General features: G+C 42.3%; 1 protein-coding gene across 3 annotated transcripts; it reads right to left on the reverse strand.

Moving 5' to 3' along the window:
- Positions 1-34296: 34296 nt before the first annotated feature.
- On the reverse strand, positions 34297-36670 carry LOC140774418 (cytokinin riboside 5'-monophosphate phosphoribohydrolase LOG1-like). Of its 3 annotated transcripts, XM_073117414.1 has the most exons (9): positions 36544-36670; positions 36297-36437; positions 35994-36091; positions 35880-35910; positions 35677-35776; positions 35529-35599; positions 35267-35410; positions 34750-34823; positions 34297-34576 (listed from the first exon to the last, which is right to left on the reverse strand). In XM_073117414.1, the coding sequence occupies exons 2-8, from the start codon at positions 36432-36434 to the stop codon at positions 34761-34763; spliced, it is 645 nt and encodes a 214-aa protein (XP_072973515.1). In that variant the 5' UTR covers positions 36435-36437; positions 36544-36670; the 3' UTR covers positions 34297-34576; positions 34750-34760. The 3 variants fall into 3 exon arrangements, with proteins under 3 accessions (XP_072973515.1, XP_072973514.1, XP_072973516.1); XM_073117413.1 differs by having other exon boundaries at positions 34297-34823; XM_073117415.1 differs by having other exon boundaries at positions 34297-34823; positions 36539-36641.
- Positions 36671-72089: the final 35419 nt, after the last annotated feature.

Genomic DNA, 72089 nt, shown 5'->3' on the forward strand with positions numbered 1-72089 from the left:
AAAGGTAGCTGGAGCATTGGTGAGACCAAAAGGCTTCACCCGGAACTCGTAATGCCCATTCGGATTCCGAAATACAGTTTTGTCCACATCCGCCGGGTGAATTCTAATTTGATGATACCTGGCTTCCAAGTCAAGCTTACTAAATATAGTCGCCCCTGTAAGCTCATCCAGCAACTCCTCAAAATCCAGAATAGGATAATGGTCCTTGACGGTAATAGCATTTAATGCCCGATAGTCGCCACAAAAACGCCATGTCCCATCCTATATTCTCACCAATAGCACGGGGGATGAGTATGAGCTATGACTTAGTTGAATGAGGCCTTGCTTCAACATCTTGGTTACCATCTTTGAGATGACTTCTTTTTGCACATATGGATACCGATATGGCCTCACGTTCGCCGGTGCAGCCCTGGGTACAATCTCTATGCAATAGTCCACCGCTCTCCTCGGTAGCAACTCCTGTGGCTCCTCAAATAGTTTAGAAAAGTTATATAATAAATTAGATAATTCAATTGTGGTACCTGAACTCATTTGAGGCTCATCTCCTACTAGTCCTAACTAACAAAGATAGGCCAAATCATACGCACAAGGCAGCCCCTCCATAGGCTGCATCGCAGGAATCGGTGAAGACCAAACGCCATCAAGCCGCACATCTTTGTTTCCTTGTTTAAATTTCATCCACATACTCCGAAAATCAAATGTGACTAGTCCCAAGCTTTGTAACCATTGAGTTCCAAGGACAATGTCCGCTCGTCGCAGCGCCAACGGATGTAAGTCCACAATGATGTCGTGTCCTTGCACCCGTATACTGACCCGGTGACACAAGCTCTCCGCCTTGAGATTTGTGCCGTCTCCAATAGCAACGTCAAATCCCGTGGTCCATTCGGCATCAAACCCCAATCTCCTCACTAACCTCTCGTCTAGAAAGTTGTGTGTACTCCCCGAATCGATGAGGATGTGCACACAATGCTTTCTAACGAGTCCGTCTGCCCATAACGTCATCGGCGCGGAACTACCCAAATATGCATGCATTGATATTTCAACTTGGATATCTTCCTCCACGCTCTTCTCAACGGCCTCCTCTGGACACTCTCCATCATCAACAACCTCATCATCCTCCTCAAGACCATCGATAAGCATCACACTCCCGATCGGTTTAGAACACCGATGACCGAGGGTGAAATGCTCATCACATCGAAAGCGAAAGCCTTTCGCTCTTCGCTCCTCCCCCTGGGCAGGTGTGAGAGTTCGAACTGGGGTTCTAGTGCCTCCTCTAACATCAGAAGAAGATCTCAAAGGTGGTCGTGGTCTAGTAGTCGCAGCCATTGTTTTTGAAACTGCAAAATTTCCAACCAGCGTTCTAAGTGCAAAACGCCCATCTCGATTACCCCAATTCTCACAACTTTCTCAAATGCCTCCTTAAGAGTAGTAGGACATAGAGCACGAACATCCGATTGTATCTCCTCTCGCAGCCCTAAAATAAATATGCTCATTAATGTCGATTTGGGCCAAGATGGCTCACAATGACTACTAACTCTTTCAAACTCAGCTTGGTACTCTGATATGGTCGTCCTCTGAACCATAATGCTTAATGTGGCAGCAAAATCTTCATATGCCGCTGTCCCAAATCTACGTGTAATCCACCTATAAAAATCAGCCCATCTAATAAATCCACCACCACGAATAATTGATCTATACCAATGTAATACTGTTCCTTAGAGGTGAAAACTTGCCATTTAGACTTTTGCATCTTTCGCTATACCTTGACAATCAAAATATTATTCAACTTGGAACACCCAATCTGTTGGATCACCGTCTTAGAATTTTGGAATGTCTAAGCATGCGGTTCTCCCCCAAATAGCATTGTCGGGTTCGCGAAAAATCCTTGGTTCAAATCTAAACCTTTGGGCATGTTGATCTCCTTCTCTAAATCCTCGAGCACGTCCATCACCATCTCCAAAGGGATCAACCTCATCCTCAAAGTGCCAATCCTCCTCATTGACGAAGCGCACCGGTGCCCCACACCTCTCAAGTTCCACCACCGTCTATCTCGGGTTTTATAACAGAGGTGGGGGATGATATGTAGGTATAGCTAAGAGGGGATCATTGACACTCATATGACGCACTTGGACCTGTAGGGTATCGGTTCGATGAGGTCCCACCGTCGGTCCTTCTTGAAACTCCGGTCGTCATCGAAGAGATGATGAACCCAATCGGTCACAACATATTTCTTGAATTCAATGTGATTCTTTTGCATGTTGTCAACTCTATGCAATAATGTTTGGAACATGCCCCTAAGTTCATCCATATTCGAACCCATGGACGTTGGTTGACTCGTTACTATCGTGGTCGCTCCAAAGGAAACGGCCTCACGGTTAGGGTCATCATGGATTGAGTCTTCCCTTGTCGGTGTGCTCTCCATAGGTCTCCTTGTAGATGTGATCTTCCTTGTTTCAACTATTAATGGAGATCTGAGGTTCGCTTGCTGTGATACCAATTGATGAGCTTTAATACCAAATTGATAGGTTCTTGTACCAAGATAGGCTATAGAAAAAATTTTAAGATATGAATTTATTACAAGAAGCAGTCCGCACAATTGTGGGAAAATATTTGTCAAATATTCTTTGGTAGTTAGAAAATTACGAAACTAATTGGGTTAGATTCGTAACTTCATGCTCTACAACTTTGTTGGTATTTAGGCCCTTTGCATATTCGAATTGCAACTAGGATGAAAACATGAAATAACGTGGGTGCTGGTAGTGGTGACGGGTGGAGTGGATGTTAGGGTTATGGATGGGTATGGAGATAAAGGTGGATGGTGGCTATGATTAAGGGATATAGAAGAAGGGAACGAAATAGTCGAGATCCTAAAGAAGAGGGGTGGCTCGACAGTCGAGGGAGATTAGAAGTTAGGAGAAACCTTGCCAACGGAAGAGGTGGAAGGATGGTGAAGAGAGAGGAGGGAGAGAGTCTAGAGAGAAGATAGAAGGCAAGAAATCAATAATCCCATAGCATTCTTCCTCAATTAGGGTTTCCTCCACATATTTATAGAGGCTCATCTTAGGGACTCATCAACTAAATTAAACAACTCTAAAAATTCCTAACAAACCAACTAAACCAATATTTCCTATCTTCTCCGATTACCTCTCGGATTAACCTTTTGTTTTGTCATAGATAGATTCTGAATCTGGAGAAGTTATGAATATCAAAGTTGTAGTTCTAGAGGTTTGAGACCTTATCCAACTAGTTTGATATTATTTGGATATGTGTAGAAAATTATACGAATATTTTCCCAAAACTGCGGAGAGTTGGACTTAGCTAATTAACTAAAATCCTAACTAAGTGTATCATAGTACTAGAACACGACCACCTCTGAGACCTTCTTCCAATGTTAGAGGAGGCACAAGACCCATCATTCGAACTCTCACACCTGCCCAGGTGAAGGAGCGAAGAGCAAAGGGCTTTTACTTCGATGTGATGAACGTTTTACCCCTAGTCATTGGTGTTCCAAACTGACCGGGACTATGATGCTCATCGATTGTCTCGAGGAGAACGATATGATACGATCTTGCCTTGGGCTATGGAGCTTTGATACCAAGCTTGATACGATCTAGGAATGGTGGCTCTGATACCAAGCTTGATACGATCTCCCCTTTAGGCTAAGGTTCGATCTCTTCCAAGCACAAAACTTTGAAATAAGATTATGAAATATTTCGCTATCAGATCGATGTGAAATTTTGATATGTTGTAGCCCTAGAAAAGAGCTTTCCAACAAATCTAGTGTCAGGTGAATCGGATGGGGAGATCTTGAGATATCGTCCGATTAGTGGACGATGATCAGGATGGTCTATTTTGGATCCGTGGATGGAGGCACGTGATCCTATGTAATGGTGGTTGGTGGAGGACCGGCGTTAATGCGGTGGCATCATTGAAAAGTGGTGGTGGAACGGTTATGGTTGATGGAAGGGTTAGGGCAAGTGATGGATAGATTGGAAAAAGGGGGAGGAGAGGGCCACCCCTAAGGGTCTAGGGTGATTGCCTGGTCGAGGGAGGTTAGAAGCGGCGTCGCCGTGGAGTGAGAGAACGGGAGCGAAGAAGACGAAGGAGGCAAGGCAAAACTCAATTCTCAATAATCAATAATAAATCTAGTTGCCATCCACATCCTTTTAGAGGCTAACCAACTCAAAATTAACACTAATAAGACAATTTTCGCTAACGCGTTTGAACGCTTCCAACCACGTTCGAAGGCACCCTACCACGTTCGAACGCACTGAGTTCGCTCCTCTTTGGATTTGCGAACGCGATGCAGGCATTCGGACGCGCGATCGAACACGCCTGTTTTCCACTTCTCTAGATTTGCCAACGCGATGTAGGCGTTCATGCGTTCGAACGGGGCGTTCGAACGCACAATGCACACTCTTCACCCACGTTCACAATCGCGTTCACAACCGCGTTCGAACTCACTCCACCCGCGTTCGAACGCGAATTACAGAAAACTTATTTTCATCAAAATAAAACACTAAAATAAGACACAAAGACACTCCTAAAGTGAATCCATGCTCGAGACGACGTTGGTGAAGTCCGAATCGTATCAATCCACCGCGCTTCTGCAACCTTATCCTCAAGGTTTGAAATTTGGGAAGCGATCTTTGAACTCTGACTCAAGCTCCTCCATGGTATGATCTTCTGCATTGGTTACCCACATATCTGAAAATAGAGGAAATGTTGGTGCTGAAAAAGAGGCAAGCTCACTTGTGTCCGGTTGGCGTGAAAGAGCATCGGCTGCTCGATTCTCAATCCCTTTTTTGTAGACTAATTCGTAGTCATACCCAAGGAGTTTCGTGACCCACCGTTGTTGGGCTGGGGTGTGCACACGTTGCTCCATGAAGTAGGGTAAGCTACGCTGGTCCGTGCGGATAGTAAACCGTTGGTCAATCAAGTAGGGTCGCCATTTGGCGACAGCATGTAGAATCGCAAGCATTTCGCGCTTGTAGGTGGATAGCTGTCGCGACTGATTTGACAATGCTTTGCTCATATACGGTAGCAACTCTTGGTACTCCGGTGATGTTTCCTGCCGCTTTGGTTGGTTGAGATTGATTGCGGCTTCCTTGGCTCGTCCAACTCTGTTTCAAGTGTATCTTCATGGCCCTATGTTTGTCTTCCATAAGCACCGCATATTTGAAGGCCTCCTTTAAGGTTCTAGGCCTTAAAGCTCTCACATCGGCTTGTATGTCACCCCGCAGCCCGGAGATGAAGGTCCTGCGAAGTTGCTGATCCGTCCAAGGTGGATGACATCGGATACTAATCCTCTCAAATTCTTCTTGGTATGCCCCAACCGTAGTCTTTTGCACCGTCTTTGAGAGGAGAGCATCAAAGTCTTCATACCCCAATGCTCCAAATCGTCGTGTGATATCAGCACAAAATTCAGCCCAAGTTTTGATAGCCTCAATGGCATTGGCTGCTCGAAACCAATAAAGCATCGCATCCTCAAGGTGGAAGCTCACAAGCATCACCTTGTATTCTTCCACCGTACCTTGGTATGCAAAGAATCGCTTCGCCCTATACAACCAATTGATTGGATCGCCACCTTTGAACATAGGGAATTCAAGACGCACGACTTATCCACGGATGTCGTTGTCTCGTTCCGGATCATGTCCAAGTCCTTGTCTAACTGGGGGAGGATGCACCATGAAGGGTTGATGATCCCTCCTTCGGTTTTGATTAACTCGCCATAGTTTCGGATCGTATTGACCCGTCCACAGATCTTTATCTCCAAGGTGGTCTCCATAGTGGTTCGCTCGTCGGATGGGTTCACCTGCAACTGGACCTGGTGTAACCATCCTTGCTTGCCTCTGCCCATCGGGTGGTGGTAGCAGCAGCTCTTGTGGTTGCAAAGGCTGAACTGGTGGTGGTGGGTTCAAGCGGGTGGACTACCATCGTGGGGTCGATAGTGCGTTCCCGTTCGCCATTGCTTCCCTTGTCACCCGTAGTTCCCGAATCATCTCCATCATCATCTAATTGTTGATGGCCATTTGCTCGGAAAGAGACCCCAACACGGCTTGAACGCTAGGTTCTTCCGTATTCCGATTAGATCGGACAGTTCCATGGGTGGAAGTCCCCGCAACCGTTTCCCCCTCCTCTATTGGGAGAATCTCTTCTTCATCATTTCGACGTGCAGCCATGGCTTTGGTGGTCGTCAATGGAAGCGCTTGTCTGAGGAACGGTGGCTCTGATACCAAATTGATACGATCTCGCCTTGGGCTATGGAGCTCTGATACCAAGCTTGATACAATCTAGGAATAGTGGTTCTGATACGAAGCTTGATACGATCTCCCCTTTAGGCTAAGGTTCGATCTCTTCCAATTTCCTGATTTGGACTAGATCTGGCATGGAAATTTGAAATAAGATCCCGAAATATTCCACTGTCGGATCAATGTGAAATTTTGATATTTTGTAGCCCCCAAAAGACCTTTCCAACGAATATAGTTTTAGGCGAATCGTATGGGGGGATCTTGAGATATTGTCCGATTAGTGGACGATGGTCAGAGTGGTCTGTTTTGGATCCGTGGATGGAGGCACGTGATCCTAGGTAATGGTAGTTGGTGGAGGACCGACGTTAATGGGGTGGCACCGGTGAAAAGTGGTGGTCGAAGGGTTAGGGCAAGTGATGGATAGATTGGAAGAAGGGGGAGGAGAGTGCCGCCCCTAAGGGTCTAGGGTGATTGGCCGGTCGAGGGAGGTTAGAAGCGGCGTCGCCGTGGATTAAGAGAACGGGAGCGAAGAAGAGAAGGTGGCAAGGCAAAACTCAATTCTCAATAATCAATAATCAATCTGGTTGCCATCCACATCCTTTTAGAGGCTAACCAACTCAAAATTAACCCTAACAATACAATTTTTGCCGACCGCGTTCGAATGCACCCGACCGCGTTCGAATGCACCGAGTTCAAACGCACCGAGTTCGCTCCTTTCTGGATTTGTGAACATGCCTGTTTCCCAATTCTCTGGATTTGTGAACGCGATGCAGACGTTCAAAGTGCGTTCGAACGCACCCGACCGCGTTCCAACGCACCGAGTTCGCTCCTCTCTGGATTTGTGAACGCGCCTGTTTCCCACTTCTCTGGATTTGCGAACACGATGCAGACGTTCATAGTGCGTTCGAACGCACAATGCACACTCTTCACCCACGTTCACAACCGTGTTCGAACTCACTCCACCCGCGTTCGAACGCGAATTATAGAAAACTTATTTTCATGGAAATTAAACACTAAAACAAGACACAAAGAAACTCCTAAAATGAATCCATGCTCGAGACGATGTCAGTGAAGTCCGAATCGTATCACGATGAGGTTGTTGGTGATAGAGAGTGTTCAGAGGAGGTCCATGAGGAGGCCGTGGAGGAGGGCGTGGAGGAAGATATCCAAGCTGAAATATCGATGCATGCATATTCGGGTACTTCTGCGCTAAGGACATCGCGGGTAGATGGAATCGTTAGAAAGCATTATGTGCATATCCTCATCGATTCGGGGAATACACAGAACTATTAGATGAGAGGTTAGTCAAAAAATTGGGCTTGGATGCTGAACCGACTTCGGGGTTTGACGTTGCCATTGGAGACGACACGAAGCTTTGGGCGAAGAGTTTGTATTATCGAGTCGGTATACAAGTGCAAGGACATGACATCATTGTGGAATTGTATCTGTTGGCGCTACAAGGAGCAGACATTGTCCTTGGCACTCAGTGGTTATAGAGTTTAGGACCCGTCACATTTGATTTTCAGAGCATGTGAATGAAATTTAAACAAGGAAACAAAGATGTGTGGCTTGATGACGTTCGTTCTCCGCCGATTCCTACGATGCAGCCGATTGTGGGGCTGCCTTGTGTGAGTGATTTGGCTTATCTTTTTTAGTTAGGAAGAGTAGGAGATGAGGAACCAAAGGAGTTGGCACTAAGGCGAATGGCGGACCATCGCATAGAGATTGTGTCAGGGCTGCACCGACAAACGTGAGGCCATATCGGTATCCACATGTGCAAAAGAAAGTTATCTCCAGTAGCTGTTGGAGCAAGGCCTCATACAATCAAATCATAGCTCTTACTCATCGCCCGTGCTATTGGTGTGAAAAAAGGACGAGACATGGCATTTTTGTGCCAACTACTAGGCACTAAACGCTAACACCGTCAAGGACCGATATCCCATTCCGATCATAAAGGAGCTATTGGATGGGCTTGCAGGGGCGACCATATTCAACAAGCTTGACTTGAGGGTCGGGTACCATCAAGTTAGAGTTCACCCAGTGGATGTGCATAAAACTGCATGTCGGACTCCGGACGGGCATTACGAGTTTCAAGTAAAGCCCTTTGGTCTGACCAATGCTCTAGGTACTTTTCAAAGCCTCATGAATGATATTTTTCAGCCTCTACTATAAAGTTATGTCTTGATATTCTTTGACAACATTTTGGTGTATAGCAGGACTGAATTGGAGCATTGGTGGCATTTAGAGGATGTGCTGAATTTGTTGAAGAAAAACCAATTGAAAATGTAACAACCCAAAAAAAAAAAAAAAAATTCATGGGCACGACGCGACCGGCCACATTGTGGCTGGCCTCGTGCCCATGCCAGCTGCTCATGCAGCTTGGTGGGGCGCCACGCGCCTGCGGCCAGCTGGCTACGGTGGGCCCCGGCGCCGCCACTATTTCTCCTCTACCGCCTTCCCTCTCTCTCTTTAAATCTCTCTCTCTCTCTCTCGATGCTCTCTCTCTATCTCTCTCTCTTTCTCGCCGAGGCCGGTCGTCGCCGTCGCCACCTCCACGAGCGCCGGTGAGCTCCTCTCTCTCTCTCTTTCTCTCTCTCTCTCTTTCTTGCCTGAGGGTGGGCTCGTCGGAGCCGAGCCACCAGCGAGAGATGGAGATTCTAGTCGAGTGGCTTGGCAAGCCATCCGATGAGGCTACATGGGAGTTGGAGACGAATATCTTATAGCGTTTTCCCAACTTTACACCTTGAGGGCAAGGTGGGGGAAGAGTGGTTGGCTAATACACCTTATTAGAGTCTTTTCTTATTACATTAGTTGTTTATTTTCATTAAAATAAAATTCCTATAGATCGCGTTCGAATACGGAAGGGGTCACGTTCGAACGCCTACATTAGGTTTGCAAAAATAGAGAACGCGAAATGCGCGTTCGAACACAGTCGGCCGCGTTCGAACGCTGTGTTCGAACGCCTACATCGTGTTCACATCGACAGAGAACGTATTTTGTACGTTCGAACATGATCAACGGGATTCCACTAAGATTAGGGTTAATTATTGTTATTGGGGCTTGTTGGCTAGCCTCTATAAAGGTGTAAATGGCAGCCAAAATCATTATGCTATTTGAATATTGGTTTTTTGCCTCTTTATCTTCTCTCTACCCTAATCTCCCTCCTCCCTCTTCACTAACCTACCATCTCTACTGTTGGCAAGGTCTTTCTTAACTTCTAATCTCCCTCATCTGTCGAGTCCTCCCTCTTCTTTGGGATCTCGACAATTTCTTCCCTTTCATCTTTATCCCTTAAAAAACATCATCCATCCACCCTCATCTCCATCATCATCCATAACCCTAACTTCCACTCCACCCATCACCAACAACCATCAGTTGGCAAGGTCTCTCCTAACTTCTAATCTCCCTCGTCTGTTGAGTCCTCCCTCTTCTTTGGGATCTCAATAATTTCTTCCCCTTCGTCTTTATCCCTTAACAACATCATCCATCCACCCTCATCTCCATCATCATCCATAACCCTAACTTCCACTCCACCCATCACCACCACCATCATCCGCAATATATCATGTTTTCGTCCCAGTCACAGTTCGAATGCAAGGTGTAAATACGAAAAACGTAGATTAGTAAATTACGGATTGATTCCACTTGGTTTCCTAATTTTCTAACTACAGGAGAATATTTGGTAAATATTTTTCCTCAATTGCGTGAACTACTTCCTACAATAAATTCAGATCTTAAAGAAATCGTTCTGTAACCTATCAATTTCATCTCTTCACAAGTGTGGAGGTCAATCCCACGAAGGTGGCTAGAATGGTGCACTAGCCACGACCGAAGACGCCCAAGGAGTTCCGAGGCTTCCTCGGCCTCACTGGCTACTACTATCGATTCATCTAGGGCTATGGGAAGATTGTAGCCCCGCTGACTGCCCGCCCTACTTTGTAAAGGCAAGTTCGAGTAGGACGACAAGGCGGAACGCGCATTTGAAGAACTCAAGCAAGCCATGATTGAGGCGCCCGTGTTAGCCCTACTAGATTTCACCAAGACCTTTGTTATCGAGTGTGATGCATCTGGGTCAGGGATCGACGCAATTTTGATGCAAGAAGGGCAACCAATAGCCTACATGAGCATGGCCCTCTCACAACAATCACGCCAATTGTTGTCGTATGAGCGAGAGATGTTAGCTGTGGTCCACTCAGTTAGCAAGTGGTGCCCATACCTGATCGAAAGGCGGTTCATAGTTTACACCTGATAGGCTCTAATACAACTTGATAGGCTTTGATACCAATTTGATAGGCTCTGATACCACTTTGATAAGCTCTGATACTAAATTGATAGGATCTGGAACCAAAAGATCGGCTACGGAACAATTTCTTAAGATTTGAATTTATTGTAGGAAGCATTCCGCGCAACCATGGGAAAATATTCGTAATATATTCTCTAGTAGTTAAAAAGTTATGAAACCAATTGGGTTGGATCCATATCTTCCTAATCTACAACTTTTGTATTTATGCCCTTCACAGATTTGAACTATAGAAGGAACGAAAATATGGAATAATGTGGCTGATGGTGGTGGTGACGGGTGGAGTGGATGTTAGGGTTATGGATGGGTACGGAGATGAGGGAGGATTGTGGAAGTGATTAAGGAAAGTAGACGAAGGGAACGAAGTTGTCGAGATCCCAAAGAAGAGAGGTGGCTCGACAATCGAGGGAGATTAGAAGTTAGGAGAAACCTTACCAACGGTAGAGGTGGAAGGATGGTGAAGAGGGAGGAAGGAGGAGTCTAGAGAGAAGATAAGAGGCAAGAAATCAAGAATCCAATAGCATAATGAAGTTGGATGGTGTTCGAACGCGCCCGATCGCGTTCGAACGTGCCCGATCACGTTCGAACGTGCCCGATCGCGTTCGAACGCACTAAAAAAAGCCCTTCTCTGGATTTGCAAACGCAACACAGGCATTGACAAGGCGTTTACAAGGCATGAACACAAGGGCATTCAAACGCGACTCCACCTGTGATCGAACGCGACCTATAGGAATTTTATTTTAATGAAAATAAATACTTAATACAATAAGAAAATATCTTAACTAAGTGTATCAGCCCACCACGCTTCCCCCACCTTGCCCTCAAGGTGAAAAGTCATGGAAATGCTCCAAGATATCAGTCTCCAACTCCCATGTCACCTCATTAGGTGGCTAGCCAAGCCACTCAATTAGAATCTCCATCAACAATCTGGTACCATGTCATCGTCGGCGTCTAGCAAGTACTCGTACTAGCTCTACGATCTCTATCTCCTCCAACTCTGGATGGCGCTTTGGATCATCCATCACCTCCTACAACAATCTCAAAATATTTGGGTCTAATGTACATGCATACGTCAGCTCATCAAGGAAGGGAAAGGTAGGAGATGAATAGGCTACAAACTCGGCGGTATCGGGTTGGCGCGATAGTGCATCCGCAGCTCTATTTTCCATTCCCTTCTTATATTGAATTTCATAATCATACCCCAGCAATTTTGTCACCTATCGCTGTAGTGCCAGAGTGTGTATACGCTGTCCTATAAAGTATGGAAGGCTCCTTTGATCAATTTGGATAATGAATCGTCTATCAATCAAATAAGGCATTGACTTTGTCACCACATACAGAATTGCCAACATCTCTCTCTCATAAGTCAATAATTGTTAAGATTTTTGAGATAAAGCCTTACTAAGATAGGCAATGGGATATCCTTCTTGCATTACTACAACTCCTATGCCAACAACCGATGCATCACATTCAACAATGAATTCTTTAGTGTTTGTTTATTGTGTAAAGACCCAGATGCTGAAGTGATAGCACTATCACCAAAGACCCTGATGGCCACCAACAGGTTTGTTTGTGAAATCTGCAACAAGGGATTTCAGAGAGATCAAAACCTGCAGCTCCACAAGTCTGATAGTGCTAGAATGGGTGCCATCGTCATTGCTATTTTCAATTTTTCAAAGGCTGAAGTGGCTTCATCCATCCATCTAAAAGAGTCCTTCAACAAAAAAGTGAGAAGAGCAGCGATTTTTCTATATTCGGCAATGAATCGACGATAATAACCAGTCAGCCCCAAAAATCCTCTCAATCCGATGGTGGTAGTACGAATAGGCCAAGCGGTCATATATGCAACCTTTTGGGGATCCGCCGCTACGCCATCCACTGAAATGATGTGGCCGAATGATACGATCATGCCTCGGTCTATGGAGCTCTGATACCAAATTGATACGATCTCCCCTTAGGCTAAGGTTCGATCTCTTCCAATTTCTTAATCTGGACTAGATCTCACATGAAACTTTGAAATAAGATCCCGAAATATATCGCCATCGGATCGTGGTGAAACTTTTATATGTTATAGACCTAGAAAAGAGCTTTCCAACAAATCTAGTTTTAGGCGAATCGGATATGGAGATCTCGAGATATCGTCCGATTAGTAGACGAAGGTCAGATGGTCTGTTTTGGATCCGTAGATGGAGGCACGTGATCCTAGGTAATGGTGGTTGAAGGTGGACCGGCGTTAATGGGGTGGCATCAGTAAAAAGTGGTGGTGGAAGGGTTATGGTTGATGGAAGGGTTAAGGCAAGTGTTGGATAGATTGGAAGAAGGGGGAGGAGAGGGCCACCTCTAAGGGACTAGGGTGATTGGCCGGTCGAGGGAGGTTACAAGCGGTGTCGCCGGGGATTGAGAGAACGGGAGCGAAGAAGACGAAGGAGGCAAGGCAAAACTCAATCTCAATATTCAATAATCAATAATGACTTTGGTTGCCTTCCACATCCTTTTATAGGCTAACCAACAACTCAAATTAACCCTAAAAACATAATTTTCGCCGACCGCGTTTGAACTCGCCCGACCGCGTTCGAACGCGACTTACAGAAAACTTATTTTAATGGAAATCAAACACTAAAACGTGAAATAAAAACACTCCTAAAGTGAATCCATGCTCGAGACGACGTCGGTGAAGTCCGAATCGTATCACCGAAATACTCCACCTTTGGAATTCCCTATAGGCACTTGGACTTCTTGATCTTCAATTGGTTTTGCTCAAATAAATTCAGCACGTTCTCCAAATGCCGCTAATGCTCCATTTCAATTCTGCTATACACCAAAATATCGTCAAAAAGAACCATGACATACCCCTTCTCAAGAGAGGCCAAGATATATCATTCATGAAGCCTTGGAAGGTAACTGGAGCATTGGTGAGACCAAAAGGCATCACTCGAAAATCGTAATAATGCTCGTCTAGAGTCCGAAATGCAGTTTTATGCACATCCGTCGGGTGAACTCTAATTTGATGATACCCGGCCCTCAAGTCAAGCTTACTAACTATAGTCGCCCTTACAAGCTCATCCAGCAACTCCTCGATAATCAAAATGGGATACTGGTCCTTGACGGTAATAGCATTTAGTATTCGATAGTCGACACAAAAATGCCATGTTCCGTCCTTTTTTCGCACCAATAGCATGAGGATGAGTATGAACTATAACTTGGTTGTATGAGGTCTTGTTCCAACATCTCGGCTACCATTTTTGAGATAACTTCTTTTTGCACATGTGGATATCGATATAGCCTCACGTTCGTCGGTGCAGCCCCGAGTACAATCTCTATTCGATGGTCCGCTGCTCTCACCGGTGGCAACTCCTACGGTCCTCAAACATTCCAGAAAAGTTATTTAATAAATTAGACAATTCAATGGTAGTACCTAAACTCGTTTGAGGCTCATCTCCTGCTAGTCCTAACTAAAGAATATAGGTCAAATCATATGCACCAAGCAGCCCCACCAAAGGCTGCATCGTAGGAATTGGCGAAGTCTGAACACCATCAAGCCGCATATCTTTGTTTCCTTGTTTATATTTCATCCACATGCTCTGGAAATTAAATGTGACGGGTCCCAAACTTTGTAACCACCAAGCACCAAGGACAATGTCCACTCCTCGCAGTGCTAACGGATACAAGTCCACAATGATGTCTGTCCTTGCACTAGTATATCGACTCAGTGACACAAGCTGTCCACCCTAAGCTTCGTGCCGTCTCCAATAGCAACATCAAACCCCGTAGTCAGTTCGGCATCCAAACCCAATCTCTTCACTAGCCTCTCATCTAGAAAGTTGTCTATACTCCCCAAATCGATGAGGATGTGCACACAATGCTTTCTAACGAGTCCATCTACTCGTAACCTCCTCGGCGCGAAAGTACCCGAATATGCATGCATCGATATTTCAGCTTGGATATCTTCCTCAATGCCCTCCACAACGACCTCCTCATGGGTGTCCTCTGGACACTCTCCATCATCATCAATCTGATCATCCTCCTTAGGACCATCGATAAGCATCACACTCCCAATCGGTTTAGAACACCGATGACCAGGGGTGAAACGCTCATCACTTCGAAAGCAAAGGCCCTTCGCTCTTCGCTTCTCCACCTAGGCAGGTGTGCGAGTTCGAACGGGGGGTCTAGTGCCTCCTCTAACGTCGGAAGAAGGTCTCAAAGGTGGTTGTGGTCTAGTGCTCGCAGCCGCTGTTTTTGAAACCGCAAAATTTCCAGCCGGCATTCTAGGTGCAAACCGCCCATCTCAGCTGCCCCAATTGGTTTTCGCTACCATCTTTAGAGCCTTATACTTTTGTTCTATCCTCACGGCCTTCTCAAAGGCCTCCTTAAGAGTAGTAGGACATAGAGCACGAACATTTGCTTGTATCTCCTCTCGCAGCCCTGAAATAAATGTACTCATCAATGTACGTTCGGGCTACGGTGGCTCACATTGACTACTAACTTTTTCAAACTCAGCTTGGTATTCCAATACGGTAGTCTTTTGAACCATCTTGCTTAATATGGTAGAAAAATCTTCATATGCCGCTGTCCTAAATCTGCATGTAATCCTCCTACAAAAATCAGCCCATCCGGTAAATCCACCAACACGAATAATCGATCTATACCAATGCAATGTCGTTCCTTGGAGGTGAAAGCTTGCCATTTGGACTTTTGCATCTTCCGCTGTACCTTGACAATCAAAATATTGTTCAACTTGAAACACCCAATCCATTGGATCACCGTCTTGAAATTTTGGAAAGTCCAAGCGTGCAGTTCTCCCCCGAATAATGTTGCCAAGTTAGTAAGAGATCCTTGGTTTAGGTCTAAACCTTTGTGCATATTGATCACCTTCTCTAAATCCTCGAGCACGTCCATCACCAACTCCATAGGGATCAATCTCATCCTTACAGTGCCAATCCTCCTCATTGACGAAGCGCACCGGTGCCGCACACCTCTCGGGTTTCACCACCTCTAGTCTTGGGTTTTGTAACAGAGGTGGGGGATGATGTGAAGGCATAGGTAGAAGGGGATCATTCACACTCATATGACACAGCTGGACCTATGGGGTATCGGTTCAATGGGGTCCCATCGCTGGTTCTTCTTGAAACTCTGTTCATCGTCGAGGAGATGATGAATCCAATCGATTCACGACATATTCCTTGAATTCATTGTGATTATTTTGTATGTTGTCAACTCTATGTGACAATGTTTAGAACATGCCCCTTAGTTCATCCATATTTTAACCCATAGACGTTAGTTGACTCGGTCCTACCATGGTCGCTCCAAAGGAATCGGCCTCACGGTTAGGATCTTCGTGCATTGCGTCCCCCCTTGTCGATGTGCTCTCCATAGCTCTCCTGCCATAGTCGCTTCAAAGGAATCGGCTTCACGGTTAGGATCTTCGTGCATTCAGTACTCCCTTGTCGGTGTGCTCTCCATAGGTCTCCTTATTAATGTCATCTTCCTTATTTCAACCATTATTGGAGGTCTGAGGTTCGCCTGCTCTGGTACCAAATTGATAGGCTCTAATACCACTTGATAGGCTTTGATACCAATTTGATAGGCTCTGATACCACTTTGATAAACTCTGATACCAAATTGGTAGGATCTGGAACCAAAAGATCAGCTACGACACAATTTCTTAAAATTTGAATTTATTGCAAGAAGCAATCCGTGCAACCGTGGGAAAATATTCGTCAGATTTTTCTCCAGTAGTCAGAAAGTTACGAAACTAATTGGGTTGGATCTGTATCTTCCTAATCTACAACTTTTGTATATAGCCCTTCACATATTTGAACTATAGAAGGGACGAAAATATGGAATAACATGGATGATGGTGGCGGTGACGGGTGGAGTGGATGTTAGGGTTATGGATGGGTATGGAGATGAGGGTGGATTGTGGAAGTGATTATGGGAAGTAGACGAAGGGAACAAAGTGGTCGAGATCCCAAAGAAGAGGGGTGGCTCGACAATCGACGAAGATTAGAAGTTAGGAAATGTAACAACCCAATCAAAAAAAAAAAAAAAAAAAATTCTGGGCACGACGCGACCGGCCACACTGTGGCCGGCCTCGTGCCCATGCAAGCTGCGCATGCAGCTTGCGTGGTGGGGGCGCCACGTGCCCGCTGCCGCTGCCGTAGCCAATGGGCTGCGACCAGCTGGCCGCGGCGGGCCCCGGCGCCGCCGCAAACCGCCCCTCCCTCACCGCCTTCCCTCTCTCTTTAAATCTCTCTCTCTCTCTCTCCCGGTTGGTCTCTCTCTAAACCTCTCTCTCTCTCTCTCTCTCTCTCTCTCTCTCTCTCTCTCTCTCGCCGAGGCCGGACTATCGCCACCGCCGCCACCTCCACGAGCGCCGGTGAGCTCTTTCTCCTCCTCTCTCTTCTTCTCTCTTCTTCTCTCTCTCCCTCTCTCTATCTCTCTCTCTCTTTTTCTTTTTTCTTACCTTGGGCTCGGGCCCGTCGCAGCCGAGCCGCCGGTGAGAGGCCGGCAGCTGGCTGGCCACCGGCTGCCGGTGCCCTCCCCGCCGGCCCGAGTCCACACCTCCCTCACCTCCTTTCTTCTCTTTCTCTTCTGTTCTTCTTCTTCTTCTTCTTCTTCTTCTTCCTCTTCTTCTTCTTCTTCTTCTTCTTTCTTTCCTTCTTTCTTTCTTTCTTTTTCTCCTTCTTCCTCAGCTCCTTCTCTTTCTTTCTGCACAGTGTTGGGCTCGGCCCAGCACTGTAGCAGACAATGCTGGGCCGAGCCCAGCACTGATGGCAGATGTGATTAATTTATCAATTAATTAGTTTATTTAGGTTATTTATTTAGATATTTTTCTTCTTAATTAATGCAAATAGATTATTTAGACATGAACTATGTTAATAATATTATATATCCTTCAATATAATTTTATTAATGACAATTTTTATCATTAGTGATTAATTAGGTATAAATATATGTAATACTTATATTTATTTATTTATTTACATATCTATTAGATTAATAGATAGATTTGTAAATTATAATTATTAGATTTATATTCTAATATTCTTATGATCTACATTTTAAGTAATTCTATTAATTTATTATACATTATTATTTTGTAACAAATAAGATAATGACTACATAGTCCCTAATTAATCAAGATATAATTTAATTATAATTAGGTTTTTATCTATATTTATATTTTATTTATAATTAAAATCTAGTCAATCATAAAAATAAGTAGAAATTCTAAAATCTAATAAATCATCATATTTTACTCGAACGGATTATAATGGGATAAACAACTAACTTTATGTTACTTACACATTTTCAGATCCCGAACCCCTTATTTGAGACCCCGTTGTTCTTGCTAGCGAGAAGTGTCACACGGTTGATGGGCGGATGTAAGGGATACGTGGTTTGTATCTTCTGATCAGTGTGAGTAGTCTTATCCCCTAGATCTCTTTCTCAAATTAGGATTTATTATATATTATGTACATGCATGTTTTGGCCTCCAGCATGATTATATGACTTTATATAGAGATGATTTCAGTCGAGCATATATTTTATCATGCATTTGATTAGACTGATCTGGGATATGAGTACATTGGTGATATATAGAGATGATTGGAGATGATTATGCTATTATGGTTTTATGTCGGGATGATCTCTATCATGAGTATGCATGTGATAGATTAGCATGAGTATGCATGTGTTAGATACATGGTTGGAGTTTGCATTACATCATTTCTCTCTCGGCTTCTTTACCACCTAAATTCCTGAGTTGTATGATCTGTTGTCGTACTGGATATATGCATATGATTTATCATGTATAGGAAATCATAAAAGTACATGTGTATGTGATGTGATGTGATGTGATGTGATGGCTGGAACGGTATCTAGTCCGGACTGGTACTGGACATACTCTTAGCGTATGGCAGAGTATGGTGATGGCTGATAGTTGTACTCTTAGCGTATGACAGGGTACAACTATCATTGATATACCCTTAGCGTATGGCAGGGTATGATTACTTTCTTCAGAGATACCCTTAGCGTATGGCAGGGTATGATTTATCTACAGAGATACTCTTAGCGTATGACAGGGTATGCTCTGAGCTTGTGACATGATGTGTATCGAGTTTGGGGCCGGGTACCGTAGTCCAGCATGGTGGATGATATTCAGAGTTGAGACGGATGATTGTGATAGTGAGAGATATGTGAATTATATCTGGCTCTAACATATATGATTATCTAGTAGTTGGCATGCATCATGTATCATCATTATTGTGACTAATATCATTGGATCATAATTGTTATACATGATATGGTGTTAGATTCGGTGATGTTATATGGTAATTTCATCATGTTATATAATTTCGGTTGAGGATATAATATGGTCATTCATGAGAACTGATTTCATTCATATATATGTCATTGAGGATACATATATATATATGTTCATACATTACATCATACTGTTTTCTGATTCATATTATCCAGTACATGATTTACTCTCTGTTTGGCATCACTGATTCGGGGTAAGGTCTATTCACTGAGCCTTTTGCTCATGACTCTCTTTATTTCTTTTCTAACCCCTCAGATTTGTGATACGTGATAGCGACTTGAGAAGATATTTTAGAGCGATGATGAGGTGAGCTATAGATGCGAGATGGTATAGATGATAGTTTATATAGAAATCGAGTTGTACCAATATTTGATATTTGTACTCTTTTGTATTAGATAATGATTTGTATAATACAGGTCGAATCATAGAGTAACCTTGTATTAGTTATTTTAGTTGTATCTTGATGGTTTGTTGTGGCCTGTGTGGGTCCTGCCAGATTATGTGACGGTCTAGTGTATATTATTGTGGACTTTGATATTCATATACTAACAGGTTTATTTGGTTAAGAGTATGATTTATTTGGTGATGGATTATATGATCATGGATATGTTAGCAAGTGTTATTTGATGATGTCATGATTGTATGTGCACAGGAGTGTATTCGTGCGTGGCGGGCCCCGCCCGACCTGTCGCGTGCGCCGCACGTGCCGTGCCGGGCGGGGGCGTTACAGGAAAAACCTTGCCAACGGTAGAGGTGGAAGGATGGTGAAGAGGGAGGAGGGAGGAGTCTAGAGAGAAGATAGAAGGCAAGAAATCAAGAATCCAATAGCATAATGAAGTTGGTTACCATCCACATATTTATAGAGGCTAGCCAACAAGTCTTAAAATAATATGAAACCCTAATTCTAGAGGATTCCCATCGATCGCGTTCGAACACGATCGCTCAAAAAGCCCCTTCTTTAGATTTGCGAACGCAACACAGGCATTCACAAGGCGTGAACACAAGGGCGTTCAAATGCGACTCCACTTGCGTTCAAACTTGACCTACAAAAATTTTATAGTGAAAATAAATACCTAATGCAATAAGAAAAGATCCTAACTAAGTGTATCAATACCGATGAAAGAAGTCTACCCTACTTACTTGGGCAAAGGATCCACACTCTAGCACAACAAAGGTAGCTTTCAAAGTTGCTCGGATATGACTATGACTCGGTTTACAGAAAGGGTTTGGAAAACGGCGCAGTTGATGCACTATCGCGCCAACCTGATGTCGCCGAGCTAGCCACCCTATCGATTCCAACCCTCCTGATACGATTCAGACTTCACCGACGTCGTCTCGAGCATGGATTCACTTTAGGAGTGTTTTTATTTCATGTTTTAGTGTTTAATTTCCATTAAAATAAGTTTTCTGTAAGTCGCGTTCGAACGCGGGTGGACTGAGTTCGAACACGGTTTGTGAACGGGGTTGTGAATGTGGGTGAAGAGAGTGCACTGTGCGTTCGAACGCACTATGAACGCCTGCATCGCGTTTGCAAATACCGAGAGGGCCGTTCGATCGTGCGTTCGAATGCCTACATCGCGTTCGCAAATCCAGAGGAGTGAACTCGGTGCGTTCGAACGCAGTGTGTTCGAACTCGGTCAGGCAAGTTCGAACGCGGTCGGCGAAAATTGTATTTTTAGGGTTAATTTTAAGTTGTTGGTTAGTCTTTAAAAGGATGTGGATGGCAACCAAAGTGAGGATTGATTATTGAATATTGAGATTGAGTTTTGCCTTGCCTCCTTCGTCTTCTTCGCTCCCGTTCTTTCAATCCCCGGTGACGCCGCTTCTAACCTCGCACGACTGGCCAATCACCCTAGTCCCTTAGGGGTGGCCCTCTCCTCCCCTTTCTTCCAATCTATCCAACACTTGCCCTAACCCTTCCATCAACCATACCCTTCCACCACCACTTTTTACCAGTGCCATCCCATTAACGCCGGTCCACCTTCAACCACCATTACCTAGTATCACGTGCCTCCATCCACGGATCCAAAATAGACCATCCTGACATTCGTCCACTAAACGGACGATATCTCGAGATCCCCAATCTGATTCGCCTGAAACTTGATTTGTTGGAAATTGCTTTTTTGGGGCTACAACATATCAAAATTTCATGTCGATCTGACGGCGACATATTTCGGGATCTTATTTCAAAGTTTCGTGCCAGATCTAATCCAGATCAGGAAATTGGAAGAGATCGAACCTTAGCCTAAGGGGAGATCGTATCAATTTGGTATTAGAGCTCCATAGCCCGAGGCGTGATCGTATCACCTCCCCTTGTTGGATTGGATCGGGGATGCTACCTTGAAGGACCCAAGCCTACTGGAACTTGCGGCTCAGGTGACTCAAGACCCATCAAGTCAGATCGAGTACAGCACGAGAGATGGACTAGTGCTTAAGGGGGATCGGATCCTTATCCCAACTAATGCAAACATGCGAACTGCCTTGATTAGCCACTTCCACAACTCATCCCTTGTGGGCCAAGAGGGCATCTTTCGGACCCACAAGCAAATATGCCTCAATTGTTGGTGGACCAGCATAAAGAAAGACGTGCGCAACTGCATCCGCACATGTGAAGCCTGTCAACGAGCCAAAGCAAATTCGACTCGTCCAGCCGGCCTTCTCCGACGCCTTCCCATGCTCGAGCAGATCTGGAAAGATATTTCAATGGACTTCATTAAAGGCCTACCGACTATCCAAGGGCGATCGATTATCATGGTGGTGGTCGACCGCCTCTCTATGTATGCGCACTTCTCAGCGCTCGCCCACCCCTACACTGCACGAAAGGTCGCTTCGTTCGCGACATGGCTAAACTTCATGGGATACCACGATCTATTGTGTTCGACCGAGATCCGTTGTTCACTAGTTAGTTCTGGCAAGAATTTTTTCGTCTACAAGGCACGACATTCCGAATGAGCTCGGCATACCATCCACAAACAGATGGGCAGACAGAGGTCTTGAACCGGTGTTTGGAGCAATACCTACAGTGCTACACCAGAGAGCAACCAAGGCAGTGGCTCAACTTCTTACCATGGGCGGAGTGGGCCTATAATACTGCCCACCACTCAACCATAGATACCATGCCTTTTGAGGCAATTTATGGTAGGCCTCCTCCTACCTTGGTCTCCTACACACTGACTCGACGAACATAACGCATAGACATCGAGGAAACCCTTGTGGATAGAGATGCTCAAATCCGACAGCTAAAGGCCAATTTGGCGATTGCACAAAACCGGATGAAGCAGATCTATAATCGGTGACACTAGGAGCAGACGTTTGCCATAGGAGATTGGGTCTACATCAAACTCCAGCCCTACCGCGAAACCTCGGTTCGACCCATCATGAACCAGAAGCTAGCACATAGGTACTTTGTGTCGTACCAGGTGATTGAACGGGTAGACGAGATAGCCTACTGACTTGATCTTCCAAATGACTCACAGGTGCACCTAGTGTTCCATGTTTCAGCTTTGTGAGCCCGAGTTACAATGGAGACAACTATTGCGGCCAACATACCCAATCTAGCCACACATGACCAAGAGCGCATGCCAATTCAAGTTCTAGCCAAGAGAAGGATTTGGGTTGATGGAAGAATGATCACACAAGTACAAGAGGAGTGGTCCAATGGACCAACGGGAGATCCGACTTTGGAGTCTGAGTTCGAGTTGATGCAGCGCTTCCTAGACTTCTCACCTTGAGGAAAAGGTGGTTGGAAGCGTGGTGGAGTGATGTGATCCGAGTCTGATCAGATCAATTCACACGGGGACATTAGGCTCGAATGATCGAGTCTATTTATGTTTTAATTATTTCATGATGTAAGCCTTTTAGGTAAATCTAGTTTAGTCATGTGAGCTATTAAGATAAGTCCAAATAAGTCATGATAGCCCTTAAGGCAAGTCTAATTAAGTCATATAAGCATTTAAAGTAAATCATAATTCGAGTTGTGTCAGCCTTTAGGGCTAGTCCTAGTAGAACTCGTAACCAACCTCTATATATAGAGAAGTTAGGCTCCTTTGTTAAGCATCCAAGCATTGAGAAAGTATTCTCCCTAATAAATTAATATCCCTTCATCACTGCCATCACTACCCATCATCTTCCTCACCATCATCACCTCCATCATCCTCCTTCCACCCTCTCCATCCACCATCATTCTCCCTAATCAAAGCTTACACTCCCTTGTTGCAAATCATCTCTAGTGGTTCGTAACAGGTCGGAGATGGGCGTCGATGGCTAGAGCAAGGTAGACCAACAATTACTATATCCCCATATTTACCCATGATTATGTGGCATTGACTTATAATGTGATTGACTATTGACCAACAATTATGCTAAACTCTGATACCACTTTGATGGGTTCTTGTACTAAAGATAGGCTACGCAACGATTCCTTCAAGATCTCAATGTATTACAGAAATCAACCTGCACAACCGTTGAAAATATTCTTCAAATATTCTCCAGTAGCCAGAAAATTATGAAACTAATTGGGTTAGATCCGTAGCTTCCTGTTCTACAACTTTTATATTTATGCCCTTCACATATTCAAACTATAGCAGGGACAAAAATAAGGAATAACGTGGGTGATGGTGGTGGTGACGGGTGGAGTGGATGTTAGGGTTATGGATAGGTATGAAGATGAAGGTGGATGGTGGATATGGAAAATGATGTAGACGAAGAGAACGAAGTGGTCGAGATCCCAAAGAAGAGGGGTGACTCGACAGTCGAGGGAGATTAGAAGTTGGAAGAAACCTTGCCAATAGTAGAGGTGGAAGGATGGTGAAGAGGGAGGAGGGAGAGAGTCTAGGAAGAAGATAGGAGGCAAGAAATCAATAATCCAATAGCATAATGAAGTTGGATACCATCCATATATTTATAGAGGCTAGCCAATAAGTCCTGAAACAATATAAAACCCTAATTCTAGAGAAATCCCGTCGATCGTGTTCGAACGCGATCATAGCTCTATCTCTATATGTGCGAACGCGATGCAAGCGAACGAACTCGCCCGACCACGTTCGAATGCAAATTATGCGTTCTTTGTATTTACGAACCTGATGCAAGCATTCGCAAGAGCGTTCGAACGCGACTTACAGAAATTTTATTTTAATGAAAATAAACAACTAATGCAATAAGAAAAGATTCTAACTAAGTGTATCAGCCCACCACGCTTCCCCCCACCTTGCCCTCAAGGTGAAAAGTTAGGGAAACGCTCCAAAATGTCAGTCTCCAACTCCCATGTCGCCTCATCAGATGGCTTGCCAACCCACTCAACTAGAATCTCCATCTCTAATTTGGCACCATGTCGTCGCCAGCGCCTAGCAAGTACACGAACTGGCTCTATGATCTCTGTCTCCTCCAATGGCTCTAGTATAGGTAAGGGCTGTAATAATCCGGCCAGTTTTAATCTGGTTACTTTAGCCCTTTGACAGACTTCGCAAGCACGAATAAAACGACTCAATCTTGGCCACGTGCAACTCTGAGATATCCTCCTATAAGTCCTCAAGACACCCTCATTACCAGTCTCTGGAGTTTGGTGGAAGTGATCCAACAATTTCTACTGCAATCCTTCATTTGTGGGCACCCGTATCCATCTGCGGTCCAGCAGCAAACCGTCTCGATTCTCCAACTCTAGATGGCGCTCCGGATCATCCATCACCTCCGGCAATAATCTCAAAATATCTGGGTCAGATGTACATGCATACCTCAGCTCGTCAAGGAAGGGAAAGGTAGGAGAAGAATAGGCTGCAAGTTCGGCGATATCGGGTTGGCGCAATAGTGCATCCACCACTCTATTTTTCATTCCTTTCTTGTATTGGATTTCATAATCATACCCGGATAATTTTGTGACCCATCTCTACTGTGCCAGAGTGTGTATGCGCTGTCCCAAAAAGTATGGAAGGCTCCTTTGATCAGTTCAGATAATGAATTGTCTGCCGATCAAATAGGGCCTCCACCATGTCACTATATGCAGAATTGCCAACACCTCTCTCTCATAAGTCGATAATTACAGAGATTTGTGTGATAAAGTCTTGCTAAGATAGGCTATAGGACATCCTCCATGTATTAGTACAGCTCCTATGCCAACACTCGACGCATCACGTTCCACAATGAACTCTTTGGTAAAGTCCGATAGCGCTAAAACGGGTGTCGTCATCATTGCTGTTTTCAGGTTTTCAAGGGCTAAACTGGCTTCATCCGTCCATCTAAAAATGTCCTTCAACAAAGAAGTGAGAGGAGCAGCGATCTTGCCATATTCGGTGATGAAGCGTCGATAATATCCAGTCAGCCCCAAAAATCCTCTCAATTCGGTGGTAGTAGTAGGAATAGGCCAAGCGGTCATGCATGCAACCTTTTAAGGATCCGTTGCTACACCATCCGCTGAAATGATGTGGCCTCAATACTCCACTTGTGGTACTCCCCATAAGCACTTGGACTTCTTGATCTTCAATTGGTTTTGCTTCAACAAATTCAGCACCTCCTCCAAATGCCGCCAATGCTCCAATTCAGTCCTGCTATACACTAAAATGTCGTCAAAAAATACGAAGACATACCTTCGCAATAGAAGCCGAAATATATCATTCATGAGGCCTTGAAAGGTAGCTGGAGCATTGGTGAGACCAAAAGGCATCATCACCCGAAACTCGTAATGCCCGTCTGGAGTCCGAAATGCAGTTTTGTGCACATCCGCTCGGTGAACTTTAATTTGATGATACCTGGCCCTCAAGTCAAGCTTGCTGAATATAATCACATTTGCAAGCTCGTCCAGCAACACCTCAATAACCGAAATTGGATACCGGTCATTGACGGTAATAGCGTTTAGTGCCCGATAGTCAACACAAAAATATCATGTCCCGTCCTTTTTTTGCACCAATAGCATGAGGGATGAGTATGAGCTATGACTTAGTTGAATTAGATCTTGCTCCAACATCTTGGCTACCATCTTTGAGATAACTTCTTTTTATGCATGTGGATACCGAAATGGCCTCATGTTCGCTAGTGTAGCCCCGGGTACAATCTCTATACGATGGTCCGCCGTTCTCCTTAGTGGCAACTCTTGTGGCTCCTCAAACAGTCCAAAAAAATTATCTAATAAACTAGACAATTCAATGGTAGTATCTAAACTCATTTGAGGCTCATCTCTTGCTAGTCCTAACTGAATAAAATAGACCAAATCATACGCACAAGGCAGCCCCACTATAACAACCCAATCTTAAAACAAAACAAAAAAAACTTCATTTCATGGCACGACAGCCTCATGCCATGCAGTGGCAGATGGGGAGGGCGCTACGCGCCCCAAGCGCCGGCCCGGCCAACCTAGTCGAGCCAACTGGCACGGTGGGCCCCACTGCCGCTGCCACGGCCTCCCTCCCCACAACCTCTCTCCCTTTTAATTCTCTCTCTCTCTTTCTCTCTTTCGGTCTCTCTCTCTCACTTTTCTCTTTCTCTCTCTCTCTCTCTCTCTTTCTCTCTCTATCTATCTACTACCACTGCCACTCCGCCGGTCTACCGCTACCGTCGCCACCTCCACTAATGCCGGTGAGCCTCTCTCTCTCTCTCTCTCTCTCTCTCTCTCTCTCTCTCTCTCTCTCTCTCTCTCTCTCTCGGGTTCGTCGGAATTGAGCCGCCAGCGAGAGGCCGGCCGCTGGCTGGCCAGCAACGGCTGAGCCCCTCCCCGTCGACCCGATCCCCTCCCTTCCTTTCTTCCTCTCCTCTTCTTCTTCTTCTTTCTTTCTCCTTTCTCTTTTTTCTTTTCTTTCTTCCTTTTTCTACCACTTCTTCTCTCTTAGCTCCTTCTGCTTCTGCACAGTGATGGGCTTAGCCTAGCACTGTAGCAAGCAGTGTTGGACCGAGTCCAGCACTGGTGACATTATTTTATTATCTACTTTATTTTATGTTTGTTTATTTATTTAATTAGGTATTACTTCGTTAATTAATGTAGATAAATTATTTAGACATTAATTATGTTCCTAATAATATATATATTCTTCAACATGATGATTAATAATTTTAATTAGAATAATTAATGATTAATGAGGTTATAACTATTATGCATAAATATAAGTAATACTTATATTTATTTATTTATTTATATTAGATTTATGAATTTTAAGTAATTTTAACAATTTATTGTATACTATTGTGTGTAGAATCAGATACTTAGTCTTGTTAATTTATTTATTTATTTATTATTTGGCGTAATTAAGTAAATACTATATATAATTTCTGATTAATCAAAATAGACTAAGAATTATAAATTTATTATAAAATAAATCTTATCTATACTTACATCTTATTTATAATTATTTAGCTTTTATTTTATAATTATATATTTAGAATATTATAAATAAAAAGAAACAAACCTTTCTCCTTATGTTATAACTAGCATTTTATTATTATGTAATCAAAAATAAAAGAGAAATGATTCTAAACCTAATAAATAGTTATGTTTTACTTGAATTAATTCTAATCAGATAAATGACTAACTTCATGGTACTTAAATATTTTTAGACCCCGAATCCCCTTATGTGAGACCCCGTGGACCCTAACAGTGAGTTGATGTTTGACTGACGAACATGAGAGATGCGTGGTTCGTATCTTCTGATCAGAGAGTGAGTAGTCTTATCCTATAGACGCCTTTCTTAAATTAGGATATATTATATATTATGTACTTGCATGTTTTGGCCTCTAGCATGATTATATGACTTTATCTAGAGATAATTTCAGTCAAGCATGTTTTATCATGTATTCGATTAGGCTGATATGGGATATGAATATATTGGTGATATATAGAGATGATTGGAGATAATTATACTGTTATGATTTTACACCGAGATGATCTCTAGCATGAGTATGCATGTGATAGATGTATGATTCGAGATTGTATTACATTATTTTCCTCTTGACTTTCTTACCATCTAAATTCCTGATATGCATGACTTGTTATGGTACTGGATATATACATGTGATCTATCATATAGAAGGAAATGTATAAATCTCATTGATAGGAAAGTTGATAGAAAAAGCATGAGGGTACCCGAGTAGGCGCTAGGGTTAGGGGTGCTTGGAGTGATGATTATGGTCGCTGGTATGCGATATCTCGTGGCCCATGTCCAAGGTCAGTTGAGTCTGTGCGCACAGACAATCGAACACCTACTATTTGCTAGGGCATACGTGTGGCGAGTTATCCTCATATAATTTCTATTAACTAGTGGGGTAGTCAATTTAGATGGATTTTAATATACCCTTAGCGTATGGCAAGGCATGGTTACCTTTTAGATACTCTTTGCGGATGGCAGAGTATGCTCTGAGTTTTCGGACATAATGTTGAGATCGGGTACCGGATATTGACTGTGCAAAGTGGTCTAGTATGATGATGACATATAGAGATGATATTAATGACTAAGATGTTGAGAAATGCATATGATTTTATTATCATCTGATTACCTAATTATCGAGTGGTCAATATACATCACATATGATTGCATCTGATATCATAGTATGGTCATGGTCGGTATGCATCATGTGTCATATTTGAGAGAGAGTTATGATGATAGTATGATATGGAGATTTGTTTACTCATTGTCGAGAATTATATACTTTTATTAGTTATGATATGTTATCTACTTTTTATTTATATATTATTAAGGATACATTCATATACTTATTCATGACATGATGTTCTTTCTAATTCATATTATCCATTACATGATTTTCTCTCTATTTGGCATCACTAATTTAGGGTAAGGTCTATTCACTAAGCTTTTTGCTCATTACTCTCTTTATTTCTTTCTAACCCTCTCAGATATGTGGTATATGATAGCGACTTGAGATATCTTGAGAAGATATTCCAAAGTGATGATGAGGTGAACTATAGATGTGAGACGGTATAGATGATAGTTTATATAGAAATTGAGTTGTACCAGTATTTGATATTTGTACTCTTTTGTATTAGACGATGATTTGTATAATACATGTCAAATCATAGTATACTATTATATTAGTTGTTTTAGTTATATCTTGATAGTTTATTGTGGCCTATGTGAGTCCTACTAGATTATGTAGTGGTCTAGTATATATTATTATGGACTTAGATATTCATATATTAACAGGTTTATTTGGTTAATAGTATGATTTATTTGGTGATGGATTATATGATCATGGATAGGTTAGTAGGTTTTATTTGATTATATCATGATTATATGTGCATAGGAGAGTATCTGTATATGACGGCCCCGTCCGACCTGTCGCGTGCATCGCACGTGCCGTGTGGACGCATAGGCGTGCACGTGCCTATGCCGGGCGGGGGTGTTACACCCACCATAGGCTGCATCGCAAGAATCGGCGAAGACCAAACGCCATCAAGCCACACATCTTAATTTCCTTACTTAAATTTTATCCATATGCTCCGGAAATCAAATGTGACGGGTCCCAAACTCTGTAACCACTGAGCACAAAGGACAATGTCCGCTCCTCGCAGCGTCAACAGATACAAATCCATAATGATGTCATGTCCTTATACCCGTACACCGACCCGGCGACACAAGCTCTCTGCCTTAAGCTTCGTGCCGTCTCCAATAGCAACGTCAAATCCTTTGGTTAGTTCGGCATCCAAACCCAATCTCCTCACTAACTGCTCATCTGTGTGTACTCCCCGAATCGATGAGGATGTGTACACAATGCTTCTCTAACGAGTCCGTCTAGTCGTAATGTCCTCGGCGGGGAAGTACCCAAATATGCATGCATCGATATTTTAGCTTGGATATCTTCCTCCACACCCTCCTCAATGGTCTCCTCATAGACCTCCTCTGGACACTCTTCATCATCAATAACCTCATCATCCTCCTCAAGACCGTCGATAAGCATCACACTCCCGATCGGTTTAGAACACCGATGACCGAGGGTGAAATGCTCATCACATCGAAAGCAAAGGCCCTTCGCTCTTCGCTCCTCCACCTAGGAAGGTGTGAGAATTCGAATGGGGGTCTTGTGCCTCCTCTAACATCGAAAGAATGTCTCAAAGGTGGTCGTGGTCTAGTGCTCACAACCGCTGCTTTTGAAACCGTAGAATTTTCAACTGGCGTTCTAGATGCAAACCGCTTATCTTGGTTGCCCCAATTGGTTTTCACTGCCATCTTTAGAGCCCTATGCATTTGTTCCATTCTCATGGCCTTCTCAAAGGCCTCCTCAAGAGTAATAGGATATGGAGCATGAACATTCGCTTGTATCTCGTCTTGCATCCCCGAAATAAATGTACTCATTAATGTCTATTCAGGCCAAGGTGGCTCACAATGACTACTAACTCACTAAAACTCAGCTTGGTACTCCGATACGGTCGTCCTCTGAACCATCTTGCTTAATGTAACAGGAAAATCTTCATATACCGCTGTTCGAAATTTGCATGTAATCCTCCTACAAAAATCAGCCTATCCAGTAAATCCACCACCACGAATAACCGATCTATACCAATGTAATGCCATTCCTTGGAGGTAAAAACTTGCCATCTAGACTTTTGCATCTTCTGGTGTATCTTAACAATCAAAATATTATTCAACTTGAAATATCCAATCCGTTGGATCACCGCCTTGGAATTTTGGAAAGTCCAAGCGTGCGATTCTCCCCCGAATCCCCGAATAGCGTTGTTTGGTTCGTGAAAGATCCTTGGTTCAGGTCTAAACCTTTGGGCATATTGATCACCTTTTTTAAATCCTCAAGCACGTCCATCACCATGTCCAAAGGGATCACCCTCATCCTCATAATGCCAATCCTCCTCATCGATGAAGCGCACCGATGCTGCATGCCTCTTGGGTTCCACCACTGCCAGTGTTGGGTTTTGTAACGGAGGTGGAGAATGATGTGTAGGCATAAGTAAGATGATATGATTCGAACTTCATCGATGTCGTCTCGAACATGATACACTTTAAGGGTGCATTTCTTTCTTATTTTAGTCTTTAATTCTTAAAAAAATAAGTTTTCTATATGTCGCATTCGAACGCACTTGTGAACATCTATATCAGGTTCGCTCATCCAGAGAGTGTGAAATGTGCGTTCGAACGCACCTACGAACGTCTGCATCACATTCGCACATACAGAGAGTGCAAATGATATGCATTTGAATGCGATCAGGCATGTTTGAACGCGGTCAGCGAAAATCTACTGTTTTAGGGTTAATAATTGCTATTTTTGAATTGTTTAATTAGCCTCTAAAGGTGTGGATGGCAACCATAGAATGAAGAATTGAATGAATTGAGTTTTTTCCTTGTCTCCTTCATTTTCTTCTCTCCCATTCTCTCGTTCCCCAGTGTTGCCGCTTCTAGCCTCCCTCGATCGGCCAATCACCCTAGTCCCTTAGGGGTGTTTCACTCCTTCCCTTTCTTCCAATCTATCTATCACTTTGCCCTAACCCTTCCATCACCCATAACCTTTACATCTCCATGTACTCACCGGTGCCACCCCATTAACGCTGGTCCACCAACATTCACCAACACCAAGTATCTCATGCCTCTATCTATGGATCCTAAGATAGACTCTCTGATGTTCGTCCACTAATCAGACAATATCTCGAGATACCACTGCCCAATTCACCTGAAACTTAATTTGTTGGAAAGCTCTTTTCTAGGGCTACAATATATCAAAATCTCACATCAATCTGACAGCGGTATCTTTCGGGATCTATTTTTAAATTTCTGTATCAGATACTGTCCAGATTTGAAAATCGAAATAGATCGAGCCTTGGCCTAAGGGAAGATCGTATCATAAGAGAGGATCATTGACACTCATATGACGCACCTAGACCTGTGGGGTATTGGTTTGATGAGGTCCCACTGCTGGTCCTTCTTGAAACGTCGATTGTCGTCGAAGAGATGACGAACCCAATCAGTTTACGACGTATTCCTTGAATTCATTGTGATCCTTTTGCATTGTATCAACTCTATGCAACAATGTTTGGAACATGCCCTTAAGTTCATCCATATTCACACCTATAAATGTTGGTTGACTCGGTTCTGTCGTGGTCGCTCCAAAGGAATCGACCTCACGATTAGGGTCATCGTGGATTGAGTCTTCCCTTATCAGTGTGCTCTTCATAGGTTTCTTTGTTGATATCGTCTTCCTTGTTTCAACCATTAATGAAGGTCTAAAGTTCGCCTGCTCTGATACCAATTGATAAACTCTGATACCACTTTGATGGGTTCTTGTACCAAAGATAGGCTACGCAACGATTCCTTCAGGATCTGAATGTACTATAAGAATCAGCCCATGCAACTGTGGAAAAATATTCATCAGATATTCTCTGATAGTCATAAAATTGCGAAACTAATTGGGTTAGATCCGTAACTTCCTGTTCTACAACTTTTGTATTTATGTCCTTCGTAGATTCGAACTATAGCAGGGACGAAAATACTGAATAACGTGGGTGATAGTGGTGGTGACGAGTGGAGTGGATGTTAGAGTTATGGATGGGTATGGAGATGAAGGTGGATGGTGAATGTGGGAAAAGATGTAGACGAAGGGAACAAAGTGTTAGAGATCCCAAAGAAGGGGGTGACTCGATAACCGAGGGAAATTAGAAGTTAGAAAAAACCTTACCAATGGTAGAGATGGAAGGATGGTGAAGATGGAGGAGGGATTTTGGTCCATTAATTTTAGTAATAATAAAGTCTTAAATTATTAATTTGTACATTTGTATCATTTTTGGGCTTATGCATGTAAGCCCACAACCACTACTACTTAGGCCTACCTATTATTATTATTATTTTTATAAAATAATATAAAGTTATTATTATTTTTAAATAATAATATAATAGTACTTGTTTTTTGTTTCTATTTTTTTTATTTTTAGCCCACTTGTAAGGCTATATTATTTTTTTAATATTTTTAATAATTTATTTTTAAATATTTTTTATAGTTTTAAGTAAATTATTACAAAAAAATATTTTTAAAATTATTTTAGAGGAGTTGTTTGTATTCCATACTTTTCTTGCAGGGTTAAAAGATTGCAAGTTTATAATAATTCTACAATTTATTGTAGTATTAGTAAATTCAACAGAGAGCGAACAAAAGTGATCTAATTATTATTTTGATATGACATAAAAAAAGTAAAGTATATTTAAATTTTTAGAAAAAGTAAATTATATTTAAATTTTTAGAAAAATCAAGTATGTGTAATGTAAATAGTACTAAAATATTACTATTAATTTATAAAATTATTTATAAGTTAACCATTTTAAACTCATTAAACATACCAATAAATAATATTAAATAATATTTTTTATTTCACTTGTGTTTACGAATATTTTTTATAAGCTATAGCGTAGGAGGAGCAATTTTCTAATAAAAAATTATTTATTTTTTTAGAAAAGAGACGAGAGAAAGAAGGGAGATAGAAGAGAGAACGATTGACAAGATCTAAAATTGATAGATTTAAATCATGTAAATAATAAAATTAAAATTAATTTAAAAAAGCATTCGAATTTATATATTACAATTTATTTATTTATCGGAGACTGAAGTTAATTAGGAAAAAAAGGTGTTTGATATGCCATCTGATGCTTAAAACTGTGTTTAAATGTATAACTGTTGGGATGGTATATCCCCAATTTTAAAAAACAAAGGATAGAAAAGAATGAATAGGGCCGGGAATAAAAAAAATTCCACGTTTTTCTATAAATTATTTATCTGAGATAAAAGCACTTTCGCTAAACATATTCCTCTATCAGTAAATTGTTTTGAACTACTTGAGATTAAAACTACTTGTATCTCCCTTATTTATACTTAACTTATTTGAATTCCCCAGACAAAAGTTTGTGCCCTTGCAACAAGTGGCCGAGCCATAATGTTTTACGAGGGGGGGAAATTATCATAATCTATTCTTTTATTCCAAGCAAACAATTATTATTATTATTATTATTATTATTATTCTTCTTCTTCTTCTTCATATTATTGTTGTTATTATTATATCATGAACAATAAAATAACACCTATTTGCTTAAAATGTTTATAGTTTCTCGATATATGATATGCATTCTAATTTTTTATCTACAAGAATAAATGTAATTTTTATTTGACAATAATAGGAGATATTAAAAATATTTTTGATAATATTTATCTGAACTCAAATATATCATCATGCATAGTTATCACAATATTGAAATAATAGGATAAAACATTATAACTCACCATAATAATTAAATAATAACATTAAAGTATATAAAAGGATTGAATATCTGATCAAGTATTTCGTCTCTTTATCATCTCCACTAAATCTTATCTTTTTAAATATGTTCTAATTTCTGTTTGATATCTTTTTTTTTAAAGAAAAGTATTTAAAGGAAAACAAACTCCAATAGAAAGAAACCGTCTTAAAAATTTCACGTAAAAATCCCATTGTCGGCCGGTGTTTAGCAATCCAAACAATGAAGCAATGGCATGCAATTCTGCAGACTTTTGTCACTTTCTCAATTGGCTCAATTTAGACACAGCTGTAACGTCCGACAAGGTCAAAGAGACAATAACAAAACATTCTGATCATCCACACATCAAATCTAAGAAGGCAACCCATCTCCCAAAAAGGGACAGATTATACTTCCATTCATCTTGCCTTCCCTTGCTGCTGCTACCTATCTTGCTTGCTTCTCCCAAATATATGCATACGGGGATTTGGCTCTTCATGCGTGTCTGTATGCGTGTGTGAGAAAGAGAAAGATAGAAACATATTATAATAGATGAAATTATGGAAGAGAACAATTAATGATACCTTAATAATATACATATACATATATAATATAATATAATATAATATAATATAAAAAAAAGGCAAGCTTCATATCAAGACATGAGTCTATGCCTACTTGTGGCAGACTCATAATTGGTCTGCTTCCCAGCTTTGTCTGGGTGCAACCTTGTCATGAAGTGGAGCATAGTCCTGCAACCAACAATTAGAACAATGTATTATTTCTTCCTTACAAGATTAGTTTTTGTCTTCCAAACCAAATAATCCAGAAAACCAGCCAGAAAGCAGCGAGAAAGAAATGATTCTTATGCTTACCACCACCGACAATTAAATCCTATCATAGAAACCGTTTCATTTCTTTTCCTTTTTCTTTCCTTTCTAACATATTTGCAAATGAGCTTTCTTAATTTTTACTTATAAATATAAACCAAGTATTCATTCTGAATGAACAGAAGAAATTTTAAAAAATGGAACGAAATAGACGGAGTCGATTTGCAACTATGTAAAAAAGGAAGTAAGAGTGGGGGAAAAAAAAGCAAAAGAAAGAAATAGTCAATGTATTAGAGGAAGACATCAAAATAAGCTATAACAGCGGCTTGTTTTCTCTTCGTTGTTACTTAAACCGATAGTGTTACCTCCATTTTATTCAATAGTTCCTCTGCATTCTCTGCTGCAACAACAATGTGCCTTGCTGCATCCTCTATGAACCCTTCCTCCACCCCTTTGTCAAACAATGCAAGCAAGCTATTGTAGTACCCATCCACATTCAGTAGACCCACCTGCTCAGGAGTTTTATAAAAGGATATATGACTTTAGAAATTAAACAATGTGAAGCAAGCATCAATCCACCATATCAACAAGTTAAAATTTAGAGCTGAGTGAGACAATCTTGCTCACAGGTTTTTCATGGATTCCAAGCTGTGACCATGCTATGATCTCCAAAAGTTCCTCCATGGTTCCATATCCACCTAAAGGAGTAGAATGGTTAAGGGAGAAAAGACCCAGTTGGCCTTCTATTTAGGTGGGGCGGGGTAAAAGAAGTCACCTGGAAGGGCAATAAAGGCATCAGCATGTTTAGCCATTTCTGACTTCCTCTCATGCATATCTGCAACTGTTTTCACCTCCCCTGTGGTTTCTCCTGATATCTGCTCACAAAAGGTTTGGGCCTAGCTTTGTTATCAATGAGAGAAACTACTGGAACTAAATAGAGTCGAGGAGATAAGAAAACAAAAGGAAAACAAAGTTCACCTCTTCTGGAAGGAGAGCTCTAGGAATGACTCTGTAATAGTATTCAAAATGATCAGCATAACTTTTTTCATCGATAGAAGGAAAGAGATTTTTGAAGCTGTATTAAGGTCTCACCCAAGTACATGGCGGCCACCATTATATACAGTCTTAGATATCAACCCCATTAGACCTGCACTTCCACCTCCATAAACCAGGTCGATTTTCCTCTTAACCTGAAAGTAGAGAAGAGAAGAAGAGAATAGAAGGGTCTAATCAAGGAGTTCCGAAATAATATGAGAACTGAGAGTGTGCATAGTGAAATCATTGCCAAATGTAAATTATAAGAAACTATGCAAGTACCTTCTTCTTAACATCTACTCTTATAATTTAGCTTTACCAAATGATAAGTTTCAATATAAACAAATTTTAGCTTCTCACCAGTTGCTTCCCCAGCTCAAGTGCTGCATCTGTGAATGAAGGTTTGTTTCCTGGTCTACTCCCACAGAAGACACATATTCTCCTAAACCTCCTCTCTTTCAAACTACCACTTGCTTCCATCTCTTGGCTTGCTTCCATCTCCTATAGAACAGAAGAAAGATGCAACGTTTCTCAAGAAGAAAGAGAAGAAATAAAGGGATCAGATGCAAGCTAAGGAGCAACAGAAGAATGAAGTTGATCACCTCACCTGTTGCGTCTCCTTTCTCTCACTTTATCCCAACACCCTTTTGCGTGCTAATAGGACTAGTACTTGTTGGAGATTAACCCAACAAGAGTTCATTTTCCCTCTCCCTCATCTGTCTCTCTCTTATCCCCCCCACCCCCCTCTCTCTCTCTTTACACACACACAGTGGATTCTCTTTCCTGAATCTGAGAGAATAAAAACATACCAATATCTTTCCTTTTGTGTCTATCCAATCAGATCAATCTGTTGGCCATTTTTTTAATACAAAAAAGTACCTTGTCTACTTATATTCCTTCGCCAATCCCTCTAACTTGTTTAGCGACTTTATGGGCAGACACATTCTTATATTTGGCATCACCATTTATTTTTTTTTGGCATCACAGTTTTCTCATGCTTGTTTTCCGACTCTTTTCTATAATTTTCCTTGTCAACCTTCTTCTTCATTAGGTTAAAGAAGAGTGGATTTGAACATGACTACCAGCAAAGATTCTCCATCTGTCCAATTAGGTATATGATACTGGAGTACATGATATATGCAAAAGTACTAGACAAATATGATGCATAGTTTACACAAGACAACACATCATGAATTGATCATTCCTCAACCTTGTTTGTCTCACCACCATATATATATAAACAGTAATTAATTTACTAATCATACTATGATAAGTATCATAACTTGCTAGTACTTGTGTTAATGCATCAGCTAGGTTATGTAAAAGCGGATCTTTTTTTTTAAAAGAAAATTCATAAACTGATTATATCATTCATCGCATTAGCTAGGTTGTGTAAGAGTGATTTTTTTTTGAAAGAAAATCTGTAAACTGATTATATCATTCATTTTAATTATACCGATTGAAATGAATATTGGGAAGCAGTATCATAATCTCTAATTAGAAAAGATGTCGTAGTGAGCGAGGCTCTCAGATAATGTAGGTTATGGGAAGAGGCAAAGTACGGTATTCCCTCCTCTCTGAAGAGGCTGTTTAATGACTAGAAGTCGTGACGATAGGTCGCACAGTGCCAGGCCTTAACTAGTCGCATTCATAGGTTCTATTCATCTTTACAAATTTGTTATTGATGCTTGTTCTATACCAACAGGAGCAACAGCATCATGGTACGAGAGTAAATAGTACCTGGGAGTGAAAAGAACAGGAAAGCTCAAAAGGGTTGCAGTCTTCAGAAAGGGCCCATGCCTGCCTCTGCATTCAAAACGCTTCCATCTCTTTTTCTTTGTTTAGTTGTTAATGTTTCATGCTGCGATTTTTGCTTGTCTTTTAGATTAAAATTCATCACCCCACTTAGTCATTCGTATGTAAAGATTATCGAGTATAACTCTTCTACTCTTTTTGTACACTCTTATTAATTTAAGAAGATCACAAGAAGTGAAAGAATCTAATGGATGATTAATGAAGTGTATTCACATCTACTCTTCCTTGACTAATAGATCGCCTATAATTTTTATTTTTCTCCTTTATTAAACAAATGCTTGCAGGTCTGGGAATGCTACTTCATGGAATATTATGAAAGAATCTAATCTTTTCTTTTTAATATATATAATCATTTCTTTAACTTCCTAACATTGTTCTCTGTCTTGTGGAACAATAAATTATCTGTTTGAACATTGTTATGGATAAAGTTAGCATTAAGTTCAGTGCAGAAATAGGTAATTTCACAGATTGTCTTCGGAGTAGCAGAGTTGTTCATTATTCTTCCCTTCAGTGCATGTATGTGAAGATAAAAGTAATTGGTCAGGGCCACTACAGGTAAATGTCCCAACATAATGTGAGGCATGCCATTTTGGGGCCTCTCCTTTGCCAAGTGAAGAGAATGTTGTTTGCAAACACACATAGAAATGCTTATTTATAGCTAGAGTCCCCACTCCTTTTGATCCTCTGCCTTGAAGCTTAGTTGGGGTACTTTCCACAACTGGCCTTGGTCTTATATAAACCACCCATTGGCAAAAGAAAGAAGCTATATATCATTCCCTTCTCTGAAAACTATACTGAATATATTCAGTATCCTAAAAGATTTCATCCTATTCTTAATTTCATACACCGAGTACTATAAACATTCTAATAAACCTTGATTAGAAAAGTAAAGAAGCAAGATCTCTACCAAAGATTTGCCACGGATAAAGATTAGCAGCGCATTTACTTATACATATCAATCACAAGCACTCAGACTAAGTTGTGGAGTATAATTAAATATCAGATCGTTGAACTATTGCCCTTATATATATAGAGAGAGAGAGAGAGAGAGAGAGAGAGATTCTCTCTTCTTTTCTTTTTCTTTTCTTCTTTGACATTTTGACCACCTCCCCACTATTTAATAGTTTCCACCCTCCGACTATATAGATGAAAAATATCAAATAACTATTTAACACCACTTATATCTCCGTATATTTTCTACTAGATCATTTAAAATTAATCACGTGATATTTTTAACATAAAAAAATCAAATAGATAACTAATGGAAGAAAAATTTACGAGGCTTTAGGTACTTAAGGGGTCATATATTTCATGAAAAATAAAAATAAATGAGAGAGCCAATGTGAAAATGTTTAGAAAGTCTAGGTAATATTTTTTAAGTTAAGAAATAATTGGGATAAAGTGTGTACCCATCACGAGCAGTAGTCTACTGTGAAGAGCATCTATTGATTGTCCCATGTCATCCTATCTTGTTAACACAGTAGGATAGATATACTTGGACTGCTGAATGCATTAAAATAAGCGCATGGAAAAGGCGTTAGGTGATTGAGTAGTGTGGCAGTTAAATGGAGTGATTTGGTTATGTTTGTAGATTAGAATTGATTGGGCTATAAAGTCAATCGTAGCTAATTGATTCACTGCAATCCTTGTGAATCATTTTTTAAAAGCCAAGAAAAGTTGAACCACCGAGCATAGATTCCCAAAATCCCCGAGTTGGTAGGGCCTTGAACAAACTATAGTCTATAGGTGATGTTTCACTCAATAGATAGACTCACAGGTAGTCAGTCACATGGGAATTGAGGGCCTACCATGACATTGGAATTGCTAGTGGCCTTTTATGATTATGTGAGGTGGCATCAGTAGAATAAACCATTCGACTGTTCACTTATTATAGAAACAAATTAAAGCGGGTTTTCCTACCTACAGAAATGCTCACCGGCTATCCACCATATAAGTGTCACGATCTGTTTAGACGGAGAGTCTGAGAGAATAGGAAAAAGTAAGCAACGGAGATGAAAAACTAGTCTTTTAGCGGTCTATCTTCTTTTTTTTTCTCTCTCTTTAAAAGTATAGAGAAAAGGAATAGAAAATTTAAAATTTCTCTCATTTTCTCTCTTATATTCAAATAAATGATCATATTAGCCTCTTAGTTTAATTTTTCTGATTCGCTAGGGAGAGATAGGATTCTTAATTTGACTAGATTTAGAGATATAAAAAATTCAAAACCTAAGTCAAAGTCAAAAATAAAAAACGGAATCCAAATTTGTTTAAGAAATTCGAGTCCTACTATGTCTAAAAATTGAATAAGAATCAAACTTCAAAATCGAAATCAATTAGGAAACCAAATCCTACTCTAAAAAACAAAGCTGAACTCAAGTCGACGTGCAAAAATCTAATTAAGTGTAGAAGAAGAAAAGTCGAATATGAGTAAAAAAAATAAACATGGTTAAAACAAAACATCTTCTTTAACATGGAAAACCTCCCTTGCATAGAGAGGAAAAAACCATAAACCCACTCAAAGTTGATTGATCTTATTTCACTAATTAATGATAACAAGACTTACTTACAACCTCTCTGTTACAGTCGACCTTGATGAAGATGAATTTCTATCCGATTTGATAATCTAGATAAAAAATTATCACAGAACTTGAGAAAGTAATTTAGATCAATCTAATCGTTGGAATGATACGAGATTTTGAGATGTTCCTCTAGAAGTTAGAAATCCAACACAACTAGAATCTTATTGATCGGGTTAATAGATCAAGAGTTATGTAGGAAATAATGATCATAGGTCAGAAAGTAGTGCAATGGACGTGATTTAGGTGGTTAATGTTATGCGAGATGATTATGGGTATAGTGGATGAATTAGTGCTTAGAATTAGATGAGGTGGGAGAAAGGAGTTTTTAGATATGGTTGGTCGCTAGAGGGAGGAGGAAGAAGCGACAGAATTAACTTCGATTGTAGACAAGAACTCGAGTTGGATATCGAGAGGGAGGAATGAGGAGGGAGAAGATGGCTCAAGCCTAGATGAAAACTAATTTCAATAATCAATAATCAATAATTTAAAGAGATTTTCACATATTTAGAGGCTAGCCAGACATCCAAAAATCTTAAACAAATCCTACTATAACTCAACTTACCTATCGTGCGTTCAAATGGCCAATATGTGTTCTTTGTATGTGTGAACATAAGATCAGGTATTCGAACAGCCAAAATGCATTTTCTGTATATGCAAACACGAATTAGGTATTCGAACGCTATCCATTTGTGTTCGAACACATATGCCAAAACCCATTTTAGTTTTCTAAAACATAAATAGAAATTGATACAAATTGAATCAATTTAATCATATTCACTATGCACCTAAATTAAGAACCGCAATAATCCACCACACTTCACTCACCTTGTCCTCAAGGTGCAAAGTGAGAAAAATAGTCCATCAATTCATCCTCTAGTTCCCATGTTGCCTCGTCAGTTAATACACTTAGTTAGGATCTTTTCTTACTGCATTAGGTGTTTATTTTCATTAAAATAAAATTTCTGTAAGTCGCATTCGAACGCAGGTAGAGTCGCGTTCGAACGCCCTTGTGAACGCCTACATTAGGTTCGCAAATACAGAGAACGCATATAGTGCGTTCGAACGCGGTCGGGCGAGTTTGAATGCCTGTGTCGCATTCGCAAATCCTGAGAAGGGGCTTTTTTAAATACGTTCGAATGTGATCGAGCGCGTTCGAATGCGATCGACAAGAATCCTCTAGAATTAGGGTTTTATATTGTTTTAGGACTTGTTGACTAGCCTCTATAAATATGTGGATGGCAGCCAACTTCATTATGCTATTGGATTCTTGACTTCTTACCTCCTATCTTTTCTCTAAACTCCTCCCTCCTCCCTCTTCACCATCCTTTTACCTTTACCGTTGGCAAGGTTTCTCCTTGCTTCTAATCTTCCTCGTTTGTCGAGTCACCTCTCTTCTTTGGGATCTCGACCAATTTGTTCCCCTTGTCTACTTCTCTTAATCACTTCCATAATCCACCCTCATCTCCATACCCATCCATAACCTTAACATCTACTCCACTCGACACCACCACCATCACCCACATTATTCCGTGTTTTTGTCTCTTCTACAGTTTTAATCTGTAAAGGACGTAAATACAAAAGTTGTAGATCAAGAAGTTATAAATCCAACCCAATTAGTGTTGTAACTTTCTGACTACGAGAGAATATCTGACAAATATTTTTCTACAGTTGCGCGGACTACTTCCTACGATAAATTCAAATCTTAAGGAATTATTCTGTAGCTGATCTTTTGGTTCCAGATACCATCAATTTGGTATCAGAGCAGGCGAACCTCAGACCTCCATTAATGGTTGAAACAAAAAAGATGACATCAACAATGAGACCTATGAATAGCACACTAACAAGGGAGGACTCAATACACGATGATCCTAACCGTAAGGCCGATCCTGAGGAGGATGATGAGATAGTTTATGATGGAGAGTGTCCAGAGGAGACCCATAAGGAGACTATTGAGGAGGACGTAGAGGAAGATATCCAAGCTGAATTATCGATACATGCATACTCGGGTATTTCCACGCCGAGGACGTTATGAGTAGACAGACTAGTTAGAAAGCATTGTGTGCACATCCTCATCGATACGGAGAGTACACACAACTTTCTAGACGAGAGGCTAGTGAGGAGATTGGGATTGGATGCCGAACCGACTACGAGGTTTGACATTGCTATTGGAGACGTCACGAAGCTTAGGGCGGAGAGTTTGTGTCGTCAAGTTGGTATACGAGTGCAAGGACACGACATCATTGTGGACTTATATCCGTTGGCACTACGGGGAGCGGGCATTGTCTTTGGTGCTTAGTGGTTATAGAGTTTGGGACTCGTCACATTTGATTTCCGGAGCATGTGGATGAAATTTAAACAAGGAAACAAAGATGTGCGGCTTGATAGCGTTCGGTCTTTGCCGATTCCTGCGATACAGCCTATGGTAGGGCCGTCTTATGCGTATGATTTGGCCTATCTTCTTCAATTATGACCAATAGGAGATAAGCCTCAAACGAGTTCAGGTACTACCATTGAATTGTTTAATTTATTAGATAACTTTTCTGGACTATTTGAGAAGCCACAAGAGTTGCCACCAAGGTGAACGGCGGACCATCGCATAAAGATTGTACCAGGGGTTGCATCGGCAAACATGAGGCCATATCGGTATCCACATATGTAAAAGCAAGTTATATCCAAGATGGTAGCCGAGATATTGGAGCAAAGCCTCATACAATCAAATCATAGCTCATACTCATCCCCCATGTTATTGGTGTGAACGAAGGACGGGACATGGCATTTTTTTGTCTACTATCGGGCACTAAACGCTATTACCGTTAAGGACCATTATCCCATTTCAGTTATTGAGGAGTTGCTGGACGAGCTTGTAGGGGCGACTATATTTAGTAAGCTTAACTTGAGGGCCAAGTATCATCAAATTAGAGTTCACTCAGCGGATGTGCACAAAACTGCATTTCGGACTCCAGTAGGCATTACGAGTTCCGAGTGATGCCTTTTGGTCTCACCAATGCTCCAACTATCTTTCAAGTCCTCATGAATAATATATTTCGGCTTCTCTTGCGAAGGTATGTCTTGGTATTTTTTGACGATATTTTGGTGTATAGCAGAACTGAATTAGAGCATTGACGGCATTTGGAGGACGTGCTGAATTTGTTGGAGCAAAACCAATTGAAGATAAAGAAGTCCAAGTGCCTATGGGGAGTACCAAAGGTGGAGTATTTATGCCATATCATTTCAGCGGATGGTGTAGCGGCGGATCCTCAAAAGGTTGCATGTATGACTACTTGGCCTATTCCAACTACTATCACCAGATTGAGAGGATTTTTGGGGCTGACCGGATAATATCGATGCTTCATCTCCGGATATGGCAAGATCGCTGCTCCTCTCACTTCTTTGTTGAAGGACTCTTTTAGATGGACGGATGAAGCCACTTCAGCCTTTGAAAAATTGAAAATAGCAATGATAACAACACCCGTTCTAGCGCTACTAGACTTCACTAAAGAATTTATTGTAGAATGTGATGCGTCGGGTGTTGGCATAAGAGCTGTACTAATGCAAGAAGGACATCCCATTGCCTATCTTAGTAAGGCTTTATCGCAAAAATCTCAGCAAGTATCGACTTATGAGATAGAGATGTTGGCAATTCTACATGCGGTGACAAAGTGGAGGTCTTATTTGATCGGTAGATGATTCATTATCCAAACCGATCAAAGGAGTCTTCCATACTTTATGAGACAGCGCATACACACTCCGTCACATCATCGATGGGTCAAAAAATTGTTGGGGTATGATTATGAAATTTAATACAAGAAGGGAATGGAAAATAGAGTGGCAGATGCATTATCGCGCCAACCCGATACCGCCGAGCTTGCAGCCTATTCATCTCCTACCTTTCCCTTCCTTGACGAGATGAGGTATGCATGTACATCTAACCCAATGATATACTTAGTTAGGATCTTTTCTTATTACATTAGGTGTTTATTTTTATTAAAATAATATTCTTGTAGGTTGTGTACGAACGCAAGTGGAGTCGTGTTCGAACGCTTATGAACCCTTATGAACGATCGCGTTTGTGAATGCCTGCGTTCGAACGGCTTGTGAACGCCTATGTCACGTTTGCAAATCCAGAGAAAGGGCTTTTTGAGTGCGTTCGAACGCCTGTGTCGAGTTCGCAAATCCAGAGAAGGGGCTTTTTGAGTGCATTCGAATGCGATCGGGCGCGTTTGAACGTGATCGACGGGAATCCTCTAGAATTAGGGTTTCATATTGTTTTAGGACTTGTTGGCTAGCCCCTATAAATATGTGGATGGCAACCAACTTCATATTGCTATTGGATTCTTGATTTCTTACCTCCTATCTTCTCTCTAGACTCCTCCCTCCTCCCTCCTTCCTCTTCACCATCCTTCCACCTCTATCGTTGGCAAGGTTTCTCCTCGTTTCTAATCTCCCTCAATTATCGAGCCATCCCTCTTCTTTGGGATCTCGACTACTTTGTTCTCTTCGTCTACTTCCCTTAATCACTTCCATAATCCACCCACATCTTCATACCCATCCATAACCCTAACATTCACTCCACCTGTCACCACCACCATCACCCACGTTATTCTATATTTTTGTCCCTGCTATAGTTCGAATCTGCAGAGAGCGTAGATACGAAAATTGTGGATTAGAAAGATACGGATCCAACCCAATTAGTTTCATAATTGTCTAACTACTGGAGAATATCTGACGAATATTTTCCCACGATTGCGCGGACTGCTTTCTACAATAAATTTAGATCTTAAGGACTTGTTCTGTAGTCGATCTTTTGGTTCTAGATCCCATCAATTTGGTATCTGAGCTTTAATAAATTGGTATCAGAGCCTATCAAATTGGTATCAGAGCAGGCGAACCTCATACCTCCATTAATGGTTGAAATAAGGAAGATGATATCAACAAGAAGACCTATGGAGAGCACACCGATAAGGGAGGACTCAATGCACGATGATCCTAACCGTGAGGCCGATTCCCTTGGAGCGGCCACAGCAGGATTAAGTCAACCAATGTCTATGGGTTCGAATATGGATGAACTAAGGGGCATGTTCCAAATATTGTTGCATAGAGTTGACAACATACAAAAAGATCACAATGAATTTAAGGAATATGTCGTGAATTGATTGGGTTCATCATCTCCTCAACGACGAACGGAGTTTCAAGAAGGACCAGTGGTGGGACCCCATCGAACCGATACCCCACAGGTTCAGGTGCGTCATATGAGTGTCAATGATCCCCTCCTACCTATGCCTTCACATCATCCCCCACCTTCGTTACAAAACCCAAGACCAGCGGTGGTGGAACCCGAGAGGCATGAGGCACCGGTGCGCTTCATCGATGAGGAGGATTGGCACTATGAGGATGAGCTTGATCCCTATGGAGATGGTGATGGACGTGCTCGAGGATTTAGAGAAGGTAGTCAACATGCACAAAGGTTTAGACCTGAACCAAGGATCTTTCGCGAACCTGACAATTCTATTTGGGGGAGAACCACATGTTTGGACTTTCCAAAATTTCAAGGCGGTGATCCAACGGATTGGGTATTTCAAGTTGAACAATATTTTGATTGTCAAGGTACATCGGAAGACGCAAAAGTCCAGAAGGTAAGCTTTCACCTCCAAGGAACGGCATTGCATTAGTATAGATCGATTATTTGTGATGGTGGATTTACGGGATAGGCTAATTTTTATAGAAGGATTACACGCAGATTTGGGGTGCTGCCATATTAAGCAAGATGGTTCAAAGGGCTACCGTATTAGAGTACCAAGCTGAGTTTGAAAGAGTTAGTAGTCGTTGTGTGACACCGTGGCCTGAATGTACATTGATGAGTATATTTATTTTAGGGCTGCGAGAGGAGATACAAGCGGATGTTCGTGCTCTATGTCCTACTACTCTTGAGGAGGCCTTTGAGAAGGCCATGAGGATGGAACAAAAATATAGGGCTCTAAAGATGGCAGCGAAAACCAATTGGGGCAACCGAGATGGGCGATTTGCACCTAAAACGCCGGCTACAAATTCTACGGTTTCAAAAATAGTGGCTGCAACTACTAGACCATGACCACCTTTGAGACCTTCTTCCGATGTTAGAGGAGGCACTAGACCCCCTATTTGAACTCTCACACCTGCCTAGGTGGAGGAGCGAAGAGAGAAGGGCCTTTGCTTTCGATGTAATGAGCGTTTCACCCCCGGTCATCGGTGTTCTAAACCGATCGGGAGTGTGATACTTATCGATGGTCCTGAGGAGGATGATGAGATTGATGATGATGGAGAGTGTCCAGAGGGGACCGTTGAGGAGGGCGCTGAGGAAGATATCCAAACTGAAATATCGATGCATGCATATTCGGGTACTTCTGCACCGAGGACGTTACGAGTAGATAGACTTGTTAGAAAGCATTGTATGCATATCCTCATTGATTCAGGGAGTACACACAACTTTCTAGATGAGAGGTTAGTGAGGAGATTGGGTTTGGATGCCGAACCGACTACGGGGTTTGACGTTGCTATTGGAGACGGAACGAAGCTTAGGACGGAGAGCTTGTGTTGCCGAGTCGGTATACGGGTGCAAGGACACAACAATATTGTGGACTTGTATCCGTTGGCGCTACGAGGAGCAGACGTTGTCCTTGGTGCTCAGTGGTTACAAAATTTGGGACCCATCACATTTGATTTCTGAAGCATGTGGATGAAATATAAGCAAAGAAGCAAAGATGTGCGACTTGATGGTGTACGGACTTCGCCGATTCCTGCGATGCAGCCTATGGTGGGGCTGCTTGGTGCATAAGATTTGGCCTATCTTCTTCAATTTGGACCAGCAGGAGATGAGCCTCAAACGAGTTCATGTACTACAATTGAATTGTCCAATTTATTAGATAACTTTTCTGGACTCTTTGAGGAGCCGTAAGAATTGCCATCGAAGAGAGCGGCGGACCATCGCATAGAAATTATACTCGGGGCTACACCGGCGAACGTGAGGCCATATAGGTATCCACATGTGCAAAAAGAAGTTATCTCAAAGATGGTAGATAAGATGTTGGAGCAAGGCCTCATACAATCAAGTCATAGCTCATACTCATCCCCCGTACTTTTGGTGCAAAAAAAGGATGGGACATGGTATTTTTGTGTCGACTACCGAGCACTAAACGCTATTACCGTCAAGGACCGATATCCCATTCTGGTTAGTAAGTTTGACTTGAGGGTCGGGTATCATCAAATTAGAGTTTACCCAGCAGATGTGCACAAAACGGTATTTCGGACTCCGGACGGGTATTACGAGTTTCGAGTGATGCCTTTTGGTCTCACCAATGCTCCAGCTACCTTCCAAAGCCCCATGAATGATATATTTCGGCCTCTCTTGCGAAGGTATGTCTTGGTATTTTTTGACGATATTTTGGTGTATAGCAGGACTTAATTGGAGCATTGGCTGCATTTGGAGGACGTGCTAAATTTGTTGGAGCAAAACCAATTGAAGATCAAGAAGTCTAAGTGCCTATGGGGAGTACCAAAGGTGAGTATTTAGGCCACATCATTTCAGCGGATGGTGTAGCGGTGGATGCTCAAAAGGTTGCATGTATGACCGTTTGGCCTATTCCTACTACTACCACTGAATTGAGAGGATTTTTGGGGCTGATTGGTTATTATCATCGATTCATCACCGGATATGGCAAGATCACTGCTCCTCTCACTTCTTTATTGAAGAAGGACTCTTTTAGATGGACGGAATAAGCCACTTTAGCCTTTGAAAAATTAAAAACAGCAATGATGACGGCACCCGTTCTAGTGCTACCGGACTTCACCAAAGAAATCATTGTTGAATTTGATGCGTTGAGAGAGAGATGCTAGCAATTCTACATGCGGTGACAAGGTGGAGGCCTTATTTGATCGGTAGACGATTCATTATCCGAACCGATCAAAGGAGCCTTCCATACTTTATGGGACAGTGCATACACACTCCGGTACAGCAGTGATGGATTACAAAATTGTTGGAGTTTGATTATGAAATTCAATACAAGAAGGGAACGAAAAATAGAGCGACGGATGTACTATCGCGCTAACCCGATATCGCCGAGCTTGGAGCCTATTCATCTCCTACCTTTCCCTTCCTTGATGTGCTGACGTATGCATGTAGATTTGACCCAGATATTTTGAGATTGCTGTAGGAGGTGATGGATGATCTGGAGCGCCATCCCGAGTTAGAGAATCGAGGCGGTTTGTTGCTAGACCGCGGATGCATTCGGTGCCTGCAAATGATGGATTGCGGTAGAAATTGTTGGAGCACTTTCACCAAACTCTAGAGGTTGGTCATGAGGGTGTCTTGAGGACTTATAGGAGGATACCTCAGAGTTGCACGTGGCCAGGATTGAGACGGGATGTGAGGAGTTTTGTCCGTGCTTACGAAGTCTGTCAAAGCGCTAAAGCAACCACTTTGAAACCGACCGGATTACTACAGCCTTTATCTATACTGGACCGTGTTTGGGAGGACATTTCTATGGACTTCATAGAGGGTCTTCCGTTGGTACGTGGTTATTATGTTATCTTTGTGGTGGTTGATAGATTGAGCAAGTATGCGCACTTTTCGGTATTGTCACATCCATTTTTAGCTAAGACGGTGGCTGAAATTTTTGTTAGAGATATTGTTCAATTACATGGCATGCCACACACGATTGTCTCGGATAGTGGTCGTGTATTTATGAGCGACTTTTGGACTGAGTTTTTCAGATTACAGGGGACTCGATTAAACTTTAGTTCAGCTTACCCTCCACAGACGGGATGGCTAAATCGAGGTGGTTAATTGATGCATTGAGCAATATTTGAGGTGCTTTGTTGGAGAGATGTCGAGACGATGGTTGGAGTTCTTACCGTGGGCGGGGTGGTCTTATAACACCGCCTACCATAGCAGCATTAGCATGACTCCATTTGAGGTGGTGTATGGACGCACGACTCCGACGTTACGCGTTTATTATCCAGTGGCATCGGTAGATAGGACGGAGGTGGACTTAGCATTGATGGATAGAGACGCCACATTGAGGAGGTTGCGCGCTCATCTTAAACTTGCTCAAAACTGCATGAAGCAATTTTATGATCGTAGCCATAGGGAGCAGGAGTTCGATATCGGCAGTTGGGTGTTTGTGAGGGTGCAACTGTATCGACAGGTGACCTTACGTCTAATGCGAAACCAAAAGTTAGCATATCGCTACTTTGGTCCGTTTTTAGGTATTGGAGTGTATCGGTCCAGTTGCATATCGTTTGGAGCTGCTAGAGGGGTCGAGAGTGCACCCTATCTTTCATGTTTCATTATTGAGAGAGTGCATTGGAGATCATGAGATTATTGGATCAGTTCTATAGGAGCCATTGGAGGAGATAGAGATCGTAGAACCAGTTCGAGTACTTGCTAGACGCCAACGACGACATGGTACCAGATTGGAGATGGAGATTCTAGTTAAGTGGCTTGGCAATCCATTTGATGAGGCGACATGGGAGTTGGAGACTGAATCTTGGAGCATTTTCCTGACTTTTCACCTTGAGGGCAAGGTGGGGGAAGCGTGGTGGGCTGATACACTTAGTTAGGATCTTTTCTTATTGCATTAGGTGTTTATTTTTATTAAAATAATTCCTGTAGGTCGCGTTCGAACGTAGGTGGAGTCGCGTTTGAACGCTTGTGAACCCTTGTGAACACCTTGTGAACGCTTGTGAACGCCTTGTGAATGCCCGCGTTTCTGAACGCCTTATGAATGCGTTTGTGAACGCCCGCGCTCGAATGGCTTGTGAACGCCTGTGTCGCATTCGCAAATTTAGAGAATGGGCTTTTTGAGTGCGTTCGAACTCGATCGACGGGAATCCTCTAGAATTAGGGTTTCATATTACTTTAGGACTTATTGGCTAGCCTTTATAAATATGTGGATGGCAACCAACTTCATATTGCTATTGGATTCTTGATTTTTTCCCTCCTATCTTCTCTCTAGACTCCTCCCTCCTCCCTCTTCACCATCCTTCCACCTCTACCGTTGCCAAGGTTTCTCCTCGCTTATAATCTCTCTCGACTGTCAAGCCACCCCTCTTCTTTAGGATCTCAACCACTTCGTTCCCTTCGTCTACTTCCCATAATGACTTCCACAATCCACCCTCATCTCCATACCCATCCATAACCCTAACATCTACTCCACTCGTCACCACCACCATCACCGACGTTATTCCGTATTGTTGTCCATGCTACAGTTCAAATCTACAAAGGGAATAAATACAAAAGTTGTAGATTAGGAAGATAGGGATCTAACCCAATTTGTTTCATAATTTTCTAACTACCGAAGAATAGCTGATGAATATTTTCCCACGGTTGCGCGGACTACTTCCTACAATAAATTCAGATCTTAAGGAATTTTCCGTAGCCGATCTTTTGGTTCTAGATCCCATAAATTTGGTGCTTTAACAAATTGGTATCAGAGCCTATAACCCAAATATTTTGAGATTGTTGCAAGAGGTGATGGATGATCCGGAGCGCTATTCCGAGTTGGAGAATCGAGATGGTTTGTTGCTGGACTGCGGATGTATTCGAGTGCCTGCAAATGACAGATTGCGACAGAAATTATTGGAGCACTTTCACCAAACTTCGGAGGCTGGTCATGAGGGTGTTTTGATGACTTATATGAAGATATCTTAGAGTTGCACGTGGCTAGGATTAAGACGGGATGTGAAGAGTTTTGTCCGTGCTTGCGAAATTTATCAAAGGGCTAAAGCAACCACCTTGAAATCGACCGGATTACTATAGCCTTTACCTATATCGGACCGTGTTTGGGAGGACATTTCTATGGATTTCATAGAGGGTCTTCCGCTGGTACGTGGTTATTTTGTTATCTTTGTGGTGGTTGATAGATTGAGCACGTATACGCACTTTTCAGCATTGTCACATCCGCTTTTAGCCAAGATGGTGGCTGAAATTTTTGTTAGAGATGTTGCTCGATTACATGACATGCCACAGACGATTGTCTCGGATCATGATCGTGTATTTATGAGCGACTTTTGGATTGAGTTTTTAGATTGTAGAGGATTCGATTAAATTTCAATTCGACCTACCATCCACAGACGGACGGCCAAACTGAGGTGGTTAATCGAGGCATTGAGCAGTATTTGAGGTGCTTTGTTGGAGAGATGCTGAGACGATGGTTGGAGTTCTTATCGTGGGCGGAGTGGTCTTATAACACTGCCTATCATAGCAGCATTGGCATGACTCCATTTGAGGTGGTGTATGGACGCACGGCTCCGACGTTACGTGCTTATGATCTAGTGGCATCTGTAAATCAGACGAAGGTAGTCTTAGCATTGATGGATAGAGACGCCATATTGAGAAGGTTGCGTGTTCATCTAAACTTGCTCAAAATTGCATGAAGCAAGTATATGATCGTAGCCATAAGGAGCAGGAGTTCCACATTGGCAGTTGTGTTAGGTTTTTATTTGTTGGCAATTGTGTACAAAATATTCTAAGTGTATTTTTTACATGTATATGAGCTTTACACAAGTCTAGAATATCTCTGGTCTGAAGAATTGCAAGGTTATTGGAAAAAAGCTGTTGAGTTCACACCGCGTTCACAAACGAGTTCGAACGCGGTGCGTTCACAAACGAGTTCGAACGCGAAATCTGCGTTCACACAGATAGAGAGCCGCGTTCACAAACGCGTTCGAACGCGGGCACTGCGTTCACACAGACCGAGAGCCGCGTTCACAAACGCGTTCGAACGCAACCTGAAGAATTCAAGCTGTCGCGTTCGAACGCACTCGAGCCCGTTCGAACGCACCAACAAAGTTTAAAAATATTGGAGTTTCATGAGTACGGATAAGATTCAGATTTGGCTCTATCTTGAAGATCATGAGTACGGATAAGACTCGGATTTGGCTCTATCTTGAAGATCATGAGTACGGATAAGACTCGGAGTTGGCTCTATCTTGAAGTTCATGAGTACGGATAAGACTCGGATTTGTCTCTATCTTGAAGATCATATATAAGGATTGTGAAACCATATCTCAAGGGGAGTTGAAGAAATATTATTGAAGGAGACTTCTTGAGGCTACATCGATTCTTCAACCAACAATGTTCCACTCATCTACAAGAATTTAATCTTTCGTCTTAAGGGTGATCTAGAAGAAAGATCAATCTCGAGGGCTACTGAGATTGGACTTCAATCACAAGAAGCAGTGAATCGTGGGTTCTAGCGATCAAGACTGAGAGAAACAAAGTCGTTTGGATCGACGGGGTGTTTTGTGAGTCATTCTTATAACTGCTACTATTATAGTGATTGGTTTTGATCCGAGTTTGGATCTGTGATTTTTTTTTCCCGTTTTGGATTTTTCCATGTTAAAATCTTGGCGTTCATCTCTACTTTCGTTTTTAATATTTCTTTCGACTTTTACTTAAGCGAATGAGAAATATCATTGCCTAGAGGTTAGATACATACGTGTGTCTAGGGATTTATTTTTTTTCAATTGGTATCAAAGCAGGTTCTCTCACCCTTTGAGAGAGATCAAATAGGCATGGATTTTCATAGAGATGGACCCTCATCTATTAGACCTCCTATTCTAGATGGATCAAATTATGGATATTGGAAAGCTAGGATGAGAGCTTATTTGAAGTCTATAGATGAGAGAGTTTGGATGGCCATTGTGAACGGTTGGAGTCCACCAATGTACATGGTGAATGAAAAACTTATTGAGAAACCGATTGACTCATGGGATAGGTCAGACTATGACAAAGTCGGCTGGAATAGCAAAGCAATAAATGCTATTTTTAGTTGTGTTTCCTCGGAAGAATTTAGAAGATTTTCTACGTGTGAGATAGCAAAAGAAGCCTGGACGATCTTAGAAACTACTCACGAAGGAACCATGGCTGTAAAACTTTCGAAACTTCAGAGGTTGACTACTAGTTTTGAAACCCTACGTATGGAGGAGAATGAGACATTTGATGAGTTCTATGCAAAGCTGAGTGATATAGTCAACTCTAGTTTCAACCTAGGAGAGAAACTTCCTGAAAACAGAATTGTCCGTAAGATCCTTAGGTCCCTTCCAGAAAGGTTTCAGGCAAAAGTTACAGCTATTGAGGAAAGTAAGGATATCGATTCAATGAAAGTTGAACAATTGGTAGGAAATCTACAAACATTTGAGTCCAGTCTTTCAAAACTGAGGAAGTCCAAAGGGATGACCCTATCTACAGTTGAACAAAATTTAGAGGAATCAGATGATGAAGGTGATTTAGATGTTGAGATGTTGACCATGTTTGTCAAAAAGTTCAATAAATTCTTTCGGAAGCCAAACAAGTTAAATGCTGAAAAACTTGAGAAAAATAAAACTTTTGTGAAAAAGAAGAATACTGTGACTTCGAATACAGGTGGTAGCAACAACAATGTCAAACAGAAAAATAAGAATTCTGAAAATAAAGTACAATGTTTTGAATGTTCTGGTTTTGGACACATCGCACAAGAATGCCCTAATCGTCTTAAGAGAAAGGGCAAAACTATGAAAGTTACTTGGGGTGATTCAGATGAATCTAATGATGATTCTGAAAAAGACGAAGAAAACTTTGTAGCCTTTGCCTCTTCTCTGCTTAATACTGACTCTGTTGATGATACTGATAGTATAGATGATCAGGATATGCTACCGGCTAAGAAAGATGAATCTGAAATTCAAAAGGCATATAATGACTTGTACCTGGAGTCGTTTAAACTCAAGAAAAGCAATCTTAGACTACTTCAACGACTCAAGGAAATTGAACCAGAAAGAATTCAATTTGAGGAGAAGTACAAATTGGAGCTTGAACGTGTCAAAGACCTTTCTGAACAACTTGACAATGCGAAAAATAAAATGAAGGCTAATGAAATTGAACTAGAGCGATTGCATAAGGAAGTTACATTTCTGAAAGGGAAGAACAAACTTGACAAAATTCTAAAAGCTCAGATCTCTGGAAAAGACAGGTATGGTGTTGGATACACTGGTAATTCAAATAATAATAAAACTATATTTGTTTCTGCAGGTATACAAAAGGAAGAATACCTGAAGCCATCAACCGCATTTACAAAACAATCGTGGATGAACCCTTCTAAACAGAACTTGAATATACAAACTGGTGAATCTTCGACGGTACCAAAGGTAAACTCTAATCACTCTCCTCGACATAAGGTGAGTAGAAAAAGGTTTGTTCCGACATGCTATCATTGCGGCATTCTAGGGCATATTCGACCACATTGCAAATTTTTGCAAAAACCTAGAAGTGCTTTTATTTATGGGATAAAAACAAAGGCCATATGGATCAAGAAATCTGATTTGAAATGTTATGTTGTGCATACTGCCTTGAAAGCCTTAAATTCTGAATTATGGTATTTAGATAGTGGCTGTTCAAGACATATGTCGGGTGACAAGTCTTTATTTTCTAATCTCGAAAAACATGAAGGGGGAGTTGTGACATTCGGAGATGGTAACTCATCCAAGGTAATAGGTAAAGGAAAGGTAAGTACTCTAGGGATTCCTAGTCTCGAAAATGTTCTTTATGTTAATGGCTTGAAAGCAAATTTATTAAGCATCATTCAATTTTGTGATGAAGGTTATGAGGTAGAATTCTCTAAAAATGATTGTACTATTCTAGATCATGATGGTAATGTTATATGTTTTGGATCTAGAACATCTAATAATTGCTATATTGTTAGAACTTCACATAATCTGAAATGTAACAAGACAAAACAATAGCAATAGAACATGTTGAGACAGAGAAACAGTTGGGTGATTTGTTACAAAACCTTTTGATTTACAGATACTTCAGTATATTCGCACTTCTTTAGTGATTTGTGCTTTGGATTGATTTGTGTTTTAGTTTGCGAGTTTCTTATTATTTTGTTTCATTTCTTTTAGGTTTTATTTTACTCTGAAATTTTCTTTGGTTTCAGTTTTAGATTTGTCGAGAGTTTTTGTTATAAAAAATAAATTGATGCACTCCTAGATTCAATAATATACTCTTGACATAAAAATATGATTTTTCTCTTGATTATGAGTTATTATAGTCAATTTTGTCATCTTGTAGTATATTGTTTCAATTATGATTTTGTCACTCCCTCGACTTCTATAATAATAAAATTTTAATGTACTCATAACGTATATATATTCTTGTGTGAGCATGATATCATGAATATTTTTTTAAATAGCTCACTATTAACTTTGATTTGCACAGTTTGACCTCATACTTAGTTATCAAATATATTTTTATAAAAGATCAATGAAAAGGGCTACAATGAGTTAGTGTGAAAGCTGTCTTGTTTCGAGTCCAGTTTGACTCAGTACATTATATGCAAATTCAAAAAAAAATGATAGATGTGAATTTCTTCTTGCACTTTATTTGATTTGTACTACAAGAAAAGGGCTACCTACTCATGTGTGAAAGCCATCATTGCACCTATTTTTTTTTAAAAAAAAAATACAGGAAAAATTCCTGTTATGTTATGGAGAATAAGTCGAAAAGTGCAAAATTTCAATACTAAGTCAGTTTGACTACTGTGTTGCATCATTGTTTATATAGGAAAGTTTGTTTAAGAAAATTGGTTCATGTTATCTATGCTCATCTTGCATATGCGTATCGTTATGATCAATCAAGATTAATTTAATTTTGAGTGATGCATTAGAATTGATTATAATATGCTTTTGATGACTTGATTGATCTGTGTATGACTTATTTCGTTTTATTGTCATATTCTATGTCTTGAATGTATTTTGAATTTCTAAAAGTGCATCTCCAAAGTCTATTGATCTTGATTGATTTCGTGTAGTTTCAAGTTTTGATCACGTTAAAGTTAATATCTTGATGTTTTTTATGCGATTGAACGTGATAACTTGCATTTTTAAGTGGAAGATGGATTTCACTTAGGGTCTTCATGGTTTCTAGAATTTTTAGATTTTTTTTTGTATTCTTTGGGCATATGTTGAATCTTGCGACTTTTTTCCTTCTCTAGAATGCCTAAAAAAAGCTATAGTTACCAAGAAACCAAGGCCGCCTTCTTCACCTACCTCGACTCTGTGTTGACGATTCTTCATCGTCAGTTTCCTCCGAGTTCCTAGTCTTTGGCATTTGTGTCAAAAAGGGGGAGAGTGTCTTAGTGTCTAGGTTAGTGTCTAGGTGTCTAAGTGTGTAGGGGGAGTATGTGCATAGGGGGAGTTTATGAGAGTCTTAAGTACTTTTGAACTTTGCTTGAAGTAACTGTGAACTTTGTCTGCTTAAGTACTTTTGAATTTATGCTACATTGATAACTTGTGTTTAGATTGTTTATTCATTTCAAGTTATTTTCACTTGATCTTGGATTGGTATATGTTTATTTGCAGGGCTTGATGTGCAAAATATTCTAGACTTGTTGATTGCTCAATTTGAAGTATTTGTAATATCTTGTAACCTAGGTGTTTTGTCACAAATTGCCAAAGGGGGAGATTGTTAGGTTTTTATTTGTTGGCAATTGTGTACAAAATATTCTAAGTGTATTTTTTACATGTATATGAGCTTTACACAAGTCTAGAATATCTCTGGTCTGAAGAATTGCAAGGTTATTGGAGAAAAGCTGTTGAGTTCACACTGCGTTCACAAACGAGTTCGAACGCGGTGCGTTCACAAACGAGTTCGAACGCGAAATCTACGTTCACACAGACAGAGAGTCGCGTTCACAAACGCGTTCGAACGCGGGCAATGCGTTCACACAGACAGAGAGCCACGTTCACAAACGTATTCGAACGCAACCTGAAGAATTCAAGCTGTCGCGTTCGAACGCACTCGAGCCCGTTCGAACGCACCAACAAAGTTTAAAAATATTGGAGTTTCATGAGTATGGATAAGATTCAGATTTGGCTCTATCTTGAAGATCATGAGTACGGATAAGACTCGGATTTGGCTCTATCTTGAAGATCATGAGTACGGATAAGACTCGGAGTTGGCTCTATCTTGAAGTTCATGTGTACGGATAAGATTCGGATTTGTCTCTATCTTGAAGATCATATATAAGGATTGTGAAACCCTATCTCAAGGGGAGTTGAAGAAATATTATTGAAGGAGACTTCTTGAGGCTACATCGATTCTTCAACTAACAATGTTCCACTCATCTACAAGAATTTAATCTTTCGTCTTAAGGGTGATCTAGACGAAAGATCAATCTCGAGGGCTACTGAGATTGGACTTCAATCATAAGAAACAGTGAATCGTGAGTTCTAGCGATCAAGACTGAGAGAAACAAAGTCGTTTGGATCGACGGGGTGTTTTGTGAGTCATTCTTGTAACTGCTACTATTATAGTGATTGGTTTTGATCCGAGTTTGGATCCGTGGTTTTTTTTCCCGTTTTGGGTTTTTCCACGTTAAAATCTTGGCGTTCATCTCTACTTTCGTTTTTAATATTTCTTCCGACTTTTACTTAAGCAAACGAGAAATATCATTGCCTAGAGGTTAGATACATACGTGTGTCTAGGGATTTATTTTTTTCAAGTTGGGTGTTTGTGAGGGTGCAACCGTATCGACAGGTGACCTTACGTTCGATGCAAAACCAAAAATAGCACATCGCTACTTTGGTCCATTTCGAGTGTTGGAGCGTATTGGTCCAGTTGCATATCGTTTGGAGCTGCCGGAGGGGTTGAGAGTGCACCCTGTCTTTCATGTTTAATTGTTGAGAGAGCGCATTGGAGATCATGAGATTGTTGGATCGGTTCTACCGGAGCCATTGTATAATAACCCAAGTAGGGTTAAAAGAAAAAACTTGCTAGGCACAACAGGACCGACCACGCTGTGGCCGGCCTCGTGCCCAGCATGCCTTGCACCGCCGCTCCACCGCCGCCGCGTAACATTCTCTCTCTCTCCAATATTTTTTCTCTCTCTTTCTATTCCCCGCATTCTCTCTCTCACTCTCTAGCTCTCTCTTTCTCTCTCTCTAGTGCACCAGCGGTCATTAACCACCGAGAAAAGCCACTATCGGCCCTTCTATCCACCGTTCGAGAGTTATGTTGGAAATAATGACCGTAGGTTAGGAGGTAGAGAGATGGACATGGATTAGGTGGTTAGGATTATGGGAGATAATTATGGGTATGGTGGATGAATTAGTGTTTCGAATTAGATGAGGTGGGAGAAGGGAGCTTCCAGGTATGGTTTGTCGCTAGAGGGAGGAGGGAGAAGGAATAGAGGATTAACATCGGTCATAGACAAGAACTCTGGTTTGATACTAAGAGGGAGGAAGGAGGAGGGAGAAGATAACTCAAGCCTAGATGAAAACCACTTTGATGCAGACCAATCGGATTAGTTAACCCATGTGCATGGGTTTAGCTCAGGATGCATTTGCTTTAGATGTTTTAATTTGTTATTAGGACCTATGTTAGGTGTATGGCAATCTCACCCATTATTTTCAGGTATTGGTTGACCTAAGCCTATTCGAGTCGGCTAGTTGAGTTGGTTTAGGTAGCCACCAAATATCATGTGGTGCTGATATGATTCGAACTTCATCGATGTCGTTCGAGCATGGATTCACTTTAAGGGTGTTTTATATTCTTGTTTTAGTGTTTATTTCATAGAAAAATAAGTTTTCTGTATGTCGCATTCGAACGCTGGTGGAGTGTGTTTGAATGCGCTTGCGAATGCCTGCATCAGGTTCACAAATATAGAGAATGCAAAATGCACGCTCAAACATGCTTGCAAACTGTAACGCCCCCGCCCGGCACGGCACGTGCACGCCCACGCGGCCGCACGGCACGCACGACGCACGCGACAAGTCGGGCGGGGCCCGTCACGCACGTATACTCTCCTGTGCACATATAATCATGACATCATCAAATAAAACCTGCTAACCTATCCATGATCATATAATCCATCACCAAATAAATCATACTCTTAACCAAATAAACCTGTTAATATATGAATATCAAAGTCCACAATAATATACATTAGACCGCTACATAATCTGGCAGGACCCACACAGGCCACAACAAACCATCAAGATACAACTAAAATAACTAATACAAGAGTATACTATGATTCGACCTATATTATACAAATCATCGTCTGATACAATAAGGTACAAATATAACAAACAACGATACAACTCAATGTCTGGTTAAACTATCTTCTATACCGTCTCGCATCAATAGCTCACCTCATCATCACTCTAAAATATCTTCCCAAGATATCTCAGGTCGCTATCACGTACCACAAAGTTGAGGGGTTAGAAAAGAAATAAAGAGAGTCATGAGCAAAAGGCTCAGTGAATAGACCTTACCCCGAATCAGTGATGCTAAACAGAGAGTAAATCATGTACTGGATAATATGAATCAGAAAGAGTATCATGTCATGAATGAGTAAATGAATGTATCCTCAATAATATATAAATGAAAAGTAGATAACATGTCATAACTGATAAAAGTATATAATCCTCGACCATGAGTAAACAAATCTCCATGTCATACTATCATCATAACTCTCTCTCAAATATGACACATGATGCATGCCGACCATGACCATGCTATGATATCAAATGCAATCATATATGATGCATATTGACCACACAATCGTGGGAAAATATTCGTCCAATATTCTTTGTTAGTTAGCAAATAACGAAACTATTAGGTTGGATCCGTATCTTCCTAATCTACAACTTTCATATTTACGCCATTCGCAGATTCTAACTATAGCAGGGATGAAAATACAGAATAACGTGGGTGATGGTGGTGGTGACGGGTGGAGTGGATGTTAGGGTTATGGATGGGTATGGAGATGAGGATGGATTGTGGAAGTGATTAAGGGAAGTAGACAAAGGGAACGAAGTGGTTGAGATCCCAAAGAAGAGGGGTGGCTCGATAGTCGAGGGAGATTAGAAGCGAGGAGAAACCTTGCCAAAGGTAGAGATGGAAGGATGATGAAGAGAGAGGAGGGAGGAGTCTAGAGAGAAGATAGGAGGCAAGAAATCAAGAATCCAATAGCAATATGAAGTTGGTTACCATCCACTTATTTATAGAGGCTAGCCAACAAGTCCTAAAACAATATGAAACCCTAATTCTAGAGGATTCCTGTCGATCGTGTTCGAATGCGCCCGATCGCGTTTGAACGCACTCAAAAAGCCACTTCTCTGGATTTGCGAACGCGACACAGGCGTTCACAAGTCGTTCGAACGCGGGCGTTCACAAACGCGTTCACAAGGCGTTCACAAACGTGGGCGTTCACAAGGCATTCACAAGATGTTCACAAGGGTTCACAAGCATTCGAACGCGACTCCACCAACGTTCGTACGCGACCTGTAGGAATTTTATTTTAATGAAAATAAATAACTAATGCAATAAGAAAAGATCCTAACTAAGTGTATCAACCCACCATGCTTCCCCCACCTTGCCCTCAAGGTGAAAAGTTAGGGAAACACTCCAAAATGTCAGTCTCCAACTCTCATGTCGTCTTATCAGATGGCTTGCCAAGCCACTCAACTAAAATCTCCATCTCCAATCTGGTACCATGTCATCGTCGGCATCTAGCAAGTACTCGAACTGGCTCTACGATCTCTATCTCCTCTAATGGCTCCGGTAGAACCGATCCAACAATCTCATGATCTCCAATATGCTATCTCAATAATGAAACATGAAAGACAGGGTGTACTCTCGACCCCTCTGGCAGCTCCAAACGACATGCAACCGGACCAATACGCTCCAACACTCAAATGTATTCGCAGTCCAACAGCAAACCGCCTCGATTCTCCAACTCGGGATGGCGCTATGGATCATCCATCACCTCTTGCAACAATCTCAAAATATTTGGGTCAGATATACATGCATACCTCAACTCATCAAGGAAGGGAAAGGTGGGAGATAAATAGGCTGCAAGCTCGACGGTATCGGGTTGGCACGATAGTGCATCCAACGCTTTATTTTCCGTTCCCTTCTTGTATTGAATTTCATAATCATACCCCAGCAATTTTGTGACCCATCACTGCTGTGCTGGAGTGTGTATGCGTTATCCCATAAAGCATAGGAAGGCTCCTCTGATCAGTTCGGATAATAAATCATCTACCGATCAAATAAGGCCTCCACCTTGTCACCGCATATAGAATTACTAGCATCTCTCTCTCACAAGTCGATAATTGCTGAGATTTTTACGATAAAGCCTTACCAAGATAGGCAATGGGATGTCCTTCTTGGATTAGTACAGCAGTACAGCTCCTATGCCAACACCCGACGCATCACATTCAATAATGAATTATTTGGTGAAGTTCGGTAGCGCTGGAACGAGCGCCGTCCTCATTATTGTTTTCAATTTTTCAAAGGCTAAAGTGGCTTCATCCGTCCATCTAAAAGAGTCCTTCTTCAACAAAGAAGTGAGAGGAGCAGTGATCTTTTCATATCCGGTGATGAATCGGCGATAATAACCAGTCAGTCTCAAAAATCCTCTCAATTCAGTGGTAGTAGTAGGAATAGGCCAAGTGGTCATATATGCAACCTTTTGAAGTTCTGCCGCTACACTATCCACTGAAATAATGTGGCCTAAATACTCCACCTTTGGTACTCCCCATAGGCACTTGGACTTCTTGATCTTCAATTGGTTTTGATCCAACAAATTCAGCACATCCTCCAAATGCCACTAATCCTCCAATTCAGTCCTACTATACACCAAAATATCATAAAAAAATACCAAGACATACCTTCGCAAAAAAGGCAGAAATATATCATTCATGAGGCATTGGAAGGTATGTCAAGCTTACTAAATATAGTCGCCCCTGCAAGCTCGTCCAGCAACTCCTCGATAACTAGAATGGGATATCGGTCCTTGACAGTAATAGCGTTTAGTGCTCGGTAGTCGATACAAAAACACCATGTCCCATCCTTTTTTGCACCAAAAGTACGGGGGATGAGTATGAGTTATGACTTGATTTTATGAGGCCTTGCTCCAACATCTCGACTACCGTCTTTGAGATAACTTCTTTTGGCACATGTGGATACTGATATGGCCTCACGTTCACCAGTTCAGCCCCGGGTATAATCTCTATGCGATGGTCCGCCGCTCTCCTCGGTGGCAACTCTTGTGGCTCCTCAAACAGTCCAGAAAAGTTATCTAATAAATTAGACAATTCAATTGTAGTACATGAATTCATTTGAGGCTCATATCCTACTGGTCCTAACTGAAGAACATAGGCCAAATCATACGCACCAAGCAGCCCCACCATAGGCTGCATCGCAGGAATCGGTGAAGTCTGTACACCATCAAGCCGCACATCTTTGTTTCCTTGTTTATATTTCATCCACATGCTCCGAAAATCAAATGTGACGGGTCCCAAACTTTATAACCACTAAGCACTAAGGACAACGTCTGCTCCTCGTAGCGCCAACGGATACAAGTCCACAATGCTGTCGTGTCCTTGCACTCATATACCGACTCGGCGACACAAACTCTCTGCCCTAAGCTTCGTGCCATCTCCAATAGCAACGTCAAACCCCGTAGTCGGTTCGGCATCCAAACCCAATCTCCTCACTAACTATGGAGATGGTGATGGATGTGCTCGAGGATTTAGAGAAGGTGATCAACATGCACAAAGGTTTAGACCTGAACCAAGGATCTTTCGCAAACCCGACAATACTATTCGGGGGGGGAACCGCACGCTTGGACTTTCAAAAATTTTAAGGTGGTGATCCAACATATTGGGTGTTTCATGTTGAACAATATTTTGATTATCAAGGTACAACAGAAGATGCAAAAGTCCAGATGGCAAGCTTCCACCTCCAAGGAACGGTATTACATTGGTATAGATCGGTTATTCGTGGTGGTGGATTTACTAGATGGGCTGATTTTTGTAGGAGGATTACACTCTGATTCGGGACAACGACATATGAAGATTTTGCTGTCACATTAAGCAAGATGGTTCAAAGGACTACCGTATTGGAGTACCAATCTGAGTTTGAAAGAGTTTGTAGTCATTGTGAGCCATCGTGGCCCGAATGTACATTGATGAATACATTTATTTCAGTGCTGCGAGAGAAGATACAAGCGAATGTTCATGCTCTATGTCCTACTACTCTTGAGGAGGCCTTTGAGAAGGCCATGAGGATGGAATAAAAGCATAGGGCTTTAAAGATGGTAGCGAAAATCAATTGGAGCAACCGAGAAGGGCGATTTGCACCTAGAACGTCGACTAGAAATTCTACGGTTTCAAAAACAGCGGCTACGACTACTAGACCATGACCACCTTTGAGACCTTCTTCCGAGATTAGAGGAGGCACTAGACCCCCCGTTCGAACTCTCACACCTGCCCAGGTGGAAGAGCGAAGAGCAAAAGGCCTTTGCTTTCGATGTGATGAGCGTTTCACACCCGGTCATTGGTGTTCTAAACCGATCGAAAGTGTGATGCTTATCGATGGTCCTGAGGAGGATGATGAGGTAGTTGATGATGGAGAGTGTCCAGAGGAGACCCATGAGGAGACCATTGAGGAGGGCGTGGAGGAAGATATCCAAGCTGAAATATCGATGCATGCATGTTCGAGTACTTTCATGCCGACGACGTTATGGGTAAACGAACTCGTTAGAATGCATTGTGTGCACATCCTCATCGATTCGAGGAGTACACACAACTTTCTAGATGAGAGGCTAGTGAGGAGATTGGGGTTGGATGTCAAACTGACTACGGGGTTTGACGTTACTATTGGAGACAGCACAAAGCTTAGGGCGGAGAGCTTGTGTCACCGAGTTGGTATATGGGTGCAAGGATACGACATCATTGTGGACTTGTATTCGTTGGCGTTGCGAGGAGAGGACATTGTCTTTGGTGGTCAATGGTTATAGAGTTTGGGACCCGTCACATTTGATTTCCGGAGTACGTGGATGAAATATAAAGAAGGAAACAAAGATGTGCGGCTTGATGGTGTTCGGACTTCGCCGATTCCTGCGATGTAGCATATGGTGAGCTGCTTGGTGCGTATGATTTGGCCTATCTTCTTCAGTTTGGACCAGCAGGAGATGAGCCTCAAACGAGTTCAGGTACTACCATTGAATTGTCTAATTTATTAGATAACTTTTCTGAACAGTTTGAGGAGCTATAGGAGTTGCCACCAAGGAGAGCAGCGGACCATCACATAGAGATTGTATCCGGAGTTGCACTGGCGAATGTGAGGCCATATTTGTATCTATATGTGCAAAAAGAAGTTAACTCAAAGATGGTAGTCAAGATGTTGGAGCAAGGCCTCATATAACCAAGTCATAGCTCATACTCATCCCCCGTGCTTTTGGTGCGAAAAAAGGATGGGATATGACGTTTTTATGTCGACTATCGAGTACTAAAAGCTATTACTATCAAGGACCGGTATCCTATACCGGTTATCGAGGAGTTGCTAGATGAGCTTGTAGGGGCGACTATATTTAGTATGCTTGACTTGAGGGCCGGTATCACCAAATTAGAGTTCACCCGGTGGATGTGCACAAAACTGCATGTCAAACTCCGGACAGGCATTACAAGTTCTGAGTGATGCCTTTTGGTCTCACCAATGCTCCAGCTACCATTCAAGAACTCATGAATGATCTATTTCGGCCTCTATTGCGAAGGTATGTCTTGGTATTTTTTTACGATATTTTGGTGTATAGTAAGACTGAATTGGAGCATTAGTGGCATTTGGAGGACGTGCTGAATTTGTTGGAGTAAAACCAATTGAAGATCAAGAAGTCCAAGTGCCTATGAGGAGTACCAAAGGTGGAGTATTTAGGCACATCATTTCAACGGATGGTGTAGCGACGGATCCTCAAAAGGTTGCATGTATGACCGCTTCGCCTATTCTTACTACTACCACCAGATTAAGAGGATTTTTGAGGCTAATTGGTTATTATCATCGATTCATCGCCGGATATGGCAAGATCGCTAGATATGGATGGATGAAGCCACTTCAGCCTTTGAAAAATTAGAAACTGCAATAACGACGGCACCCGTTCTAGCACTACCGAACTTCACCAAAGAATTCATTATTGAATGTGATGCATTGGGTATTGGCATAGGAGCTGTACTATCCAAGCTTTGAAGCCATCAAGCCCCCAAGATAATGTCGGCACCTCGCAAGACCAACGGATAAAGATCCAATGTGAAAGTTTGGCCTTGGACCTTCAATTCCACACCTCCACAAATAAAATATGCTCGCAATGTGGTGCCATCTCCAATCGTCACATTACACCCTTTCGTGAGTTCCGACTGAGCCCAATCTTCCTAAGGAGCCTCTTATCAATGAATATATGGGTGGACCCGGTGTCAATCAAGATTCTCACTATGGTTTTGTTGACTACACCGTTCACCTCGCAAAGTCTTTGGCGCGGCTATCCCTAAATAGGCGTGGAGGGAGATTTCGGCTATCATGTCCTCCACGGGTTGCTCCTCAACTACTTCTCTTTGATGTCCAGCCACATCTTCATCTTCAGTTGCAAACTCATCCTCCACATCCTCCAATCCATCTATTAGCATCACCGATCCCATTGGTTTAGCGCAGCGATGCTCGGGTATAAACTTCTCATTACAACGAAAATATAGGCCTTTGGCTCTTCGTTCCTCCACTTGAGCAGGTGTGAGTACTCATCTCGAACCTCTAGGTGCATACTTCACATCATGGGATGACTTCAGGGGTGCTCGAGGAGGCACCATTATAGCAGCGGTTCTTGGTAATTCGGTAATATTTCCTACCGCTATGGTTGGTTGAGCTTGATTGCGGCTTCCTTCGCTCGTCCAGTTCTATTTCAGATGTAACTTCATGGCTCAATGTTTGTCTTCCATGAGCACCGCATCTTCGAAGGTCTCCTTTAAGGTTCTAGGCCTTAAAGCTCTCACGTCGGCTTGTATGTCTCCCCGCAGCCCGGAGATGAAGGTGCTGCGAAGTTGCTGATCCATCCATGGGGGTTGGCATCAGCTACTTATCCTCTCAAACTCTTCTTGGTATTGATACGATTCGGACTTCACCGACATCGTCTCAAGTTTGGATTTACTTTAGGATAAGATTGAGTTTTAGGATAAGATTGTGTTTTAGGATAAGATTGAGTTTTAGGATAAGATTGTGTTTTAGGATAAGATTGAGTTGTTGGTTAGCCTATAAAAGTATGTGTAGGGCAACCAAAATTATTATTGAATATTGAGAATTGAGTTTGCCTTGCCTCCTTCATCTTCTTCGCTCACGTTCCCTCAATCTCCCCGGCAACGCCGCTTCTAATCTCCCTCGACAGGCCAATCACCCTAGTCCCTTAGGAGTGGCCCTCTTCTCCCCCTTCTTCCAATTTATCCATCGCTATCTCTAACCTTTCCATCATCCATAACCCTTCCACCATCACTTTTACACCGGTGCCACCCCATCAACACCGGCCCTCTACAATCCACCATTACCTAGGATTTCGTGCCTTCATCCACGGAATCCAAAACAGAGTATCCTGACGTTCGTCCACTAAACGAACGATATTTCGAGATCCCCATCTCCGATTCGCCTGAAACTAGATCCGTTGGAAAGCTCTTTTCCGGGCCTACAACATATCAAAATTTCACAGCGATCCAACGGCGGGATATTTCGGGATCTGATCTCAAAGTTCCGTGCAAGATCGTATAAATCTTGAATCAGAGCCATAGCACCAAAAGAGGGTTCGTATCAATCTGGTATCAGAGCCTATAGCCGAGGAAGGATCGTAACAAGCTGGTATCAGAGCCTATAGCCGAGGAAGGATCGTAACAAGCTGGTATCAGAGCCACCGTTCCTCGGACAAGCGCTTCCAATGACGATCACTCGATCTAATAGGAATACGGAAGAACCTAGCGTTCTATCCATGTTGGGGTCTATTTCCAAACAGATTGCCATCAACAAGCAAATAATGATGGAGATGATGCAGGAAATACGGGCATGGACGAAACCTTTTTCAACAAGCAAGGCAATCACAAGACAGCATTGGGAACCCTCCACAACATACCCAACATCCTCCACGGCCTTCCCGCTCATCACAAAAATAGGGGAGAGTTCGGCTATCCGGCAAGATCGAGATTCTACACCTCGACCCATGGTCAGCCGCAACGAACTGCCACCGGCTACAATGAGATCCTCAACCATTGTAGCAGCCCTCGGAACCTCCACATCTTCCCATGCACCGGAGACCTCGTCGACAAACCGCGAAGTGCTGGCTACCCCACACCTGGTCGCTGGATATCCCTCATCAGGAATCCTCATCAGTGGTGAAGGAGATGATCCGAAATCGCGAATTTCGACACTTGGGCCGCCTTTCACTAGCTCCCTTTGCAACCATAGTGAGTCGGCAACTAAGAAGAAATCGCATATGGCCTCCAGCGATCTTCTACCATTCTCCTCGGTCAATCGACAGTCGACCACGACAGCTTCATCACCAGCGATGACGTTGCAGCTCCCTGCCAAGCTACCACTCAAAGGAGAAGGCCACGATCTTCCACCCATGGCAGCTGAAAGTGCAGATGTGGCTGGACATCGAGGAGAAGAAGTTGAGGAGCAACATCACGCGGAGGACACGATGGCCAAAATCTCCCTCCACGCCTATTCGGGGACGGCGGCACCAAAGACATTGCGGGTGAACGGAGTAGTCAAGAAGACCACAGTAAGAATCTTGATTGACACTGGGTCCACCCACAACTTCATTGACAAGAGGCTCCCTAGGAAGATTGGGCTCGAGTCGGAACCCACGGAGGGGTTCGATGTGACTATTGGAGATGGCACCACTTTGCGAGCAGATTCTATTTGTGGAGGTGCAGAATTGAAGGTGCAAGGCCAAACTTTCACATTGGATCTTTATCCGTTGGCCTTGCAAGGTGCCGATATTGTTTTGGGGACCCAATGGCTTCGGAGCTTGGGGCCCGTGACCTTTGATTTTATAAGCCTCACATTGACCTTTTGGAGAGATGATCAGAGAGTGTTGTTGGATGGAAGTAAACCGCTGCTTGAACTTTCAAAAGAAAGGGAGCTCGCTTCTTTCTCGGCACCCACTTTTCCTTTCTTTTCAGATCTACGAAGAGCCAGTGCAGAGGATAGTGATCTGGTCCGACTCATGGAGGAGTTGAGAGCGAACCCCTCAAGCAACCCCGAGCACGAGGAGCGCAATGGGTTAGTACTAGAGCACGGGCGAATCAAGGTACCCCGAAACGAAGAGCTACGGAGGCTATTGATGGCACACTTCCATGATACTCCTATAGCAGGTCATGAAGGGGTATTACGTACTTACAAGCGGCTGGCCCAAAACTGTACTTGGACTGGGATGAAGACGGACGTGAAGAAGTATGTGCGTGAATGTCAAATCTGCCAACGAGCCAAATCGGAGGCACTCAAGCCTAGCGGGCTACTGCAACCACTACCGATACCAGAGCGTATTTGGGAGGATATCTCCATGGACTTCATCGAGGGGCTGCCGGAAGTTCGAGGACAATCGGTGGTGTTTGTTGTGGTGGATAGACTGAGCAAGTATGCACATTTCATAACATTGTCTCACCCGTTTTCAGCAAAAAGGGTTGCTGAAATTTTTGTTCGGGAAGTGGCACGCTTGCATGGGATGCCTAGGACGATCGTGTCAGACCGGGATCGCATCTTCATAAGTGAGTTTTGGTCTGAGTTCTTCAGATTGCAAGGGACTCAAATCAATCTTAGTTCAGCATATCACCCCGAGACGGATGGCCAAACCGAGGTGGTGAATCGTGGACTAGAGCAATACTTGCGATGCTTTGTGGCGGATCGACCAAAGGATTGGGTCAAATTTCTTCCCTGGGCTGAGTGGTCATACAATACCGCTCATCACTCAAGCATTGGCATGACCCCATTTGAGGCGGTTTATGGGCGCACTCCCCCTGTCTTGCGTGCCTACGATAGACTCGCAGCGACGGATAGGACTGAGCTTGACTTGGAGCTTGCTGATCGAGATGAAACATTGAGACGGCTCAAGACTCACCTAGCCACAGCACAAAACCGCATGAAGCAAACGCATGACAAAGGCAGACGTGAGCGAGAATTTGAGGTGGATCAATTGGTGTTCGTTCGAGCTCAACCGTATCGACAATCCACATTGAGGCCAATTTTGAACCAAAAGTTGGGATACAAGTACTATGGTCCGTACCGAGTGCTACAACGAATCGGTCCAGTAGCTTACCGATTGGACCTACCTGAAGGAACCAGGATACATCCCGTCTTCCATGTCTCGGCATTGAAGGCCCAGATCGGGCCTAACCATGTAGTGGGTTCGACCTTACCCGAACCAATGGAGGAAGATGGCTCCAATGAGCCGGTTCGAGTCCTAAGTCGTAGGAGAAGACGCCAAGGATCCAGATTAGAGACTGAAGTGCTGATTGAGTGGCTGGGCAAACCTACTGACGAGTCTACATGGGAGCTAGAGGCAGACATCATGGATCGCTTCCCAAATTTCAAACCTTGAGGACAAGGTTGTGATACGATTCGGACTTCACCGACATCGTCTCGAGTTTGGATTGAGTTTTAGGATAAGATTGAGTTTTAGGATAAGATTGTGTTTTAGGATAAGATTGAGTTGTTGGTTAGCCTATAAAAGTATGTGTAGGGCAACCAAAATTATTATTGATTATTGAGAATTGAGTTTGCCTTGCCTCCTTCATCTTCTTCGCTCCCGTTCCCTCAATCTCCCCGGCGACGCCGCTTCTAATCTCCCTCGACAGGCCAATCACCCTAGTCCCTTAGGAGTGGCCCTCTTCTCCCCCTTCTTCCAATTTATCCATCGCTATCCTTAACCTTTCCATCATCCATAACCCTTCCACCATCACTTTTACACCGGTGCCACCCCATCAACACCGGCCCTCCACAATCCACCATTACCTAGGATTTCGTGCCTTCATCCACGGAATCCAAAACAGAGTATCCTGACGTTCGTCCACTAAACGAACGATATTTCGAGATCCCCATCTCCGATTCGCCTGAAACTAGATCCGTTGGAAAGCTCTTTTCCGGGCCTACAACATATCAAAATTTCACAGCGATCCAACGGCGGGATATTTCGGGATCTGATCTCAAAGTTCCGTGCAAGATCGTATAAATCTTGAATCAAAGCCATAGCACCAAAAGAGGGTTCGTATCAATCTGGTATCAGAGCCTATAGCCGAGGAAGGATCGTAACAAGCTGGTATCAGAGCCACCGTTCCTCGGACAAGCGCTTCCAATGACGATCACTCGATCTAATAGGAATACGGAAGAACCTAGCGTTCTATCCATGTTGGGGTCTATTTCCAAACAGATTGCCATCAACAAGCAAATAATGATGGAGATGATGCAGGAAATACGGGCATGGACGAAACCTTTTTCAACAAGCAAGGCAATCACAAGACAGCATTGGGAACCCTCCACAACATACCCAACATCCTCCACGGCCTCCCCGTTCATCACAAAAATAGGGGAAAGTTCGGCTATCCGGCAAGATCGAGATTCTACACCTCGACCCATGGTCAGCCGCAACGAACTGCCACCGGCTACAATGAGATCCTCAACCATTGTAGCAGCCCTCGGAACCTCCACATCTTCCCATGCACCGGAGACCTCGTCGACAAACCGCGAAGTGCTGGCTACCCCACACCTGGTCGCTGGATATCCCTCATCAGGAATCCTCATCGGTGGTGAAGGAGATGATCCGAAATCGCGAATTTCGACACTTGGGCCGCCTTTCACTAGCTCCCTTTGCAACCATAGTGAGTCGGCAACTAAGAAGAAATCGCATATGGCCTCCAGCGATCTTCTACCATTCTCCTCGGTCAATCGACAGTCGACCACGACAGCTTCATCACCAGCGATGACGTTGCAGCTCCCTGCCAAGCTACCACTCAAAGGAGAAGGCCACGATCTTCCACCCATGGCAGCTGAAAGTGCAGATGTGGCTGGACATCGAGGAGAAGAAGTTGAGGAGCAACATCACGCGGAGGACACGATGGCCAAAATCTCCCTCCACGCCTATTCGGGGACAGCTGCGCCAAAGACATTGCGGGTGAACGGTGTAGTCAAGAAGACCACAGTGAGAATCTTGATTGACACCGGGTTCACCCACAACTTCATTGACAAGAGGCTCCTTAGGAAGATTGGGCTCGAGTCGGAACCCACGGAAGGGTTCGATGTGACGATTGGAGATGGCACAACTTTGCGAACAGATTCTATTTATAGAGGTGCAGAATTGAAGGTGCAAGGCCAAACTTTCACATTGGATCTTTATCCATTGGCCTTGCAAGGTGCCGATATTGTTTTAGGGACCCAATGGCTTCGAAGCTTGGGGCCCGTGACCTTTGATTTTATAAGCCTCACATTGACCTTTTGGAGAGATGATCAGAGAGTGTTGTTGGATGGAAGTAAACCGCTGCTTGAACTTTCAAAAGAAAGGGAGCTCGCTTCTTTCTCGGCACCCACTTTTCCTTTCTTTCCAGATCTACGGAGAGCCAGTGCAGAGGATAGTGATCTGGTCCGACTCATGGAGGAGTTGAGAGAGAACCCCTCAAGCAACCCCGAGCACGAGGAGCGCAATGGGTTAGTACTAGAGCACGGGCGAATCAAGGTACCCCGAAACGAAGAGCTACGGAGGCTATTGATGGCACACTTCCATGATACTCCTATAGCAGGTCATGAAGGGGTATTACGTACTTACAAGCGGCTGGCCCAAAACTGTACTTGGACTGGGATGAAGACGGACGTGAAGAAGTATGTGCGTGAATGTCAAATCTGCCAACAAGCCAAATCGGAGGCACTCAAGCCTAGCGGGCT

Source organism: Typha angustifolia, chromosome 13 (assembly GCF_048772165.1).
Source record: "Typha angustifolia cultivar Huaian chromosome 13, ASM4877216v1, whole genome shotgun sequence".
NCBI lineage: Eukaryota > Viridiplantae > Streptophyta > Magnoliopsida > Poales > Typhaceae > Typha > Typha angustifolia.

What these genes read in the sequence shown, in the direction of transcription:
- LOC140774418 (XM_073117414.1), bottom strand. Translation starts at nt 36,434, where the DNA reads ATGGAAGCAAGCCAAGAGATGGAAGCAAGTGGTAGTTTGAAAGAGAGG. An exon ending in GGTGGCCGCCATGTACTTGG is followed by an intron (nt 35,911 to 35,993) that starts GTGAGACCTTAA and finishes ATACTATTACAG; the next exon opens with AGTCATTCCTAGAGCTCTCC. An exon ending in GAGCTCTCCTTCCAGAAGAG is followed by an intron (nt 35,777 to 35,879) that starts GTGAACTTTGTT and finishes TTTTGTGAGCAG; the next exon opens with ATATCAGGAGAAACCACAGG.